The sequence below is a fragment of the Sesamum indicum genome, linkage group LG15 (genome assembly GCF_000512975.1).
Source record: "Sesamum indicum cultivar Zhongzhi No. 13 linkage group LG15, S_indicum_v1.0, whole genome shotgun sequence".
Lineage (NCBI taxonomy): Eukaryota > Viridiplantae > Streptophyta > Magnoliopsida > Lamiales > Pedaliaceae > Sesamum > Sesamum indicum.
Genome location: NC_026159.1, coordinates 9745328 through 9817416, shown reverse-complemented (window position 1 = coordinate 9817416; position 72089 = coordinate 9745328). Strand labels below are relative to the sequence as shown.

The 72089-nt window shown below is 33.0% G+C and overlaps 6 protein-coding genes and 1 pseudogene across 10 annotated transcripts in view; 3 read left to right on the top strand and 4 right to left on the bottom strand.

The window, feature by feature from the left end:
• On the bottom strand, positions 14551-19230 carry LOC105178318 (small GTPase LIP1). 2 transcript variants are annotated; one of them, XM_011101783.2, is made up of 8 exons: positions 18707-19230; positions 18530-18631; positions 17319-17410; positions 17096-17237; positions 16442-16746; positions 15646-15699; positions 15439-15566; positions 14551-14988 (listed from the first exon to the last, which is right to left on the bottom strand). In XM_011101783.2, exons 2-8 carry the CDS (start codon positions 18618-18620, stop codon positions 14796-14798), a joined length of 1005 nt encoding a protein of 334 aa, XP_011100085.1. In that variant the 5' UTR covers positions 18621-18631; positions 18707-19230; the 3' UTR covers positions 14551-14795. The 2 variants fall into 2 exon arrangements, with proteins under 2 accessions (XP_011100085.1, XP_011100084.1); XM_011101782.2 differs by having other exon boundaries at positions 18530-19230.
• LOC110013162 (probable WRKY transcription factor 51) lies at positions 22679-28084 on the bottom strand. The gene is made up of 3 exons (XM_020698995.1): positions 27777-28084; positions 27549-27695; positions 22679-22922 (listed from the first exon to the last, which is right to left on the bottom strand). Exons 1-3 carry the CDS (start codon positions 28031-28033, stop codon positions 22775-22777), a joined length of 552 nt encoding a protein of 183 aa, XP_020554654.1. The 5' UTR covers positions 28034-28084; the 3' UTR covers positions 22679-22774.
• On the top strand, positions 34829-38169 carry LOC105178317 (protein SLOW GREEN 1, chloroplastic). 2 transcript variants are annotated; one of them, XM_011101781.2, is made up of 4 exons: positions 34829-35579; positions 36830-36922; positions 37216-37296; positions 37701-38169. In XM_011101781.2, exons 1-4 carry the CDS (start codon positions 34938-34940, stop codon positions 37866-37868), a joined length of 984 nt encoding a protein of 327 aa, XP_011100083.1. In that variant the 5' UTR covers positions 34829-34937; the 3' UTR covers positions 37869-38169. The 2 variants fall into 2 exon arrangements, with proteins under 2 accessions (XP_011100083.1, XP_011100082.1); XM_011101780.2 differs by having other exon boundaries at positions 36830-36976.
• Positions 41126-44341, top strand: LOC105178316 (violaxanthin de-epoxidase, chloroplastic). Its single transcript, XM_011101778.2, has 2 exons — positions 41126-41552; positions 42687-44341. The coding sequence occupies exons 1-2, from the start codon at positions 41238-41240 to the stop codon at positions 43995-43997; spliced, it is 1626 nt and encodes a 541-aa protein (XP_011100080.1). The 5' UTR covers positions 41126-41237; the 3' UTR covers positions 43998-44341.
• On the bottom strand, positions 44897-55884 carry LOC105178315 (tRNA(His) guanylyltransferase 1). The gene is made up of 14 exons (XM_011101777.2): positions 55406-55884; positions 55183-55314; positions 55053-55097; positions 53243-53412; positions 52988-53073; positions 52092-52202; positions 51534-51790; positions 49450-49581; positions 49320-49364; positions 48958-49127; positions 48643-48728; positions 47287-47400; positions 46161-46695; positions 44897-45187 (listed from the first exon to the last, which is right to left on the bottom strand). The coding sequence occupies exons 1-13, from the start codon at positions 55507-55509 to the stop codon at positions 46552-46554; spliced, it is 1596 nt and encodes a 531-aa protein (XP_011100079.1). The 5' UTR covers positions 55510-55884; the 3' UTR covers positions 44897-45187; positions 46161-46551.
• On the bottom strand, positions 57344-59080 carry LOC105178429 (annotated as a pseudogene).
• The window catches only part of LOC105178314 (S-adenosylmethionine carrier 1, chloroplastic/mitochondrial), a 6273-nt gene continuing 4542 nt past the window's right edge, over positions 70359-72089 (top strand). For 2 of the 3 annotated variants that reach the window (XM_011101774.2, XM_020698907.1), the window contains exons 1-5: positions 70359-70447; positions 70594-70654; positions 71025-71132; positions 71473-71555; positions 72028-72089. The exon at positions 72028-72089 is cut by the window's right edge and continues 15 nt beyond it. In XM_011101774.2, coding sequence (XP_011100076.1) covers positions 70600-70654; positions 71025-71132; positions 71473-71555; positions 72028-72089 — 308 coding nt within the window. In that variant the 5' untranslated portion in view covers positions 70359-70447; positions 70594-70599. The other variant, XM_020698908.1, reaches the window with a different exon arrangement.

The window sequence follows — 72089 nt, the reverse complement described above, 5'->3', positions numbered from 1 at the left end:
AAAAAGACGGCAGCAGCATTGCCAGTGTCGACATGCTGACAGCTTCAACAAAGAAGATATCTGAAACAAGCAGTAAGTGATCGCGTATATCGGACGGCATTATATTTGCTAATCAATCAAAAATTATTAATGATGAGATTGTGAAGAATGCTGTTGATGAATGCATAGATGGCGTCCTCTATGGCAAGGGCAAAAGCCGATTGCCCGTCTTTGAAGAGTTGTGCAGGCGAAAGAATTAATTTTTATTGTAATTAATTTCCTTTTTAATTTCCTTTTGTTTTTTTTAATTATCCATGGTTATCATGACCTCTACAACCTATTTTGGCACAATGGTTGCATAATTTGATTATAAAATATTAGATTTTTTCTAAAAAAAAATGATCATTTCGTGTGTTTTCGTAATGATATGATTAATTATCTATACAAATGTGCATTGTTATCATAATGTTTTCATAGTTAACTAGTATCATTTTTAAGGTTAATGAAAAAGCTAACAAAAAATATTATTTAATATTGGGGCATAATGAATAATTAAATGAAAAATAATTTCTTTTGAATTAAAAATTACGTACAAATTATACATAATATGTTTGGATTCATTTTCTAAATGTTTTGTTGTGTTTGTGGAGATAGAGAGAGAAAAATAAAGATAAATAAGTGTGCGTAGAGATAATATGTATGTTTGGATTTATTTTTAGAGATAATTTAAAATAAGTATTATATGTTTAATATTATATTTTGGGAAACAAAATTATTATTCATTGTCAAATCATGTCTTTTTTATATATATTTATGTATATGTGTGTGTATATATATGTATGTATTTATGCTAAAACGGTTAAAAACACCTAAGTAAGGTGTTTTTGAATAATAACAAACATTGGGTATGTTTTGACTTGTTTCGAAAATAGTTCGAAAATAAAAACAAACATAGTAATATCTTTTATTTAAAAAATATATTGAATTAAATCTAAAAAATAATTATTACTATTGTGCAAATTGCAAAATTGTGATCTCTGCAGTTTCCATGCAACTTCGTGTTGCTAGGAAGTTTTTTGCCTTTGTTTTGGTAGAAACAATCATAACATCAATTTTATAAATTGAAAGACCGTAATATATCAATTCGATCGATACATAAATATAATAAAGAGTCATGAAATAAATTAATATAAAATAAAATAAATATCCACACGTTCCAAGAAACTCGAATCGGCCATGACTTAAAACTTGTTTATAGACCCTAAGAAACCTCTCGACTAAGATATCATTAGCATGTTGCTAGTGAGAGATGAAAGGCATTTACAATCACTGCATTTGATGATGAAATTAGAAGAGTTTTGTATTTTTCTTGAATATATACAATATCTATGAGCACAAACGTTCACGATTATTGTTTAAATATATGCACATATATATGCACTTATATGTACATGTTTTATATATGGCGAGATGAAGGGTTCACTCACAATTCACAAACACTACATTTGATGAAGAAATTAGAAGACTTGTGTATTTTCTTTGTATACATGTAATTTCCATAAGTACAGAGATGTCCAAGATTGTTTGTTCATATGATTTCTTTTTTTATTTATATTTATTTACTTCGTCTTTTTTATTTATTTTGAGCAATAACTCTATGGTTGAATTTAAGTACTAAATCAAAAGAGAATAATTTAGAGGGGTAAAACATATAAAAGTCAAGAAAATAAATAGAATAAGTGAGCAACGTAAATTAAGTTTCTTGTATATAATTATCAAGTTAATTAATAATTAATCGACTATAGTTTTATGTTTAAATCTTATCATTATCAAATAAATCTACGTTCATATATATATTCTTGATTTGACAGACGAAGGATTATAATGACATCGCGAGCTACTCTTAATAAGGGAAAAGAAATCAGTCCTGCTGCCAATGTCAGTATCAGGCAAACTCCGAATAAGGGAAAAGAAATCAATGTCAAAGCCAAATTACCATAAAGCAGACAACAATTTCAACAAAGAACATATCGGAGACAAAATGGTCACCATTATCAGACGGTATAATATATATTTCCTCTCGATCAAAAGCTATTAACGAGGAATTCGTAAAGGATACTATCGATGAATACATAGACAACGTCCTCTATAGCACTGAGGAAAGCCGATTGCCTGTTTATGAAGCGTTGTGCAGGGAAAAGAAATATATTTCATTGTAACTATAGCAGGCTAAATAAATATTTATATGTAACACCATATTAATTGTTAAGATACAACAATTTGAGATTAGTTAGTATATAGTTTAATTATTAGGAAAGTAAGAAGTTTTTCGATTAATTTCCTTATTATTTTTTTTGTTTGTTTGTCTTTATTGGATTAGTACATGTAGAATGTACACTGTATCAAATGAAAAGTATTATTGTGTAGAGGAAAATGTAATAAAAACTCTTGTGCAGCTACTTTGTAATAAAATCATTGTTCTTACACAGTTTCTGTGCAACTTGAGGGATGAACTCTCCACATATATATATATATATATATATATATATAATACTTGTGCTTAAGTTTAGTTATTTCGATATTACCAGTTGTACATTTTGGCAAAGCTGCATTTCCTAAGAAGGGTCCGATTGTTGGTACAATTCCGTGCAGTGTGATAATTAAATAGAATTATATTCTTACAAGAATTTTTTTTTCGACTGGATCTTATATTGAAAATTTGTATTACATTTCATATTGCATTTTATATATATATTATATATATACATCGTATGTATAAATCAGAAAATGTGCTTCTGTAATGATCTTATTATTGTTGAATAGTTCAAGCCTGGGTGGTTTCATAATTATATCAAATTTTAGGATATTTATTTAATTATCTGGTTACCTAACTTTTCAACACACTCATATACATATAGGGAATATATATAGAGAGAGAGAGAGGGGGAGGGGGGGTTATGGTTTATACGATTTCTTTTCTTGTAGTAGCACGATTTGGTTCTTGATTATTTCTTGTCTTTTGGATAGATCCAATTCTCAAAATTTAGGAAAAAATTCAAAGATTTTAATACTGTGCATGAGAAATAATGTTCAATATATATTATTTTCATTATAATTTCTCATTAGTTGATTGAACTATTATTGATTATGCTTCCTTTATATTTATTTATTGGAACGATAAGATTATGATTAAATTTAAATACTATATATTTTGCTCCCGTGAATTATTCATAGAATTAACATGTATTTTTGGATGAATTATAGTAAATAATTATAACCATTCTTTCAATTTTGTTAGATAAAGGGACTACAAATGGCATCACGGGCTACTCCATAGAAAAAAAGACTGCAGCAGCTAGCACTGCCAACGTCGACAGGCAGGATTTCAACAAAGAATATATCAGAAACAAACAGTAGGTGATCGCCCATATTGAAGGGCATATTATTTGCTAATCGTCAATTCAATCTTATTAAAGATTAGATCGTAAAGAATGTTGTTGATGAGTACATAGACGGCATCCTCTACGGCAAAGACAAAAGCCGATTGCCCATTTTTGAAGAGAGTAATTTTTTATTTTTTGGTCTTTCTGAATTATCCATGGCTATTATAACTGTAACGTATTCTGGCATAGTGGCTGCATAATTTGATTATAAAATAAAAAAAATTTAGAAAAAAAAGTGATCATATTTATTGTTTACATAATAACATAATTGATTATATATACAAGTGTAAATTGTAGCTAAATTTTATAATTAACTAATATCATTCTTAAGATTAATGACAAAACAAACTAAAATATTATTTAATATTGCAGCATAATGGATAATTAAATGAAAAATAATTGTCTTGGGATTAAATGTAACTTCTATTAAATTATTGTTCAAATATATTGAATTTAATCTAAAAAATAATTACAGAAAAAGGTCCAAACAACACAAAATGCATATATGTCCTACTCAATCGGACAGCCAAACTGGCCCCTATGCATACTGTTAAATCAAAATTATGTTATTGACGAAATTATATATGGTGTAAGTGAAATGAATTCTCTTGTGCTACTGTTGTGCGAATTGCAAAACTGTGTGTTGTGCAGTTTCTGTGCAACTTGAGGGATGAGTTCTCCACATTGCTTCATGTTGCTAGGAAGGTTTTTTCCTTTCTTTTGATAGAAACAGTAATTATGACCTCAATGTTTCTATAAATTGAGAAACTCGAACCCATGACTTAAAACTTGTTTATAGATCTCAGCCTTAACCAACTGTCCGACTAAGATATCATTCACATGTTGCTAGGAAGTTAATATTTTTGTTTTTATCGCATATATATATATATATATATATATAGAAGTGATATGAATTTTTTATATATGTATAGTGTGTACGTATACATATACATATAATGCTTATATGGATGCCAAATGCAAAATAAATTTAGCATATAAAATTTGATTCAGAAAAGAAAAATCTATTGAATATGTTCTAATTTGAATTAAATTACATGATAAAATCCATAGGTTAAGAGGAAGAAATTGGAAGAAGAGCATATCCCATATAGGAATATTTTTTTGCAACAGAAACATTTGAATTTAACTTAACTGGACATGAACAAAAACAATCTTTCTTAGTCATTTTTTGCAGCAGAAAACTTTGAATTTAACTTAACTGGTCATGAGCAAAAACAACCTTTTTCAGTCAAAATGTCTTCAAACTGTATTTTTAAAATGGTTGACCGGCCGTTTCTAGGCGGTTTCAACTGGAGGTTAAATGTCCTTCTTAAATGTCGTGTTTTAATGCTATTGCTGGAAATGCCTATAAAAAGGCTAATCATTTTCATTTGAAACACCAAAACCACAACCGAGAACATTTCTCTTCTCCCATCTCTACCACTTGAGTTCTCTCTCAAAATTCATATTTTGAGCTCTAGTTTCGGTAAAACAGCTACTGAATGTTGTTCGAGGTGTTTGTCAGTATAAGTGCAATACTAAGCAAACGGTAAACGTCTAATCTTAGAAGAAGCTGCGTAATGCCCGGTGCACTTTTGGATAGGCATATAATTTCTTCAAGGCAAGCAGATTTTCTGCGATTTGGTTAGTGTGTCGTTTTTTGTTGGACCGGAAGTTGTTACGATACAACTCTAATTGTAAGTTATCCTTTAATTTATTGTAAAATAACATATCTAACCGTAGTCTTTATTCTTTTGCTCCAACGTGGGTATTTGTGTTTTGGTTTTAAAAACAATTAATATATCCAATTATCAATTTCAAAATGATATTACGCATTGTTGATATGAATTTTTCCAACAATCTTGAAGAAATTAGAACTATCTTGAAAAAATTGGATTTGTTGGAACTTAAAGAGTTTTAAATTGTTGTTTTCTCTGTGATTTAAATCTGTGTATTATTCTCAAATTATTAAATGGCCGAGGCTATTCTTGTTGCTATTTCGATCACCTCAAAAGTTGACTGGTGCTGTCTGCCGGATTTTTTTGGGCCAATTTTCAAATGTTGGCAATAGCAGAATAAAATATGGTTGACAATGAAAGAGCTGTTGAGAGTGATTCAGGTGACTAGACCTGAACCAACTGAAACCCATCCCAAGACTGCGGAGATCTCGTAGTGGGCTGAGCTGGATCAAAGGCAGAGGATCTATTTTGTCAGCATTGTCAAATACGCTATGTGATGTCCATTGTTCCGACTTTTACACTGCAAAATCTCTGTGGGATGAGTTGGATAGGAAATATAATAATGAAGAGCAAAGGTTTAGAAAGTATTTTATGTCCAAGTTCATGAGGTATCAAATGGTCAAGAGAAAATCTGTAGCTGAATAGACGCATGAGATTATAAATTTGGAGCATACTCTGTCTGATGCCGACATGAAGCTTCCTGAGAAGTTTCTGGTCATGTCCATAGTGGATAAATTTTTCAAATCCTAGGAAAGTTTTGCATGACGCTCAAACATCAGAAAGGGAAACTGTCTCTAGATGATTTCATGATCGCAATCAGTATTGAGGAAGAACACAGAAATCAAACCCATAAGATGCTTGTTGAGCATCAACCCAGGGCAAATTTAATAATTGAGAAAAAGAAAATAAATAACGTGAACTCCAACTCAAAAACCACCAACAAAAGTAAAGTCGTAAAAAGTAAGAAATCAAAGGCAAACAAACCCTACTGGGACTGTAGGCAGGTTGGACAATGGGCCAAGGATTGTCCTACTAAAAAGGCCAAGACTGGGCAGACAACTATCACTATGGTTGTGGGAGGTTCTAGCGATGATAGCACCTCAAGAGCAACTAAAAGGTATGTTCCTGTACAACCCGAAGTCTTGAGTATTTATGAATCTTTTGATTGGTTGATAGACACTGCAGCAAATGTGCATATTTCTACTGATAAATCTTTGTTTCTATCTTATCAGGCCATCAATGGAAGGACAGTAAGTATGGGGAACTCCAGTACAGCTAAAATACTTGGGATAGGAATCGTGGACTTGAAGGCATGTTCTGTCATTAAAAAGAGTTCATCATGTACCTACTGTTAGGAAAAATATAATAAGTGGTTCTGTAATAGTTAATAAGGGTTATGAATTATCATTTAAATTGAATAAAGTTTTAATTCAATGATTTGGTGCTTTTGTTGGTAAAGGTTATTTATCTTATAGTTCGTTAAGGTTTCATTGAGGAGGAGAATATGAATCGAGTAAGTTCAATGAATATTGTCAAAAAAATTTGGCATTATTCATGAAGAGACTCCTCCATATTCCCCTTCATCTAATGGACTAGTTGAATGAAAGATTAGAACTTTTAAAGATATGATTAACAGTCTTCTGTTAACTTCCGGGTTACCTAAGTATTTGTGGAAAGAGACTCTCAATACGGCTTGTCATATTTTGAACAGAGTCCTTTAAATTTAAATTTAAAGTTTACTAGTATATATATTTATAATGAAAATTTTAATACTTTCCTTTACTATTTTTAAATTTTAAAAACTTAAATCAATTTTTCTTATCGTCTTTAAATTTTGATTGTTTTTAAATTAGTTTTAAATTTATTAAAAACGTAAAAAAAATTGGGTGACGGTGACGCATAGGGATCGCTCAAAATTACCCTAGGTGGCCGCCGTATCACGGTTGCCCAGATCACCCAGTGTTGTAGTCGCCCAAACTTCCCTAGGCAACCGCTGCATCGCCGTCGCCCCCTTGCCTTGGTGACGTCGTCGTCACCTCCTCAGTGTTGGGTGGCAATGTTGCCCGCCTCTGTGTTTGGCGGTGCAAGGGGGTTAGGGTGGGTGGCGAGGGTAGGGTAATTTTGTTATTTTTTATTTTTTATAAATAATAATTTATATTTTATAATTGTAGATATAATATATATTAAAATTAATTAAATCTTGACCCTTAATAATTTAGATCTAATAGTTGAGATGTATTGATTAAACCTTACAACTGTTATGCAATAGAAAAATTCAATAGTCATGAAAACTATAGATAAGAGCATAGCGGTCTTTTGATAGAAAAATTAACACCATTAACTTCAACTAATAGTGAGGCACAAGTGTGCTATATTTAAAAAAACAAAGGGTTTTTTTTTATTTTTGAAACAAAAGTAGATTTTTAGCTGAATTTTAAATATACGGGAAGGTAATATGCAATTTGGCCAAGCTCTTATGTGTCGGATGAAGTATAAAAAAAAATTATTATCAACAAAACTCTCAATTAAAAAGGCTCTAAATTTGTACATATTAGCCACACTCAAAACATCGGTAGTCGAAATCCAGTAATTGTCCAAAAAAAAATATTTTCGGGTTATTATTTGTCACCCTTATATCTACGGTTCTATTTTGCCACTCCTCTATATACAAGGAGGTAAATACAGTTAAGCCTAGAAGATAAACAATGCTCACACAAAATCTAATTATAATATTATTAGACTCCTGTTTTTTTTTCAAGGAAAAGAATGTTTTTTTGTAGATGGATCAAAATAAGAAAGATAAAGTGCAGTACTTAAACATCAAAAGAATGGAAATAGCACCACTTAAAGAAATAAGCAGAAACTCGGTTTAGCGTTTCTTCTTTAGTGCTTCCTCAAAGCAAACAACCCTCTCCATCACCTCCCCATTCATTACCATCCTACAGCCCGTGCAAGGCTCGCAACCATGCCTCCGGATCTCTGTTCTCTTGCGAAATGAATCGCCAACGAAGATTTGACAAAGCCCAAACCTAACGAGGAAAGGAACACCGGAGTAAAGTATGCATAAGATCCTCATATTCATCTCTACACCAAGGACAGGCGCCATTCATAATCACACACCCCTTCCCCGGCGCTCGAGATTCAACGTCATTCCTAGTTGTTGGGAATATACACCACCAGCGATGAGCCAAAAATATAAGCCCTAATCAAACTATTACAAAGGAATTATGTGTTTTGAAAAACCCTTAATATTATAATCCAATTTTACAAAAAATATTAACAGATCTTATAATATAAAAATAACAAATATAATTACAGAGACAATATTAACAGATTTATAAAGAACAAGGACCAAAAGGATAAATGGCTTAGTAAGCTAGATCCGGTAGGAATAGCCCACAACCACCAAAGGCCGACAACCACAACACCAGTTGCTTTATCACCCAAAACCAGCCACAAAGGCTCGGGAACTCAAACACCCACCAAGCCCGGTCACATAGACCCCAAATCAAACCACCAAAAGATGATCCATAAAAGGACCACTTACAACCACGTAGAATTCCACTTAGGAACTTAGTTCACAAAGAACTATTTTATCAGAGGAAGAGATAGAAGATTAGTTTTTCTGATTCAGTTGTTATCATCGGGTAAACCATCGGAGTATTTATAAAGGGATACCATTGATTTCTAAGAAAGAGAGAGGAATAATCGTCGAAGGAGAAACAACATTTTGGGGGAGAGATGAGGGCGGCACTGTTTTGCTCAAGAGAGAAGGGTAAGCGATACGAGGAGATGAGAGATAACAATTAGGTTAGATTTTCTGTTCTGCAGAGGGTGAGAGAGAGAGATATTAAGGGAAACTGAGTGGGGTAATGGGCCGGGTGGAGTAAAAGGGCTAAGCCAAAAGAGATAGGTCAGGTAACAGGTTTAGCCTTCCAGGTGTTGTGGTCTTGGGCCTACCATTTTGATTCTGGGTCATATTTTTCCAACATCAGCCCAACTCTCCATGCAAAGATGAACTTTCGACAACATACGAGTTGACTAAAGCTCCAGCTTGCTGTACCTGACGATGAGGTTTCCCCTTTGCTCAACAGACCCACGCGGGACCTCTCAATAGGCGAGCTGCAAAGCCTGCGTACTATGAAATGGCCATGACACTCGTAATGTCATTGCAAAGAATTCACCCCTCCTACCGAGATTGACAGAATGGCATCAACATCCTCAACAATAAAAAAGCCTTTATCAACTCCTCCTTCCATTGGTTAATAGAACATTAATCGTGGCATTTAACTAGAGAGAATGCGGGACGGCGAGCACTCTGAACAACAACGTGGAATCCAACGATCCTTCCAAATACTAACACTTCAGCAATCACCAATCTACCATCGAGAATCCACCTGAATCAAATACAATCTAGACATCATCATGCAGTGCCAGGTGAAGGAGCAAGAAGGTCCAACCTGTGCCAAAAAGACGTCCGTATTAGGGAAGTATTTATGTTTTAGATTTCAGGCCTGCAAAGATTCATACTTTGAAATAACGCGCCATAGCCATAGCTACTTAGCAATCAAAGCTTTATTGAATAAGTGTAGCCTCCAAAATCCCAACCCTCTTTCCTCCTTCCTAGTGCGCAATTTGTCCCATGCTATCCAATGAACGTGTCTATTCTCCTTATTATGTCACAAGAAATCCGTCATCATTTCTTCTATCTCATGGCAGGTGGAAAGTAGGAAAAGGAAGCAACTCATTACAAATGTGGGCATAGACTGAATAACCGACTGAAGGAGAACCACACGACCCGCTTGCAATAAGTTTCAGCGCCAGCTTTGAAGCTTGGTCCATGCTCGGCCCTTAACATACTGGAACACCATCCTCTTTGAGCGGCCTATCACAGCTGGTAGGCCTAAATACTTGTCGTGCTTTTCCACGATTCGAACTCCAAAAACTACTGCAAGCTCCTCCCGCCCTGCTGCCAATGTGTTCTTACTAAAGGCCATCGAGTACTTCTCCATATTCATCATGAGGCCAGATGCCACCTCTAACCATTCTAAGATGCACTTGACACTCTCCAATGTCGCATGTGTTGCTTGACAAAAAACCAATGTATCGTCCAAGAATAGTAGGTGAGACACCCTAAGGCCTTGACGGCTAATTGCCAGTCCCTTGATTTCATCCCTCGCTTCAGGCATCCTAAGAAGATTGCTCAACGCTTCTTCACAAAATAAGAAAAGATATGGCGAAAGTGGGTCCCCTTAATGGAGCCCTCACTGAGGGTGGAAATAACTAAGCTTATCAGTTTGAGCACCACTTGTCCCACTGAACCCCAATACTTGTGAGCTAGGTAGTGGTTAAGTTTTGCATGGTTTTATTAAAACAAGTTTGTTTCCCTTTCATACTAACTTGTAGTTATTATTATGCTTAGCAAATTTACCGCACAAATGCATGGGTCTAGACCTACATTTGGGTCAAGTTTCATGGAATTCTGAAAACGTTCAAAATTTAACTGTTTTGCACGGTTCTATTAAAGCAAGTTTATTTCCCTTTCATACTAACTTGTAGTTATTATTACGCTTAGCAAATTTACCACACAATTGCATGGGTCTAGACCTATGTTAACCTCATATGCAACAAGGATGTTATCAGTGATCAATCTATAGGACATAAAAACTGATTGAAATTCTGAAATGATGTCATTCATGATAGATATTGAGCGATTGGCGTGGCAATCTTATACGTGATATTCTAGAGACTAATAGGTCTAAATTGACTAACATGCTCTAGGCTAAGGCAATTAGGAATCAAAACTATGTAAGTAAAGTTAAACCTAGGATCGAACTCCCTATTATTCAAAAAATCAAGAACAAAAGATGTAACTTCGTTGTCCACTATGTTCCAATATTTTTAAAAGAAAACGGGGAACATACCGTCAGGACCTGGAGACTTATAGAGATGCATCTGAGAGATGGCAATTCTCACTTCATCAACTGAGAATGGTTGATTGAGAATCGCGTTCATGTCCTCACTGACTCTAGCCGTCATCCCCTCAAGCACCACGTTGATATCCTCATCCCTCGGGTTGGTGCTACGGAATTGGTTCTCAAAATGCTCCGAAATTGTATGTTGCACCTCATCTACCGAAACACACCATCGGCCATCTTGGTTCCTCAGGCGAGCAATCGAATTTTTCTTCTGACTTGAGCTCTACCTAGAATGAAAGTAGGCAGTATTCCGATTTCCTGTCTGCTACCATTGAGCTTTCCCTCTCTGCTTCCACATGATTTCTTCCCTAAAAAGGACCTCTTCCAACTCCTTGCACAAAGCCACCCTTCGTTGAGCAGCTTCACTACTATTGCATCTTTTGCCAGTCGATCAAGATGTTCTTCGAGAACCTTCACCTTATCTTTGATCCTCCCAAAACTATCCATTCTATCTCAAGTCAATTGACGATGAATGTCTTCTCTCTCTCTCTCTTACCATGCACAGTGCTCTGCGTGTTTTAATTTTAAACTCCTTGAAATGATAAAATATTTAAAATCTTGCTTTCATTTCGCTAAGAAAAAACAAAAGACATGTACATACATGAACAATTTTCAAAACAACTGTTCGAAAGGTTAATATTAAGAATGCAATATAAATTTAAGAATGTTATAAAAAAATCAAATATTGTATATCAATGTAGAAGTCTATGGATACAAGATTTTAGATAGTATAGGAGTTGAGACAAGATTTGAACGAGTCTAATTAAATACAATGGTACGCAAAATTATACTTTTAGTCACATAAAATAGAGGTTCAACACTTATAGTCTTCTATGTTATGGAATTTTAAAATGGTCCCAGAATTAAAGAAAAAGAACTCGACATATTTAGTTCCATAAATTTCGTAAAGTAGAGGACTAAATGTGTCTAATTTTCTCAATTTTAGGACTATTTTGAAAATTTTGTTAACCAAAGCACCAAATTCGTCCAATTTTCCTAATTTCAGGACCATTTTAAAAATCTCATAGAACAAAAGATTAAAAATATTGAACCTCCTATCCTACAGGTCTAAAAATAAAATTTTGCCTACAAATATAGAAGCTTTTATAGTATTTAAAAATATTCTTGTGAGAGATGCTGCCAAAATTAATCCTGACCATCCACTTATTATGAAGATCAAATATACAAATATGATTGAGAAATATTGAGAATTTCTCATCACCATTACAATTAATCATCACCATCCATTCATGGAGATCAAATATATATATATATATATATATGGGATAGATTTTCATTTTTAATAATCAAGTTTCGATGTTAAAAGTTTTAATCAAAATTTTCCCATTTGAAATCCTTTATTTATTTATTTCTTCTCTTTCTTCGATTCTAATTACTGTCATATACTAATAATTCAGTTAATTATGAAAAAATAATATAATTTTGAAAAGCTGTGTAGGGGTAAAATGTTGTTGAAAAGCTGTGTAGGGGTAAAATTGTCTTAAATTGGGTCAAAAGACTAAAATTAAGTAATTTTAAAAGTTATCAAACTAAAATTAAAATCGATAAATTTAAAAGATCACTAAAATTAATAGTAAGCAAAATTAAATGATTAAAAAAATAATTTTCCAAAAAGAATATTTTTGAGTATAAGGTGTATATATATGAATCAATTAAAAAAATAAAAAAATTGTGTATTTAGTTCAATTTGTTCTTAAAATTAAAATATTTTTTGCTCAGATTTTTATTATATGGGCTGGAAAGAAAGAAAAAACAATAAAATACTGTTATATATATTGTATAAAATCAAAGTTCACAAATTCAAAGCTCAGAAAACAATAAACACAACCATAATGGAGGAAGAATCATATGAAAACGTAGACAAAATATATATGGATATAGTAGCTAGAATCATAGTTGAAAAAGGTATAATATCGTAAAATATATATGGATATACTAGAATCCTAGTTGAAAATCATATCTATGTTCCTTAAATCTCTCTCCTCAATCTCTATATAAATATTGAAATAGTAAATCTAAAACTCATTATCTCATTAAGATTTTCTTCTTCGCACCTCAGCAGCTCCATAAACTTTCAAGGTATGTGTAAACCCTAATTCTCAACACACTATCACACACATATACATACGTATATATACGTGTTTATATAGAGAGAGAGAGAGATGAATGGTATTCACAAACACTGCATTTGATGAAGAAATCAAAAGGGTTTTGTATTTTTCTTGTTTGTATGTAAATCTTGTCATTTATCAAATAAATTTACATTCATATATGTATTCGGGATTTGGTAGATAAAGGATTATAATGGCATCACGGGTGACTCCTAACAAGGGAAAAGAAATCAGTGCTATTGCCAATGTTAGTATCAGGCAAGCTCCGAACAAGGGAAAAGAAATCAACGTGACAACCAACGTTACCAAGCAAACGACAACTTCAACAAAGAACACATCAGAGACAAATAGCAAATGGTCGCCTTTATCAGATGATATAATATCTATTTCTTCTCGATCAAAAGCTATTAATGAGGAATTCGTGAAGGATACCATCAATGAGTACATAGACAGCGTCCTCTATGGCACTGGGAAAAGCCGATTGCCTGTTTTTGAAGCATTGTGCAGGGAAAAGAAATAATTTTTATTATAACTGTAGCGGGCTGAAGATATATATATATATATATATATATATATATGTACTACTACATATATTAATTGTTAGGTATAATAAATCGAAATTAGGTATGTAGTTTAATTATTCGGAAAATAAGAAGTTTCTTGATTAATTTCCTTGCTTTGTTTGTCTTTATTCGATTAGTACATGTAAAATGTACATTGTGAAATGAAAAGTATTATTGTGTTGAACAAAATGTAAGTGAAAATATACTCTTGTGCAACTACTTTGTAATAAAATCAGTGTTCTTATACAGTTCCTGTGCAATTTGAGGGATGAACTCTCCACATAACCTCATGTTGCCAGAAAGTTGATACATTGAATTTCTTCTTGTACTATATATATATACATTTATATAGAGAGAGAATGGTAACAATTGTTCATGATCTGTGGCCACGATCACAACATAATACTTGTGTTCATACAATTTCGTATAGTGTGATAATTAAATCAATTATATTCTTATATGGGTTTTTTTTTTTTATTGGATCTTATATTGCAATTTGTATTATAATTTATATTGTATTTTATGTATATATACGACATATATAGAACCAGCGAATATACTTCTGTGATGATCTTATTGTTGAATAATTTGAGCCTGGGTAGTTCGATAATTATATCAAACTTCAGGGATGTTTATATAATTACCTTGTGACTGTATAATACTGAAGGCCTCAAAATAGATGAAGCAAATTCTCAATTTCAAATAGAGAAAATCCGTAATTAAAGATGAAATCCATATAGAGTTTCGCGTTTACCGCAAAGACAGGTTCCTTTTTTCCAATAGTAGCTGAAAGAATTACAACAGAACAAGTAATAATTGAAAATCAAGATTAGCAGAAAGAATGGAGTTGTATACAAGCAGTTGGAAGGCACACCCTTAGCACCCCACAGAGGAAAACAAAAAAACTATATTCCATAAAGCTGAACGTATTCGCTTGAGCTTATAAGGGTGGATTGAGATTTTATACGTTTATATCTGTACGCTTTGATCTTGCAGTACTGATCTCCTGGGAGCTTGTGTATGCAAATCTGGGGATGTTGTAATTGTCGGGTGTCGACATGGGCTGCTGTGGATAGAGTGTCGGTGGTGGTGTCAGGTTGCGTTGAGCCGGAAGGGGAGGAAGAATGTTGTACTTGTACGGGTCTCCACTTAGACTGAAAATCAACGGAAGATGAACTCAGAAGCTTTGGTAGAAAAATTTGAAGAAAGAAAGCTCGTTCGACAAAAGTACATTATTGTCAGATGATAAAATCTTGAAAGTAGACGTATATTTCAGAAAATGCAATTGGACAAAACTAGTCAACCAAGAGCATTCATGGTTCCATAAAAACATATCAGAGGAAGTCTGGCTTTGTTTGGTTTAATTTTGCTTGATGCGTTATTCTTTGTTTTTCACAGAGAAGAGAGATAGAGATGAGATATGTGGTTTTTAATATATTTGGTTTTATGTTTTGTATTAGTCAGGAGAAATAAAAATAAAAAGCATTGAACGGTGTGTTCATTAAGAACATGGGCGAGCATTCAGCTAAAAGATGAAACCAAAAAAGCCGAAACATGCATCTGATGTGAACAAACTATTCTAGGCAGTGTTCTGAATAACTTACCTCAGACTTCTGTATTGCTGATCGTCATCACTTACTATTTCACCCGATTGTGGCAGTGGCCGATTAACTTGGGCAGACCATGGGGCTGCACCAGGCAATTCATCGGAGAAGTATCTCCTCCTGATCAACTACAACCAACATGCAACTCATTTAAAAGGTAGCACCAACAAAAACGAAGCACGATAATAACACGTACAAAATACAGACCATTCTGAAAAATTTCATCACAGCTTCCTTGTCGTATCTGGCTTCCTTGGCAGCCTGAGTTGAGAAAGCCAAATCCATTTACTCATACAACAAATATACGTTCAACATGAGATTCATGAATCAGATTTGCCTCAAGTAAGCAGAAAGCACTGAAGCCATAGTCTCTTCATCAAGTTTTCGCACGCAATAATTTGGCAACAAAGAGGGAGAGCATATTGGTAAGAAAACCATCGATCTACCAATAGTTGCCTAAAATAGACGTTCGCGCTCATCATAATTAAGAAGTGCTTTCTATCATTGCCGTCCGAAAGAGAACCAAATTTGATACACAATGGTACTTCCCTAACCAAGTCTTAAACCCCAATGGAGCTGATTTTCATGATAAGTTGAACCCCAACCGCAACCTTGATTCGCTATAGTGTACATGGAAATTTAAATGATCACATAAAAAGAGAAAGAACACCACTAATGACAAACACATTATGGTGCGTAGGAAACATGAAAACAGAAACATTAAAATATTTTGACTAGATCAAATAAGAGTTGGTGCAAAAGAAGTTATAAGACCTTGATCTCTTGCAAAAGATGATGCTTAATTAACCAAATCATCAAGGCCTACTCCAAGATGGCATCATACCAATTGACGAATACCTCAGAACATAACCTAGACATTCAAACACCTATATACAACACATGCTTTTTTCCAAATCTTAATATTCATATGCCAATCAAGCAAGCAGCCCAAGGATCAGACGCCATAAAGCATTTACAAATGCCAGATATGAAGTTAACTTACAGCGAGAAGTCCTCCACCACTAGGGAAACTCTCAGTTAACGGAAGTTCCTCACTTGATGGAAGTAATCCCTGTTTCTCAACCCACTGACGAGCTATATCAACAAGATTACCACTGCTCCCTCTAGTGCCCTCTTTTGAAGCAATATCTGCTTTGTTACCAATGACAACATAGGGAACAGGAAGTCCCCCAGGACCTCCAGATCCCAAAGGAGCTGAGAAAGTCCCATTTGCTGCAATCTCAGCAGCCCACTTCTGCAAGCTGGTCTTTGTCCTTCTTTGAGAAAGGTCATGAACAAACATAACACCTAACATGAACGACCACGGCAGAAAAGAAGACAAAAGGCTTATGATGAAGAACCTCACAGTGAAAGAAAAACAAATTCCACATCATCCAACTTGGCAATGTAAAATAAATCAAAGACCTCCTATTTAACAGTAAATTAGTAGAAACGCTCTGTTAAAGAATAATTAATGAATGTTGGGTACGTCAACCTGGGATGGGTTGAAACCACAGGCACGACTTGCTTACAGAAAAAAAACATGCATTGTGACTAGAGTTTTACTTAATGAAGAGGACCTTATTGCCAATCCTTTGTCCTGAGCTACACTTTGTCATAAGAAAATCTAAACAAGCAAAGACTGATGATTACATACCATTGATTTGAGAATAAAACAGAGACCGGCAATCTTTATAACGTTCATGTCCTGATATGTCCCACAGTTCAATAAAAAAATCTCTTTCAGCGTCACCTTTCATGCTACTTGATGAGCTACCAGAACTTCCATAAGCTGTATGCTGCAAAGAACAACAAAACTCATCAACTTCATCCACATGATTAGCTATAAATCAATTTTAAAAGATGAATAGAAGTCTTACCTTGACACTAACAGTACAACCAACTGTTTGAGAAGGTCGAGCAATGGAAGAACCTTTCATAATCAGATGAACAAGAGAAGTTTTCCCAACACCTGAACAAAGATTGCAATTAATATGGGGGCTGAATAATATGATTTGAAAGCATCATTGTCTATAGCATTATCAACTGAATACAAGAAAAAAAATATAATTTTACTACATCCAGAGACCAGCATTAAAATCTAGGTCCTAACTACTTCATTTCCAGTAAATCCAGATTTACAACCAGATAGAATAGCATTTTGCAGAGCGCATAAGAATCATCTGCTTAAAGTTTAAAGTATGAAGTTGCACAGAGCAGGTTCCTCAGAGCTGTTCCAATGTATCAATGATTCAAACATCAATAAGTACAACATTTTAGAACTTCTCTAATATCCTAATCGCATTCAACTAGAGAGTGGAAAACTAAATAGTTAGACTGTAGGGGAAGGGTAGAAACTGAAGCATATATTTGATTTATGGTGAATTTCATATCAATTTTATCCAATTAGTTGATCAGCTGCCCCAATGCTTGTATTACGAACTAACTCTTCAAGACTTAACCTGATGTTGGGGCATCATAACCCAACTCTAAACACCTCCTAAACCACGAGCATTTCTTCCACTCCAAAATTATCTACCCTTATCACATTCCTGGCCTGCGTTATGTTTATCCATACAAACATTCTACATTAAAAGGTCCACCCATAACAACTTCTTGTCCTTCCGGTACATCATCATTAAGTTGTTTGCTAAAGTCCACGACAGGACCATGACTGCGAAAAGTCCCATTATATATGGGAACAAGGAAAGCATTTAGACTATGTAAGCACCATGCTTTGAAATCTTGTATCCTTGATTCTAATACTCTTTTACATGAAGGATAACAAGAAGCAAATCTCAATTTTTTTAAAGTCCCATTGCAAACCTGAAGCTCACTTCATCCAGAATACTGACAAGCTTCGGCTCTTGAAATGGTCACATAATTTTCGTTTAAATCCACAACACATTAACACAAACCTCATTGCAACAACTCCAAATGTTACCGCTAAAACATCAACCAATTCAAAAGCATCTTAACCAAGCCATGAAAGAGTTCACAAGATTATCTTAAAAGTCAAGCAGACAATCAAGAAAACATTATTGAATAATAACAACGACAACATAAGATCTGCTAAACAATATTCATTTACCTGAGTCTCCAACAACAAGCACCCTGATCTGCCCAACTGGAGGCCCACCATTCTGCTCTTTAGTCTCCCTTTCCCTTTCCCTCCAAAACATTTTTCTTCCCCCTCCAGAACAGAAAATTATCCTTCAATAGAAAAGAAATTACAATATACCCAAAACAATATTCAACTCAGTGCTACCTCAAGTCCCATCAAGAAATAAACTAAATCTCCAGGACAAACAGCATTTCCTCAAAATGGGTCTTTCAGATTCCAACCCAAAACCCATGTCACACCAAGAACGAATTCAATCCGAAGCACCCAGCATTGCGAATCCCCATACGAATCAAAAAGGACCGGTCTTCCAAAAATTTCAAGAGAATAACATTAAATCTGAATATACCTACAAAACTCTCCCATCCTTCAACTTAATACTGCTAAGAATCAAAAAATTGTAGTCCAAAATTCGGCTTGTCTTCTTCAGTACGCAAACAGGCAAACTAAGATCTGAAAGAATATAGCTTCGGCTGATGATAAACTTCAATTTCCTTGAGAAAATCTGACGGGTTTTCGGCTTTTAGCATGTGAAAAATCTCAGAGATCAAGAGGAGTGATACGAGATGAGATTGCTTAGGCCAAGAACTCCAAATTCACTCTCTGTGATTGATGATCGACAGTTTGTACGGTTGGGGTTCGGACTGTTCAGCTACTATTTGGGATTGCGACTTTGGTAGTTGCTAAATCCTGACGGGTATACAGACACGAGATTAGTCTAAATTTCCATTTTTTTTTTTTTTGGATAAATTACAACCGGCCCTTTAAAATTTTATTATAATTACAATTATTTATTTATTATTTAAAAATTATAAATAATTCTCTAAAATTAATAAATGTCAAATAAATACCTCTATAATAAAGTATCACGAGATTAATTTAAATTTTTTTTTATTATATGCTAAATTACAACATACTCTCCAAATTTTATTATAATTACAATTACTTATTTATTATTTAAAAATTAGGGAAAAGTATTATTTTAGTCCGCTAAATATGCCTAATTTTAATTTTAGTCCGATAACTATGTCCATTTTTTGTTTAGGTCCAGTAACTTACGAAATTGTTGACTTTTAGTCCTTTGATAGATTTTTGGACAATTTTACCCCTATGAGTGCATATGGACTAAAATTGTCTTTCAAAAGTTGCATAGGGGTAAAATTGTCCGAAAATCTGTCAGATGACTAAAAGTAAGCAATTTCGTAAGTTACTGGACCTAAACAAAAATGAATATAGTTATCGGACTAAAATTAAAATTAGGCATACTTAGCGGACTAAAATAATACTTTTCTCTAAAAATTATAAACAATTCTAAAATTAATAAACATCTAATAAATACATCTATAATAGACTATCACGAGATTAATTTAAATTTTTTTTATAATGTACCAAATTACAACAGACTCCCCAAATTTATTATAATTACAAATATTTATTTATTATTTAAAAAATTATAAATAATCCTCTAAAATTAATAAACGTCAAATAAATACCTCTATAATAGATTATCACAAGAAGATATTAGTCAGACGATGTTTAATTCTTGAATGTAATTGTAATAATTATAATTACGACGAATTTCAAGAAATTGTAACATAATAGAACAAAAACAGAAATGGAGATGGGAAGAGAAGAAAGAAAATGGAGAAGAGGGTGAGGGAATTTCAATTCCCAATTCTTCCCTTCAATTGATTTGCCCTAGCTTCCCTTTGAACGATGTCGTTTCGGCTGGATTTGTTCAATTCGGCCCCAAACTCATTTGAGCCCACGTCTCATATTAATCCCTTTCATCTCACGGCCAGTGTTTAAAGTCGCGTTTTTGCTCAACAGCGTGGCAGAAACTCCGGAAATAATTTATTTAAATAAAAAAAACACGAGATTATATGTATGTTGGAAGATATTTTCCAATTGTAGAATTTGTTGATTTAATATTATTATATAAAAGGAGAAAATACAAACAACTCCCTTGTGATCGCAAATAAGCAAATTATCCTCTTATAAAAAAATAAATAGCGATTCACTTCCCTATATTTTTTAAAATACAACAATTTACTCCCTTATGATTTTTAAAATGAAACAATTTACCTCCATGTAAGGAGGTAAATTGCTTCATTTTAAAAAGTACATGAAGGTAAACTGCTATATTTTTTTCATAGAGGGATAGTGTGCTCATTTTTAATATTACAGGGGGTAAACTACTATTCACCTCTATATAAAATAATATGATTGAAAAAAAAAAAGAGGAGTTTGACAGGGAAAACTAAAACCATCTTTATATTATTAGACCATATGAAAATACAATTACGACCTTGCAAAAAAAAAAACATGTACAAAAAATTTGATTAGGTTTTTCAATTATCAACGACTACTTTTTATTTAATCGTTATAATTTAAAAATAATATTTCATTATAATTATATTTTTATGATATATATATTATATTTATCCTCTTAAAAATATAAATATATTATTAGAAAAATATCGAATAAAGGGTAAAAAATAAAAATTTATATAATTCTTTTTGTTGATGTCATCATTTTTTATCGAAACCCTAGTGGAATGAAATCAATTGTAAACGAAGATTTTTTTAATAGGTATAACTATAATTTTTAAAAAGTTTTAAGAGAAAATGTAATTTATACTTTTAAATGGGGTTTAAATGTAATTAATCTTAAATTATATCCGACTAAACTCAATGTGAGCTTAAAATTCTTAGTCCTTATTTACCTTCTGATTTTGGTCAACATTAGAGGCCCATTCATTTAGGGCCGAAGCTGAAGCCCATTTAGCCCACTTTCGAGAATATTATTGGGCCAGAAATAACAATCTTAGGCCATTCTGGTCCAGCCCAACAGATAAATTGGGCTGAACCCTTTTGTTGAAACCTTTTTCCAGGCCCACTTAGATACAATCAGATAGAATTAATTGTGAGCTCATGGATGTACGAACAATGATGTCATAAATAAAAAATCATAGGGATAATTACTTCCTCCTCTAAAATTTAATATAATTACAAGTAAATCCTTATAATTTAAAAAATTACAACTATTACCCCTAACATTTATTTTCGTCTAACAAATAAATCCCTACATTAGCCAAAATTCACTTAATTTGTTTATATTAGCCAAAAATGTTGAATAAAAATTTATATTTATCCTCGGTTGACTTACTAGTTATTACTAACTTATTTCAGATCAAATAAATCTTTTTTTACCAAACTACCCTTATACTTTTTCAACTTATAATAATAGTTTAGTTATAAAAGATTTATTTGATCTATAATAAGTTATTCGGGAGTAAATATGAATTTTATTCAATTTTTTCTACTATCAGCAAATTCAGTAACTTTGACAAACGGATGGATTTATTTGTTAGTGAAAACAAACATCAAAGGTGTTAGATGTAATTTTTCAAACCATATAACGTGTACTTACATCAAACCTCATAAAAAACAATTGTAATAATTTTTCTTTTAGAAAGTGAAAGCGTTGAACTATTATTTCAAACTATATATTTTCAATCTTCATCGTAAATTTTAAATCTATATAATATAGCTGAAAATAGCGTAACAAAAAATTCGAATTGAGTCGAATAATTTATTATTCAAATTAATACATAAATAAAAGGGTAAATTACATTGACATGATTTGATGTTAGGCTAAAATATACAAACATCCATTATCTTTTAAAAAATTACAGCGACAGTTCATATTTTATAGTTATAATTACAGCTATACTCCTTATTTAAAGACAAATCTTAAACAAACACCCCTCGCAAAATATTACGCTAACATCTCTCAGGATATATAATTATAATTTTATTATTATTAAAATATTACATAAACAATACCATACTTAATTCGAGAAATTAATTAGGTTTGTACAAAAATAAAAGGGTAAAAAATTACAATATTAACATCCCTTGAAATTATGTTTAAATATATAAATACTCATTATCTTTTATAAAATTACAGATATACCCCTAAGGGGTGTAAGTGTAAGAAGTTGTTTGTGCAAATTTTGTATTGAATTGAGGATACGCTTGTAATTACAACTACAACCTTAAGGAGTGTAATTGTAATTTTACAAAATACAGAAAAAGTTCGTGTATTTATACTTTATTTTAGGAGATGCTATATATTCCGTATATATATATATATATATATATATATATATTTTCTTTTTTATTAAAAAAGAAAGAAAGAAGAAGAGGGATTTATAGAGAAGAGATATGAATATTGAGGGAAGGGGTCTCATGGTTGTGTACTCCTTCATAGGTTGTAATCACATAGCTTGAATCCTCTCTATCTCTTTCCACCCTTTTCTTCACACTGCATCCTTCACTTGTACATTTGTAATAATTCCTGTTTCATCCATCATTATTTCATTATTACATTCTTCTACCCTAAAAAGTAATTCTATATACAGAAAGGGTCTAAAGTTTGCATATATATAATATAATTAATTACACTTAAACCCCCTTTAAAAGTGAAAACTTATTGTTTCCACCCAAAAAATATTCAGAATTACATTTATACCGCTCCCAGGTTCTATTTATAACTGTACTCATTCTACTAGGATATGAGCGAAAGATGATGACGTCAATAAAAAATTTATAAAACTTTTATTTTATCCTTCACTCAGCATTTGATATAATTGACAAATTACAATTTCTATACTTGTAAGAGGGTAATTTTATTTATCATCAGTTACTTGTTATCAAAATGCAATATTTCCATAATGCTGAATAAATTAGCGACGTCGCGAATAGGTTCTATAAAATAATTAAACGTAAAATTAGGAGTTTATGTATATTTTTTTTTTGTTGAGGTCAGTATTTTTCATCCAAATCTTAATGAAAAGGATGCAGTTGTAAATGAATAATTCTTAGACAATATGTATATACACCATAATGAAAGAGAAGATTAATGACAAAGAAAACTAACAGACAATTTTAATATCAACCCTAATTATTCTATAAATTTAGCAACAAGAATTTTTATTTTGTCACAATAATTCAATTTATGGTTTCAATAGTGATTACTATTTTGTAAAAGTTGTTAGAGAAAAATATTATTTTAATCCACTAAGTATGTCGAATTTTAATTTTAGTCCGATAATTATGTTTATTTTTGTTTAGATCCAGTAACTTACGAAATTGCTTACTTTTAGTCCTCTGGCAGATTTTCGGACAATTTTACCCCTATACAACTTTTGAAAGGCAGTTTTAGTCCATATGAACTCATAGGGGTAAAATTGTCCGAAAATATGTCAGAAGACTAAAAGTAAACAATTTCGTAAGTTACTGGACCTAACAAAAACATGGACATAGTTATCGAACTAAAACTAAAATTAGGCATACTTAGCGGATTAAAATAGTACTTTTCCCAAGTTGTTATTATAAAAAATTAATGACAAAAATTGTGCATAAAGTTGTTACTGAAGACAACTAGAATTCGTTTGGTTCAATTAAGAGAAAAAGGGAAGCGAAAATGGGACGAAAAGTGAAAAGGTAAGGGGAGAAAAGAAATAATAATTTTCCTTCAAATTATTTAGTATAATTGGAACGGAGTATATCTCAAATACTTCTCCTAATTTGGGACAAGGAAGATAGATTGAAAATAAATGACTAATTTTTGTGATTTTATCAGTTAACCCTTTATCTTTATTTTGTGTTAAAACAATAAGCAAGTTAATATTATACTAAAATGATTTTAGTACATAAAAAATTTAAAAATTTTATTAGTAAAATTATTTTTTATTAATAAAAATATTCATCAAAACGAGTATAATTAAAACTATTCAATTTAAATAAAATAAAAATTACTAGCAATGACTTCAAACAAAGAATTTGAATTTAAATAAAATATATATTTTCTCTTAATTTTGAATGAAAACGAAATTGGACTCAACGGGGGTTTCATTTACATCTAGTTTTACTTTCTCTCCAACTATTCTCCCTAACAAAACACCGATCTTTCTCTTATACATCTATTTTTACTTTCACTTTTCTTATACACCTATTTTTCGCCCCAACCAAACAAATCCTTAGTGATGTATATATAGTGTCCTCCTAATTGTTGTACAAGTGCAGATTATTGCAATTAAATATTAAACTAATTAACCTCATTCTTAAGGTTAATACAGGATTTAAGATTGTATGCGCGCATAATAATGTCACTAGAAGAAATATAATTTTTTTACCATGATCAATTACCATGATTAAAAGTAAAAAATTATACTGGATACTAAGTCATGACGGCTCTCCAATGACTATTAGACATTTTTTTTAAAGCAAAGTCAAAATATTTGCTGCAGCTGAAAATTATGACAAATATCTTAATCACAGATAAAACTATAGCTGATGATGATTAGCCCATAGTCAAAATTTAAGTTTTCGCGTCAGTTTTTCTAGTCATGGTAAATAATATTATTTTGTTATAATTTAAATCGTAATGATTAATAGAGCAGAAAGTAATAATTTTTTTGCAGTGGGCATAATTAGATAAAAGTTAATTGCAGTGGGACTAAAAGTTATTGTAACTTTCATCAAAAAATGATTTTGATTGATTTTAATGGCAAAAGTGATTATTTGAAAATTACAAAATAATACATTATTTTTTATATTGTAAATTGCAGAGCCAAACTATGATTTTATGAATAATATTGAGTAATATTATCTCAAATCATGACAAATGCTGATTGATTGACGGCGACCAAAATTTAAAGTTTTTGTACTGATTTTTTTTGTTTGACCGTGGTAGAAATTGTTGAGTTGCCGTGGTTTTTTAACCACAGTAATTTAAAATATAAAAAATAATTTATTATTTTGTAATGACACGATTACATGGGAAAATTACTATTTTTCGTCCTATAGCTTAGATTTAAATATTTAAAAATTTCGTTCTTTTGACTGGACCAAAATTGCCACCTCTAAATTACAAGACGAAAATTACCATTTTTTTTATTATATTAATATTTATGATGAAACAAATACATATATTTCTTTTTATTATAAAATTTCAATCTTACCATTCCAATTAGGCTAATCAAACATTAGAATTGTGGGGTTTGTAATGGTTGATGGATGAATTTGATAGAAGCCACACATTTTCACACACACACACACACACATGTGTATGTGTGTATTAATGAACTGGGACAAGACATGTGAAACAGCTTAGGCGGCTGAGGGATGAATAGAATTAGAACAGTAAATAATTAAAAGGAGCACTTTAACACTGGAGAAGATTTATAATTGTCTATGATTTTACTGACTATGAATTGAAGTCCTCATAAATAATTATTATTTATTATAATTAAATAAAATTAATATATGTAAGAATTTAATTTATTTATTATGAAAACTATTTTTGACATGATTATGAATCATAATAAATATTTTTACTATGACTTTTAACCTGATAAATATTTTAGCCATATTCACAAAAATCAAAATCAAGAATCGTTGCTGGGCAGTGGTCAATGACTGTTTACTACTGCTTCACAACAACTATAAGCTATTGTTTAAGCAAAAACGAGCTCAAAATATTAGACATAACTATATAATATATATCAGATGTTTTCGATATATCTACTTAAGAATCATGTCAAATACTTCGATTGCAAGTAAAATCATGACAAATATTAATTTATTTTGGTTAAGACTTGAGTTTTTACATCAATTACTAGTCATGATTTATAGAATTGATTTACCATAATTATTTATAATGTACCAAATATATATCTATTAATTTGTAGTGACTTCAAGAGCTAACAATTATCTTAAAATAAAGTTTAATACATTATAAATTTTGAGAAAAAACATTACAAAATATACAAACTCATAATTCTTTTTAATTAAATAAATTAGCCAGATACATCTTTGTGTTTTATTCTGGTCAAATTTCGCTTTTAGTATCATAGAATAATTAAGAATCCAACACCTTTTAGTCTTTTGTTTTACAGAATTATAATCCTATATTTCACGAAAGTTTAAAAAAACTCGAGATATTTAATTCGATTGTAAGTCCCAATTTTAAGATCATTTTTAAAATCATATAAAATAAAAGACTAAAAATGACGAACACCTATTCTATATATAACACTAAAAAGTGTAATTTTACCTTAGATTTGTTTTAATTCCCCATATTTCACAACACTAATTAAATTCCCAAAGTTGAACAAATTAAACATGGTGAAGGATGCATGTGCACATGTAGTTCAAAATTTTTAAATAGATGGTTAGAGAAAATCAAATATATTGTATGGTGTGTATATACTATTAATTATACTATGAAAGAGAAACAAAATCTCTAAAATCGTAATTCAGGTTCAATTTTTCAAAAAAATCATACACGTATGTATTCCAAAGGCCGTCTACGTACCCGTTTATTAGTAATCCAAGAATTATACATACATCAATATTATTTTTAATGAAAAATAGAATAACCACATTTATAAAAAAAATAAACCAACCCTCTAATAAGCTGCCTGCCTATTAGGAAGATATATATATATATATATATATATATATATTAAAAGTCGTCTATGGTCAAATAAAATTAGACAAATATATAGTCATATATCCATTTATTAGTAATCCCATATTTATATATATATATATATACATCAAAATTATTTGAAACGAAAATTATCAAAATGAATCGACCCTCTAATATACACGTTATGAGTGTATGTTCATAATTTTGCTTGTATCTATATGTGTATATGTATGTATTCTCATCCACATGTTGGGCATCGTGTGTGTAATTCCATATATATATATATATATATATGGTACTATATATGTCTACTTCTGTCTTTCTTGAAATTGCATGTGTAAGAGTAGATAGGAGGATTGTTACTACACCAGCGATAATTTTTATCTTATGATCTTCTTAATTTTCTTACATATTTTAGCTTAGACATCAAACAAGAAAATAAAGATAGATTATTTCATCATAGTAAAAGCTCTTCTATGGTCTTACCTAGGATTAGGGCTGCTCTTGACCTTCTTTTTCCCATATTTTCTCCATTTAAATCCATCGTCCATGACTTCAAGATCAGATCTTGTTCTAAACGCAAGCCTAAACTCCTCATGGGCTTTGTATATTTTCACTTTTCTTCTACGTTTTCTGCAAAAAAACACAAACAGAGATTCAAACAAAGAAACCAGCAGTGGAGAGATCATTAAGTGCTAGCAAGACAAGACTTGCATGTTATGATCAACAAACGGAGCTGAGCTCGAAAACTGATCGAAGAGATCTGCAATATTCTCAGAAGCAGTTCTACTGTGCAGATCTGAAGTTAATTCCTCCAAGTCCTCGTCGGACATGAGGTAGTTGAAGATATCGCGGAAGTACTTGGAACCGTTGAGTTGATCATGATGATGATGGGTTGTTGTATATGCAAATTGATCTTCAAAATTAGGGTTAGGGTTAGGGAAATCTTGGAATTGGGGAGCAGTTTTCATTTTGGGCGTGAAGTTGAAGATGTTGGAATAGAGTGGAAAATTGATGTTCAATTCCATTTATAATTAAATTTGTTTTCGATTTTTGTTTGTATTTTTTTCTCTAACATGCATGAAGCTTCATGGGCCATTTCCAAGAGCTACGCAGTGAAGGTGCTCCAACACACGTGGCAGTAAAAGATTGGACATGAATGATTGCATCATCGTGCTGACGTCAGGTAGCATTTTGGGGTTAATAGAATGAATAAGGGACATACATATTTATCTAGAAGAAATAAAAATAATAATAAATATTGGACCACCTATCAGTGTGTGATATATATATAATGCAATGTCACTATTTTTTGATGTGATGAGGTTGTCAACATATATATATATATGTATGTATATTTGATGTGCGTTTGAAATATTTTTTTTAAATAAAAAAAGATAAAAAATAATAAGAATCATGTGGTAAAGGATGCAGTAATCCTTTAATATTTAAGTCTACAAGAATAATATTCTCGTCTTCGATGACTATTAGAAGAAATTTATTATAATTAATTATTATGATTATAAATAAAAAAATTAATATACTGTAAAATGGCTATTAGTCGTTGTTTTTACAAACTAAATCAAAATATTAATAGTAATTAGAAGCCATGTTGTCGGATATTTTTATCATGGCCAAAATCGTAATAAATATTAATTAACTATTGTAAATTATGCATGTTTGGTTCCGTTTCGTTTCTTATTTTCAGTTTTTGAAATAATAATAAAAGTGAAAATATGTTTCTTTATATATATTTTCACTGAAAATATATTATTATCATTCTCATATCAATTATTAATTTTTTATATATTTATATACATAGAAAAAAAATTAATTATTAATTTTATATACGAGTAATAATTTTTTTCATAATAATTTAACATGGCATCACTAACAATTCTTAATTAATAAAAGATAAAACTATCAATTTCATTTGAAAAGATATATACTTGATTTGACACCACCAATAAAAAGTAAAAATTTTCATCACATAAAAAAATTATTTCGTTTGACACTATTAACAATATAAATCACAATCTTATCAACTAATTTAAACAATTCTCCCCTATTTATCAGCCAAAGGCAAAGAAGTAGGCCCCTATCTATCAGCCCAGTAGGCCTAAGCCTTACTGATCCGATAACAAAATGTATCAAACTTATTTCATCAAAATTAACTTAACACAGTAGGAAATAAAAATAAGGCCCAATCGGCACGCCCACACACTGGACAACAAGGATGACACATCATCTGGATTCTTACGTCAAGACAACATCAGCCTAAAAGATCTCCAACTAACTCCTCCTGTATGAGCGGGAGCAGTTGGACAACGAAGCTAATAACTAATTTTTCTATTTCTCGAGTTAATTGGGTAATGTTCGTTCAAATGATCATAAGTCTCTAAAGATATGTCCAAAATAGGCGTGTATACTTTCATTTGTTAGCTAACATCCAGGGGATTAGGTTAATATGCAAATTATCTATAACCAACTCCTGAATCTCATCTAGATTTGCCTATAAAGAAAGGTCCTAGTCATTCAAAAGGTAAGTTACTTTGGCCCCTCACACTTAACACTTTTTTTTCTTGCAAAACAACAAGGCTTCTTGTTGTTTGAATACAGAGTGACCACCGAATGTCATAGCCATCATTATTATGGAAGATATTAGACAGAGGATTATCAGTGTTAATTTATTTCGTTCTGTTAGTTCATGTGCGTTATATAGAATATGGCATATCCCTTGGCCTATCGAGGGAGAAACCACCAATAGAGTACTGTTGTACTGTACGATCTTATTTTATTAACGAAACTTACATTTATCCAAAAAAAAAAAAAAACAACAAGGCTTCGAGCTCCCATCTCATTTTTCACATTCATACAAGCTCACTTCAGCATCCATTCTTGCACTCCACGTCACTTATTTTGGCTTTATCTCGCATTATTTCAAGTTCTTCTTATTGTTTTTTTCAATTATTCAGTTACTGACTTAATCATTGGAGTACTAATCTCTATTTTGTAGGTTAACCCATTTTATTTTTAGAATTTTTAAGAAATTCCTTTGACTGTTGCGGTGTTGTTGAACCCAAATATGCATCAAACAACATAAAACATAATCGTATCAACTAATTCAAATAATCCTTATTTTCGCTCAAAAATCTTACATAATTAAAAACACACATTTCTCAATGAAAATTGAAAATTAAAAATCAAAACACAACCAAACATGAGGAAAAATAGTATGACTTATCATACAATTCTATATAAGTCGGAAAAAAATATTATTTTCTTTTTTATTGTTTGGGCTGAGAAAAACAATTCAATTAATGTCTATCCATTAAGGTTGTCTTATTTAGGAAATAGTGATAATTTTTTGTGAAGAGAAGGTGCATGGAAATGGGGTGGGTTATATTCTTCCAAGTCCACCTAATAATTATAACTTCATGTTTCAAACATATATGGAGTAGAATTTTTAGTGCTTCCCCACCTCCCAAGAAGCTTCCCTCAAGAAATAATGGAAAAGTTGTATTTTGCCTTTTCTTTTTTTTTAAAAAAAAAAGATAAAATATTTGTCAATTATATCAATAATTTCTTTTATCTTGGTCAATGTTGCACCCCTCCATGAACCATGTTGTCTTATTATGACCAATTAATTAATTTTGTTGCTAATAAAACAAGCACTAGAAACAATAAATCAGCCATTCAAAAATTCAAATGATCATTTAATATTGTCATTAATTATATGTATTAAATGAAAATTATTATTTTTATTTTATCACTATAATAATTTTCATAATTTTAAAAGTGACAATATTTAAATAAATGTTGTGAGCAAGAATAATTGGTGTAAAAAAATTATGTGCAAATATAGTGACAATGAATATAATTGTCACTATAAATATCCCATTTATTATTTTATTAGTGATCAAAGTACAATCGAGGCTTATGTATATTTAAATTTTATTATAATTATTTAAATAAATGAAATAAAATGAATAACTAATCAAAATTGATCAAATAAATTAATTTTAATGTGTATAAGTAAAATGTTATTCATAAAACCAATGCAGTAAAGTGATGATTAGTATATTAAAAAATTCCGATTTTGTCAAATAGATATATTTAATTCTATAATTGATTTGACTGTCAAATATTCAATTATCAACTTAAATATTACGAATTTTGAACTTCGACGAGGATATAGAACTAGTCATGGGTGCATGACGGGATGTCCGTGACTGCCACAATGCTTGATATAGTGAATGTTATGTTTGACTTACTAGTGTGTTGGTGAGGCTATGATAACCAAGTTGATAATGTCCCAACGAGTTGTGGCAAAATGAACATTCTGAAGTAGCCACAACGGATTCGTTAGGAGGGATATCTCATGGCAGTTATGGTCATTTAATTTTTACATTCATAACAAGTTTAGAGCTCATTGAAAGAAATAGTTCGTGGAAGGATGATCTTGATTTAGCTACAATGGGTCCAGAGTTTTAACCACCAATTCGAGCTAGTAGGCTGACACGATTGGCCATTTTTTTTAATAATACATGACATTTAATTTTTATTTTATTTTTTATAATTTGACTATACTAGTAAATTTTTAAAACAAATATTCCAAGAACAATGACTCCTATTCCATAATAGTTGTGTTATTCTTAGAAATTACCTTTAAAGTAATGACTAAAAGTTACTTTTTCGTTCATTATTAATTTAATTAAATCCACACAAACTTCTGTATATTTAATAAATCCACAATTACAGTTATTTTTCTCTCTCTCACCTTTGGGTTATTTTTTCTTTTCACAAACTTCTTTCTTTTCCTCAACTTACACTACGTTTGTGACGTTTCACTTGAAGCTATATATGTATCAAAATTTACTAAAATACATAATTTAAATACATCGATTAATATATATTAATATTTTGGGTAAATTATATTGACACCCCTTGAGGTTAGGCTAATTTACACAAACACCCCCTATCTTTTACAAAATTACAGCTACACTTCCTAAGCGATGTTAGTAGACTTAAATGTATAAAACCTTCATGTCTTTTGAAAAATCTGTTAAAAACTCCCTTCTATTTTAAAAATAGGCAAAAACCCTCTTTCCGTTTTGTTAAATATTGCTCAATCGTCATTTTCCATTAAATGTAACTAACGGTGTTAATTTTATAATAAAATAAATATTATCCCTTACTTAATATATATATATGTATATATTATTTTTTATTTTGATAACCGTTGGATCTGTTTGATTATAACAGAGCCGTCAAATATAATTAATTAATTTTAACCATTAAATTTTAAATTTATAAAAAAAATGAAGAGTAATATTTTATTGATAAAATATATATTATAAAAATATTATTTGAAAAAATAATTAATCCCCAGCACCCCCACCCACTGTCTACCCCCAATCACCGGATCTTCACCCCGTCGCCTCCCCCCTCGCCCCCCTACGCAAATCTACACCCCGTCGCCTCCCCCCTCCCCCTACCACCCTCGCCTCCACTCTCCTCCCGTTGCGTCGCCCAGAATAAGAAAGAGGGCAGCGGTGACTCCATCGCCCATTTACCCATGTTCTGGGAATTGGGTGATGCCGCCTTTCTGTGGGCGATGCCCAAACCATGGGTGATGTGATGTCGTCGCCTCAAGTTGTTTTTTTAAAAATAATTTTAGATTTAACAATTATAATTTTTAAATTTTAGTTTTTGACAATTGTAAAAATTATTTAAAATTAAATATAATTTAATTTAATATTTCAATTTAAAATTATAAAATTTAAAAAACTTATATAATTTTTTTCATATTTTTAAGTAAATATATTTAAAAGAATATTTTATTTTTGTTAGTTGAAAAAGCAAAAAAACCACACAAAATAAATGAAAAAATATACATGTGAAATATATACGTACAATGAGAGTATTTTAGTGAAAAAATATTCAAAAATAAGGTAAAAACTAGTTAAAAAGAAAAACATTTACAAATACATAAGAAGCGCGTGTAATACACTTTCCGTTAATTACTAACGAAAAATGTGTTTTTTATTGAGTTTTAGAAAATACAGGGAGAGTTTTAACCTATTTCGAAAACATAGGGGGAGTTTTAAGCTTTTTCAACAAAAAAGAGGAGTAAAATGCATTTTAGCCGGTGTTAGTGTGTTTGTATAATATTTTTTATATATGTGTAAATACTGCATTTGTTCGTGGGGTTGGCGGAAACTACTTCATCTACGATCCGTTATTCGGCTGATGGTGGAATTTCGGGTGGGTAATGGGGTTACGTTTTATCTTTGGGAGGATCCTTGGCACCATCTTGAGGCCCTCATTGCTAGATTTCCCCATGGACCGGCACTCCCTAAGTTTGGGATTTCTGTCAAGCTCAGTAGCGTTATCATATAGGGGCAATGGCAATAGCCCCTCATTATAGACATTGATTGGTTGGAGATTCTACAGTCAATGCCTCAGATTCATGGCGGTGTTGATCGCATCATTTGGCGGTATGAAAATGGTAATCCTACATCCACATCTCTATATCGGTCACTAGTCCCTTCAGAACCCAAGGTAGGTTGGTCTTCACTACTCTTGGGTTCCCTCAAGATCTCCAAGCATAATTTTATTCTATGGCTTGCTATATTGGGGAAGCTTTCGACAGTTGATAAACCATGATTCTCTTACTTAGACGCATGTATTCTATGTGATGAAGGCGCGAATGAGACGCATAGGCACTTATTCTTCCGATGCCGCTACGTCCGATGGTGTCTTATAGCTATTCGACGATCTACTCGCTTCAATTGACCGAACCGACACTGGCCAATGGATATAGAGTGGGTTACAAAAAAATGGAGAAGGTAATCATGGTAGGTTTCATGTGTGTATCATATTTGAAAGGAACGGAGCTTGAGACGTTTTGAGCAGTCTGAGCGAGAACCGACCGTACTTACTAGACTTATTGTAGAAGATGTTAGATAGAGGATTCTTATTGCTTATTTAGCTTGCACTTTTAGTTCTTGTGCGTTATATAGACTTTGACGTATCACTTGGCCTGTCGAGGGAGACTCCACTCATTGAGCACTGTTGTACTGTACGATTATACTATTTGTTTAATGAAAATTACATTTAAAATATTGCATTTGATTAGGAATATAGTTGTAATTACAGCTACAACCTGCATTTTACCAAAAAGAAAGTGTTTGTGTATTTTGACCTAATCTCAGAAAATGTCAATAATATTTACCCTAAAATTTTTGTCGTAACTTTTTTATTTATTTATGCATTGCATGTGTGTGGACAACTAGTCATTTTAAAACTTTCAATTTCATAGTCCACTATAAAATTATGTCATATTTAAATTTCAAAACTTTATTTTTGAAGTTATTGAATGAATTTTAAAAATTATTTAATATGCATAATTAAATAAATAATAATTATAATTAAATTAAAAAAATACAAATTATAACATTTATCAAAATATAATTTTAATCAAGTTTGAAATTTGTCATTGTTATAAATTACCCGTAATTATTTGAAAAATCATAGATACCTTCTCAAATTAATGACCGTCTGACAAATATTTTCTCATGATAATCATATTTGTTAGACGACTATTATTTTTAAAAAAAATATTTATAATTATGATAAATCTCACAAAAAAACTTTGATAATTTACCCTAAAATTTAATTTTAAAAGTAATTATTGAAATCGGGGCCAAATAACATAAAAATTTATATTTCTTTTATTGCAGTGCAATATATGGAGAAGCCATTTCAGCTAAACCCCTCAAACGGCCGTATTCTCCAAAACCCTGATCTCTGCTTCTCTTATTCTTTGAGCTCCCAATCCACCAAGTGTTCGACCGTTTTCCACTGAGAGAAATGGCTGCTCTATCTCTCGGCAATTTCACTCTCTCTTCTCATTGTTACATGAATCATAGCCATAAATTTTCGTTACCCACAACCCACATTCTCAGCTCATCATCCTCTCTTTGCTATCCTCCCAAGCTCCGGCAACCCGTCAGAAAACTTCTCGTTTCGCAGAAACCCACATCTAAACCTTCGGTTTCAGCGTTGTTCTCACCGCCCCAGAAGAGTATTTCCAAGTTTTTTGCAGAAAGCATCGCAACTGTACTGTTGGGATCACTCGTTTTTATGGGCTGTTTGAAATCAAGGCCAGTTTTAGCTCAGCCTGTTCAAGAAAGTGATAGAGTTGAGGAAAAGAAAGGTTCCCGTCTGGGTGGAAGTAGTGATAGTGAAGAAGAGGTGATGTGTGTGAAGTTGTTGCAAGAAAATCCGAGAGATGTCGAGGCATTGAAGATGGTTGTGAATGTGAAGATGAAGAAGGGAAAGACTAGTGAGGCTGTGGAGTATGTGGAGAGGTTGATTGAGTTGCAGCCTAATGAGATGGAGTGGAGGCTTTTGCAGGCTCTTTGTTATGAGATGATGGGGAATTTGAGCAAGGCCAAGAGCTTGTTCAAGAATATACTCAAGCAGAAACCTCTCTTGCTCAGAGCTTTGCATGTATGATGTGTTAGCTCTGTTGATGTGCATTTCATTGTTCTTTTCTTTCTGAGTTGTGCTGAGCTATGTTTTGTGTTGGCGTTCATAGGCTTTCTGAAGGCATAAACTACTGATCTAACTGACATAAGTATTAGCCTGTCCCTTATGCTTTTTCGTCTGTTCAGTTCTACACCACTATGTGCTGCTTGCCAATATTGGTTGCCAAGTTTAGTTTGAGAATCTTCTGTTCATGGTGTGGTAAAAATTGTTTTCATTAGACCCCATGGTTTTTGCTGAACAACTCGTTCATATCAATTTCCTATATGTGTAGGGGTTGAGGCCGAGAATTCTAGTGGTCGATTGACTACCTGCTATATAACTACTACAACCATAAAAATGTATAGCATGAGCACACTGCTGCAATGGAAGTACTTGCGAACAGATAGCTCCATTCTTTTTCTTAAATTAAATTCTTCATTGACATAAAACAGTTGAAGATGTCCAGTCTTTGAGCTTCGTTTGTTCTAGCTGATTTGATCCACTGCTCTCTAATCTGATTTATATAAATATTGTACTACGATATGCTTATTTGCTCATCCAGGGGGATGTTTCTCAATTTTTTGTGCTGATGTATACTACTGAGTTATCTGAAGGACTTACTGGTAAAACTGTTAATCCTTTGAATTGCAAAATCATGAATCCAGCTGATTTTCGAATCTCTTCATCCGTGCATGAACTATAGACAAGCTATGTAGCTGGACTATCGAAAAACCATAAATGTCTCATTTCTCTCGTCCTACCCCTTCGATTAAACATCTCGATGAATATTTAACAATTAGTGCAGGCTCTGCTGTTTGCTTGTCTCATTTGGAATTTTCCTATGGAGTATGCACGATCTTGCACTTTATCTTTCAGCTTGTGGCATATTGAGAACCATCTTATTCGTGAGGCTAAATACGTGGCTTGTTGTCCTCATACTAGAAGTTCTCCACTAGCAGTATATCTGATATGCTTTCAAAATCAATTCAATTTTCTCATATTGTTCCTCATTGATGTGGACTATCCATGTCGATTTTCAAAGCAATAGATTATCACTTGCGCGGGTACTAACTTTTCTGCACCCGCAAGTCATTTTGCTGAACTTGCTTGCTTTATTTCTTTTGTGCTTTATGCTGTAATAAAGATCTTTTTATGCTCCATGACCTTATTAGTTGCTGCATACTGGTTATGGATGGTGAGACTGATCATCAGATTCTCCTTCTCGTTGATAGGGTCTGGCAATGGTGATGCATAAGAACCATGAAGGGCCAGCTGTTTTTGAGATGCTAGAAAGAGCTTTAGAGGTTGCTCGCCGGCAAAAAAAGGTTAATGAAGAGCGAAACATAAGAATTTTAGTAGCACAAATGCATATAATAAAGGTAAAAATTGTTCCATCCTGGTAAACTGATTTTAAGTACTATAGATTAAATAGGAACTTTTAGATCATTAAACATTAAGATAAGTGAAATACAACTTTCCCATCTAAAAAAGTTCAAATCAAAAAGAAAGATACAGAAGACAATTTTTCAACCTGCAAAACAAGAAGCAGCAGTATTGATACTCTTTTACTATGGTTGCATCTCAGGAAATTTGAATGTTTTCTTCCTTTTCCTTGCAGGGAGACTTCGAGGAGGCATTAGAGAAGTTTCAAGCTCTTATTGATGAGAATCCAAGGGATTTTCGCCCTTATCTATGTCAGGTTAGTTGACTAGCAGCTCCTGTGCATTTATTCTGATTTTTTATTTATTTTTTCTTTTTTGAAACTATACATGGTTTCTTTATAGTAATTCGTCGCTAGCATACATATGCTAACAATATTTCTTAAAAGGTAAAGTATACACTGGAAATATTTGCAGATTATATTGAAAACTCGTAACTTTGGGCATTTACAAAGTTAATGTATTATCTCCCCCAATTAGGCCGTAAAATCCGAAGTTGTCCTTGATTCTGGGACATAAAGCAATGTGAATGTTGATCAATTGCATATAGTTTGATGATCACATTCTTGTAGTCCCAATATGAGTTCATGTTAAAGAAGAGACTCCTGAATTAGTTCGGAATCTGGAAAATCTGTATTAGTCACTCGGTGAAAATGTGTCTCAGGGGATCGTATACAGCCTACTGGACAAAAGAAAGGAAGCAGATGCAAACTTTGAGATCTACCGGAGTCTTGTTCCTGAAGAGTTTCCACAGAGGGGGTTCCTAGATGATGTCGTCTTGGCAGCAAAAACAGAATCTAAGCAAAAGCTACGGAAGGAGCTGCAAAGATAAATCCTTGAGAAATTCCAAAACTAACTTCAAACTGAGGTATGAACAAATCTGTACAGAGCACAAGATTGTCTGGACGCTTTATAAGAAAGTCATCGCGGTAATCCATCCTAGAACTTGCTGATTTCCTGGAACACAATTTTGAAATACTTAAACACAGTAACTTATCTCATATCAGTTTTCTGCTTTGCTGTGTAAAGATCTACCAAGAAAATTAATATGATGATCCAGAACGCATTACACTGTTCCTTGGAACTGAATATTATTTGGTTATGAAGAAGTGCAAAGAGCTATTTCACTGTAAGTCTTTTTCCTGTGAAGAGAGCCAATGCTCATGGATTGAATTTTTTATTTTAAATATACATACGTCACATGAATAAGGATTATATTATTTGTTTTACTTAAGGAAAGATTTTGTACATACGGTTTGGATATATTAAATGGAATAAAAGGTGAAACAGAATTTAAAAAAAATCTGATTCTATTTGCATCCCTTTTTTCTTTTAATTATTATGTGAAGTTGCATCTAGATAAAGTATGTTAACTGTTATGAATTATCCAGGACTTTGGTGAAAAATAAATAAATAAAAGAAAGGTAGGCCATTGTGAAAATTCTAGACTTGTACTGCTGCATGCATAAGATTATCTTGTTCTTTTTTTTAAAAAAAAAAATATTTAATTAGAAATAATTACATATTAAAAATTAAGTAATAAAGAAATCGCATATCAAACAAGAGCAAGGTTCACGACTTGAATTCATAATACCAATTCAATACCTTACTACTATCATCACAGGACCTCAATTGGTTTATCTAATTATATGAATATTTATAATTGTCTTAAAATGAGTGTTATTTGATTCAGTTTTTCGCTTACATCTCAAAATATAAATGATGGTCATATTACTATTACAACTTGGAATTACGACGGTAAAATTGAATACTTGTGTGATGAGATTACAATGGAAGATTTATGTTCATGGAGATGGAGGAGCACCAGCAGCAGAACGAGAGAGTAGAAGCCTAGGTTGCTCCTATGGCCGACCCCACTTAGCCTTCACCATCAATGATAGAGGACTTTTATACCTTGATTCAGTATCCAAACTTGTTGACAGAGCCTGTTGATTAATAGTCCCTTAATGTATATATCTAAATTGGTGAAAGTGCAAATCTATCAAGGGCCGTTCCTAGTAGCATTAGCTAGTTATATGCAAATAACAGTCAAGGAAGGAATCGGGTCAAGAAAGAAGAAGACTAGAACCCATGTTCTAGATCATCACGAATCCTAAGCCAACTGTCTTTTTTGCTTTTACTCGCGGTAGAATATACTTTGGAGTTTTCGATTTATCTAAGTCCAAACGAGTCATCCTTTATGCGTAGATAAATCTTTATCTGCTAGGCAAGAGGATAGCAAATTTCAAATTCTGTCTCGATAGGACATGTATTTTGATTACTATGAAATTCATAAATGGAATCTTGTGTTATAATAGAAGTAGAAGTGATGTGAATTATTCAAGAATCAAAGTTGATTTGCTTTATAAAAAGAAGATATAATTAGTTCCATAAATCACATAAGATAGAAGATTAAATGTGTTGTTTTTTTTTCAAATTTTGAGATCATTTTAAAATTTTCATAAAGTAAAAGACTAAATATGTCTATTTTTTTTATAATTTTGGGATCATCTTAGAAAAAACGATCATCTTAAAAAAAACAAGTAAAAGTAGATGAATAGAAGTGTTGAACCTCTATGCCATGAGACTGAAAATATAATTTTATCAAAATTTTTACTATCTTTAAATTTCAATATTATTTTAAAGATTAAAAAATATTTTAATACCTGAGTTTTAATATTATTGTTAAATTGATACATGAGTTTTTGCAAATGATACAATTAATACCCGAGTTTTTCAATAAATATTGAATTGATATATGAGTTTTTATAAATGCCTCAATTGATACTTGAGTTTTTACATAAAAATAAAAGAGATGCATATCTCTATTTTGGACATTTTATAATAACAATATTACCCTTTTAATATAACTTAATTTATATATATCCATTTATTTATATCACAATATAGTTTTATAATTAAATAAATTATACTATTATAACATGATAACAGTGAGTAATAGTAAATTAGTTTAGTATATAAGAATATTCATTGAATAATTAAAATCAACATTTAATAGATTGGGTAGGAAGTGATGTTTTTAAAAATAAAAGTTATTAAAGACATGTTCAGCAAAAACCAATTTTTTGGATTTAATTTTTAAAACATTATAAGTTAAGAAAACAAATATATTAAAACTAAAAAAATGAAAAAAAAATAGTTTCACCAGTCTTTTCCTTAAGTTCTAATTTTTATAAATTAAATATAAAATTTCATCTCCTATATTTATTCTTTTATTTTTTTTAATAACCATCTACCTTATCAAGATGACTTTATTTTTATTTATTATCTTAAATTATGAGCTTTTATACTTCTCAATCTAATGATATGTTATTGTGTACTTTTTTATAATAATAAAATTATATTATTCTACTACTTTTCCTAAATATTGTAACTTTAAAGTAATTAAAATTTGACATTTATTTTATTTATTTTAGTAGTTTTAAAATTATAACCTTTTATTTATAAAATAGTGGCTCCCTTTTACTAATATTTTTATTATTATAATTAAAGCATGTTATTTATTTAGTCATAGAATGTACCATGATAAATAAATAAATACTTAGGATTATTTTGATTCAAATGAAAAAAAAAAGAGAAACTATTTTTACATTAAAGGATATATTTATCTTTACAAAATATTTTAAGATAGACATAGATATCTATTCGGTAATTATGGAGAAACTCAAGTATCAATCTAATTATTTGCAAAATCTCATATATCAATTTGATATATATAAAAAAATATCGGGTATCGATTAGATCATTTACAAAAACTCATGTATCAATAATAATACGAAATATTGTAGCTAGCTTAATTGTGGAGGATGTTAGACAGCGTATACTTAGCATTACCTTAATTAGCTCTGTTAGTACACATGCATTTTATAGATTTTGACGTATCCCTTGACTTGTTAAGGAAAACACTATCTGATTCATGATTGTTGTACTATATTTTTTCTATTTATGAAAATTATATTTAAAAAAAATAATAATACGCAAAACTCAGATATCAAAATAATTTTTACTCTTATTTTAAACTAAATTTATTGTTTCCTAAAACATAATAGAAAATGCCAGAAAATTCCTTTCATAAGTCCGCGAACTCAGCTTCAATGGCTCTCAAACTGTCACGTTTCTTGAATTACCAATTTTCCACAAACGTAAATAGTGTCTCTATTCTGTAGAGAACACCATCACCATGGCTACTCTGAACAGCTGCACAGCGCCACCGTCTTCCTTCATCTACAAAGATTGCCGCCGGTTGGCCAGAACCCACCTCCAGCTACTCTCCTCCGACACGGGTAAATTCTCCAGGCTAATGGGTTCTTCACCACTTCTGCGTCGCTCATCGTATTGTTGCAGAAGCGCTATAGATAGTGAGAATAAGAAGACAGATAATGGTGCGCCGGCAGCGGCGGAAGGTGCAGCTCCGGTGAGAGTAGTAGCCCTTGTTGGGGAAGGTAGTGTCAGCCCGCTTAAGTCCACACCTTGGTATGAAGTCATGCTCCACACTGTAAGTAGATAAATTGAACTCCAAATGGGTGTGTGTGTACTTTTTTTATTCTAACTTTTATTTTCTTTTTGAATATTTGAAGAAAATTGCTGGGTGGGTTCTCTCAGTTGAGTTCTTGATAATCTCCTATTTTGCATTTCTAGTGTATGATCAACTATTAAAACGTTAACTGTTTTATTAGCACTATGAAAATCTGACCTTGCTCTTGACAATTGATATGTTTGAAGTTCTGTTTCTCTGAATTTTGCCTTCAGATATATTATTCTCAAATTTCAGTAATTCACCTGTTTAGCACATTTAACTGTGATGGTAGTTTAAATGATTATAAACTTGGGGGAAAAATGAACTTCCGATCCCACACAACAGAGGATGTTGCACTTTTGGTGCCATAATTTACGGGTTTGGCACATTTGGTCTCATGTATAAAAAATTGTAGCATTTTTTATCCCAAATGCTGCAATTTTTTAGCTTATGGAACCAAATGCGCTAAGCTCGTAAATTGTGGGACTAAAAGTGCAAATTCTCCTAAACTTGGTCTGAGAATAATGATGCACTCTTTCTTTTAAGGTTGTTTGATTGCTTATATTGGTAATGTTAGGAGAAGCTGTGAATATATGCTGATGATATTTACAAACTGTGTGTGGAAATCATTGTTCAGTGAGTAGATGTTATTTTGTACTCAAGTATATCACATTTGTGTTGTTCTATGTATAAAGAGTTAACTTCTTTTTTGTATTTGAAATGCAAAACTGCATAATATGCATGTGGGAAATGGTATTGTTCGGTCTTGAACTGCCATTATGTCTTCACGTTCTGAGGTTGTTCTACGTGGTAACTTAAGATGCTAGAAGTCAGCTGTTTTAAAAGATTGATTCTTTACTTTGAGGTATATGTACTCTTCAATTTTAGAGCACCTCAGTCTCGTCTTTTCATTCATTTCATACTGTCGAATATGCATCAATTTGTTATGTCATTGCTCATGCTAGCGTATACTAGTGGTAATTTATTTCCTCGACTACATGGTATGCTTAAATTATTTGGTTTATCCTTCAAGTGCATAAGTTTATCTTTCAATTGGTATGTACGATGATCATGCTATTCGTGGCTATTTCTAAGTGTTTTCTGTGTAATCAGGCAAAAAAACTGAAATGGGTTGATGATGAGTATGAAATGTTGGTATTTCCCGACAACTTTTACGAAGCTGATAAGACCATAGTGCAGCTTAGGGAGGCACTACGCGAAGCAAATATTTTGATGATTGTTGCTGTTACAAATCAAGAATCTGTCGAATGGATTCAGGCCAATTGTCAAGATGTCTCAAACGTCATATGCTTCGACTCGTCTCCAGCTTTAGAAAACAAATTAGGGGGATCTGTTATCCCAACCAAAACCACTGGAAGTATATTCAGCAAATTACCGTTGCCTCAGCCAAAGAAAGTAAAGGAATCAGAGGAAGTAGTTCGCTCTGTGTTTGAAGCGTGGGACAGACAAAATTCTGATGATATAAGGTTCTGTTTGTTAGTTATAATAAATGCTTACATCAGACCAGTTCCTATTCTGAAGAACCTAAGGGCAAAGGGCTTTTCCACATTGAATTGCATGGTAAGCAATTGTGGGACTCAAATTTTGAACTGTCTATTGGATCCAAATTGTAGGAAAGCTCTTCAATGCTTGAACAAGTGCAGTCCTGTGGACCAGGTATGCAACTATCAATGTATCGCTTCATACGAGAGTCGACAACTAGAAGAGTTTTCTTTATGCGTACTGCAGAAACATAACTGTCTTGAATTGGATGCTAAGATTCCAGATAAACCTCTTGTTACCCCAATGGTCCAGTTCCGAGGACAGGATTTGGACTATGAAACTGCCGAAGATCTTTTTGTGGGCTGGTTGGGGAGTTTGGATTGGAGTTGGCGTGTCGTAGCTGGGCAGAACCCAGCTTACGATCAGTTCCCATGCCAGTACCAGTTGTTTTATAGAGGAAAGGCGAAGGGATCATTTTGGTATGAGCCTGTTTTCCAGGTAAGAACCCTGGATGGGGATCTAGTGTGGAGACGAAGAAGATATCGTGTGAAAAGAGGAAAGATTCCAGGAACATTTTACTTCAGCGTCTTGGATAATGGAGTCATTTCAAATGAATTCTGGACAATTGTTGACGTGTCTGATGATTTTAGCTGGGGTTTGTTCCATTACCATGGAGCTGCTCGAGCTGCAGGACAGTCGTATACTGGTGCAGTACTTGTTAGCAGAGATGGCTTGTATCCGGATGAGAGCCAGAACCCGCGATTAGTAGCTGCTCTAGATAGATGTAGCATCAAGGAGTGGGAGCTATTTACCGTTGATAATTGTTCGTGCCAGAATCCACCTTTAGGTCTGCCGGAGGGTTCAAGCTTGCATTATAAGATCAGAGCTGAAGATTCGGAAAGTTCATCGATTAGCGTTTGAAGACAATATCTAAATTTCACAATCACAATTCTTCAACGTAAATACTGTGAAAGATTGTCGACACTGCACGCAAATCATCGCACAAGTGTAATGCATCAAGGTGCTGCTCGGATCTTTCAAATTCTTTTTGTTGCTCCAACTTCTGCACTTCCGAAAGGAACTGGAGAGAAAGGTTTGTTCTTTCAACAACCAAGTTTGATAAGTCTTTAGGTTGATGCAATCATTATATTACATCATCTGTGTAAATTCATAGCAAAAGAGCTACTTCGTACTTCGTACCAAAAATGTTGTAATTGCAAATATGCAAATTTGCTCACTTGATGGCACGAAAGTTAAAACCTTCTTGTCTAATTTGTCAAATTTGCTAACATCTCTCGACTTTTCTGTAATTTTATCCCAAAACTTTTATCTTGGGAGCGAATTATTTCTTTTTCTTACGAAGCCCAATTTTTTTTTTCCTTGAAAAACAAAAGACAACTCAATTTTTTTTTGAAATTGTAAAAAAAGCCCAAAACACATCTAACACTCCAACAAGCGTGTTTCTAGCGGGTCGAACATTATGTCCCTATTTATTTTATATTTTCAGACACATGAATGTCGTATTCAACACCTGTCCGAAGCATGTCTGAGCTGTATCCGAGGCCAACACTGTATTGAATAAATTTTATTATTTTCATCCACTTTTAATCAAACATGCAAGATTACTACAACTTTAAAATAGGTAAATTATAGCTTCAGATGGATTCTTGGACCAGGTTATCCATTTTGGCTGCTTAGGTCCGTTATATCTGTTTTTAGTCAATTCAACTAACATACTCGGCATCACATCTGCACATCTTGCCAGGAAAAATAAGGCACACTGAAAGTCGACATATAAAAATTAAAATAGCCAAAAGCTGAAAACAGAAACCATCCTTTCGTTCACCATGAAATTTGCGAAGTTAAAACAATATAGTACAAGTTTCAGCAAGAAAGACATGAAACCTTAATCCGACAGAAGATCCAAGCTTCACCCTTGATGTTGAAGCTATTTGCATCTCTAGCCCATAACTGAAACATCCGAAGTAAAACCTCAGTTCCCGCTTTTCTTGGAGGCAAATCTCTCGAATTATTCGTTGTCCTTGTTTTCCAGAAGTCCTAGCTTCCAGAATTAACAGCAGCTGTTGCCTAGAGCAGCATAGCTGGAGATTCTGCGTAATTCAGCATTTAACATTGGGCCTCAATAATACAAGTGGTCGAAGGGTCAAAACTAAAAAATAAATAAAGAGAAGAGAAGAAACAACAGCGGAAAAATAAATCACTGGAGCACAAAATGCATGCGTTCAAGATGTCAAGGTCCAGTAAAATTAGAGCCTAGTAGCAATGCAGTTATGTAACAGCAGTTTGTTATGAACAAGCAATAAATGAAATCACCGAAGGGGGTTTGCATGTCTATTACATCTGGATATTTGTTGCACTCTAAATGACTAAAAAAAAAAAGATGACCAAAAAACCTCCGCACAAATCTAAATCTACCAATTTTTACTTTAAAAAAATCATCAATTGATCAAAAGAAGTTTGAAATTCTTACAACACAGAGTAAGATAGAAGGAATATGCACAACATGGATATATCTCTTCCGACCTCACAGAATTCATGTAAAGGAAGAACAGTGTTAGTGGAAGCAGCCAAGGGATTAGTCTAGCTTGATTTGTCAAACACTTCCAAAAGTTAAATTCCATTTATACGCAGAACTGATTGGCTCTGTGTCCACTCAATGGTATCACTTCCAATTTGCTAGAAGGCACAAGTTTAATAGGGCTTGAACGGGCCCCGCAGATGGCTGATGCAGGGGAATGTGATTACTGTACTATACAGTAAAAATCACAAAGTGCAAGGTGCAACCACAAAATCACAGTTCATTTTTCCATCCCTGATCCCTCCATAAAGAAATGACAAAATATTGTGATAACTAAATAATGGTCATGGACATTTTAGTTTCCTGTAAAATCAGTTTATCCAAATCCCTACTGCTTCCAATACCTAAAAGTAAAAAATGAGCAAAGAAGCATATAAGATTAGCCAGTTCTAATTTTCTGTTTTAGTAGACAGAGCCAGATCCAAATTAACCATAAAAACAGCACACAAGTAAATAACACCATTTGAATGATCGAGTGAACATACCAATAAGCAGCACACAAGTGTGGCTTCTAGTGGAGTGAGGTTGCCAGAGGTGGAGAAACTGAGGGCAGCAATTCAGTTAGCCGTCCACAGACAGTGCTGATATACACTTCATGGTTGTGGCGATCGGCAGCTGGTAGTGGACAGTTGAGAGTTTATTATTTTGGGGGTGGGGTTGGGGGAGGGAGGAGGGTGATTTTAGAGATTTCTCTAATAAAATCTTTTAATTAGAATTTAAAGTTTGGGAATTAATGAATGGTTAACCCACCAAAAGTTCCTACATATACATGTTCCATGAGTATCTGTTTTGACCCTTTTTACAGTGGTGCACCCAAAGCCATTTACTGTGGCTGGTTGGGGTTAATCTATAACCCCACAGACAGAACTAATGCAACTATAATCTAAAGTCATTGTGCTTCTCATCGAGTATTCCTGGGTGTGCTTCCCAAAAGCTTGTCTCAATTATATTGCAATGTTTGACTACAACTATCTTGCGTGATTTACCGGCAGCACCTCCTTCATTGTCCACCATTTTTTCCTGCAAAATATTAGATTCCACATTTTCAGCGCAGCAGAAATAGTTGAGAGGATGTAGTTGGATGGCTTATAATGCACATGAAGCCTATTTTCTTCCTTCACAACATTTTGTTTAGTCTTTGATGTATTATTCAATTCTAAAAGCACTGTTTTATAGTCTTCATCCAAAAATGTTGTACCAATGTTCAATATCCTTCGTATAATAAGTCTAGGCTTAATAGTTTTTCAATGCTGTTTTAATTTTCTTAGCTCCAAAATTAAAGAGTCACTCAAAGGATTCATCAATAAGGCTGAATGATAATCAGGGACAATACTTTGTAAAATAGTAGCAATCAACTAAATCTTTTTAAGAAGAAAAATGCACAAATTCTGGAAACAATAGAAGGATGCCACGATGAAAAGACTTAAAAAGTGGCCATCTAGAGATGTTCACAAGATGGTTAGACAAGCATTTGGAATGTGTTAAATCATAATGACAAAACTTACACCATTATTTCCGTGCATATATGTATATGTGTGGATGTGTGTTTTGTTAAAATCCTTTTACTGCGATGGATTTGGTGGTGGGGTGGGAGAGGAGGAAGGAGGTAACCTTGTCCCAATAAACAGATGATCCCTGGCGGAACATGAGTGGTAATTTGTTATAATAATCGATAATACCAGAGAGCTGATCCAGAAGTTCATTTTTCTCCTGAGCTTGAGTACCCTGCAAAATAGAAAAGAAGAAAAGCCACCTGGAATGAGAAGAAATATCTGGAATAAACAATCCATCAACTTATTGACATTTCAAAAATATCAGAGGATTCGAATCAACCGTGGCATTAAGCACAAAGCAGTGGACTAGATTACCCTATCCAGAGTGAACATGACTGAAAATTCTCTCATCTGGTAAATATTATCTTACGAACTCAAAGACACTGTCATAATCTGATACCGAGACACTAGTATAATTACTAGTGATGTGTAATGTCTATCGCCTCTAGCGGCAGCTATTCAATTTTTTCAGAGCATTCCTTCATAAAAGGATACATGTAATAAAGGTCTCCTCAGAAGAACTACTTAATTCGTTCAGTAGTTCCATGAAAATTTGAGAAATGCAAATTCTCGCCTAATGGAAAAAACTATTTAGCACTTTGCAATCAGACAGAGTCCATTAGGCTTACCTTTCTCCAACTAGCTCTCCTCTCAATCTATTAGTCAAATTCAGCTACACTTTACACTGACTTTTGACATTACTGGTAAATGTACCACTCAGATAATCAATGTCAATGGTAGGAAATCAATGGTTTAGATACCTGCACCTAAACCTCCAACTTTATGCGTATGCATACTGCAATCAAATATCTTTACACAGCCTATGTACTCCATTTGATGGACAGTTAGCCTGTTCTTGTTTCCTTATCTGTTTTTCAGGTTCACATAAACCAATATTTGAAAATGTGTTTGTTTTACCTCATTTTCAAATGGCTCATTCTGAATATCTTCTTCCAATATCCACAACCCCATTTTGTACCTTATATCACCATCCCCCAATTTCAGAAAACAGACCATTTTCAAGGAATACTTGTGAGTTTGAAATGTGTAAACCAACATATTTTTCTGTTTTTAGACAATCCCTTTAAAATTTTCACATTAACTAACCAAATACTTCTCCATTTCCAGATCAAATAATTCAAACATACTTTTAGTTTCACAAACTTTCAAGGAACTCAATTTCCAACTTTTGGAACTAGTTTTTATGTAAATGAATTATGAAGTCAAGATGAAAAAGAAACCAAACATTCCTTACTAGAAGGTATTTTAACACGACAGAGTAGGAGTATATATTAGTGAGCACAAAATAAATTTATGCATTGCCTTATAGTAATCTCAAGTAAAAAATTCTCAAATGGTTAGTTAAACTATATCATATGTGAGGTGTATGCTGCTATGTAAACTCAATGCTTACCTTCAAGTAATGTTGTGCTTCACGCTTGCTCGTTCCAGACTTTACAAGCATCCAGAAGCAAGTATTGTACTGATTGTTGATGTGACCTACGAATTCAAAATACTTAATGAGAGAATTGCAAATATAAAACTTGTTATGGCAAACAAGAAATACGAACAAACTTCAGATATATGGGGTGCTAACAACAACTGATACTCATTAAAAAAGAAAAAGAAAAAAAAAGGATGACTACATTCCCGTAGATTCCCTCTTCCATCTAATTAAAAATGGAATTAATTAATGTGATAAAAAGGGAAAAGGAAAGAGAAAACTTACAATCAACTTGCCTCCATGCTAGATAATCTAGAAGAATCTCACATGACGGGTAGCAAACAGCACGGCCATCAAAATATGGTGGGTACTTCATCTCTTTATGTCGGAAAAATTCATTCCACTTCATTGCGTACATCGAAGAGAAGAAAGATACAACCGCGGAAACTATTTCACTACAAGATGATAAAAAGAAATAAAGCAGAGGAAAAAGGAAATTTTTACAAATAATGCTAATCAAAATTTTCTGTAATCTAAACTAGAAATTTACATTGTAAAAAGATTCAGTTACTATATATGTAATAACAGCCCACAGAGATTGTCGTTACCATCAGCTGCTAGAAGTTATTAATGCATAGAAGAGATACCTGGCATGCCTTCGGTAGAGCTGAGACTCTTTCTTCAGCACAAAGCTGAAAGTACCAAGAAACTTGTCAAACGTACAAATTTAGAAAATTAATGTAGTGAAAGCCTAATAGGTGAAACTGATTTACTTACCTGTACTCATCACTAACCCCATAAGCAAAGACAATATCCTTGAACTCTTCTAGTACACCAGCTGCACATGAATTCATTAGGTTGAGAGCTTGTGCATCATTGGGCTTCTCAAATTCATGAACTTCAGAAAATCTACCAGAATCCCAGGAAAAACACAAAACCATTGAGTGCTATTTCAAATGTTGTAACAAACATAGGCAACAAATATTTACTCACCAAGGAAGGATTGCATCAGAAGACACAACTCAATCTAGCTAAAATTTCTCAACTTAATTTCTAAAATTTAAGTAGATTCTACCATTTTGTAGTAGAGGGAATTGTACTTTAAAAGCAACATTGTTTCTTCACGGAGACCAACATGCTGTTGAGTATTGCCATTTCCTTGGTTTCAGACAATGATAGATAATTAACATACATGCTTCAATAATTCACTACGAAGATTAAACTCAAACGAATCAGGTTAGCTTACATAAATTCCTTAATGTCGGTTTCCTGTGTAATCACAGCCAATTTGAAAAATATTTAGCTAATGCCACAAGATGTATGAGTGACAAGTACAAGTCCCTATTTCTTCCCAATACTGAACTTTTCAGGATGAAGTAGAACATCAGAGGACAATGAGAGACCTCCAACTATAGCAAAATTAGGAAAAATCTTAGTGATCTTGTCAAGGTTACCAATTCAAATTTTGACTGTTAAGAACTTAAGATGCATGTCATACCAAATATGTTGAAAACCGCTATATATTTGTGAAGATAAAAAACACCAGAGCATTATTTACAAGGGCTAACAGAAAAACTTATGCAACATAAATAAAGCAAGGATAAACCACCAAGAGGAATTTAGGGTTTGTTTGGTTGTGGGTGAAAAAAGGATGCATAACAAAAATGAAACTAAAAATGGATGCATAAGAACAAGTTTGGTGTTTGGTTAGCTAGAATACTTAAGAGGTAAAGTAAAACATGGGGTATATGAAACCCCTTCAGTCCAAATTCGGCCCGAAAAGTGGCCGTAGGTAAAAAAGACAAAAGAAGTACATATTTTATTTAAATTCTCTTTATTTGAGGTCATTGGTAGTAGTTTTTAGTTTATTTAAACTAAATAGTTTCAATACTCAATTTGATGAATATTTTTATTAATAAAAATTATATTTCTTCTTGATAAATGTTTTTACTAATAAGGTTTTCAAATTTTTGATATACTCGAATTATTTTAGTATAATATTAATTTGTTTGTTTTCTAATACTAAACGAAGAAAAAGGGTTAACCGGAAAAATTACAAAAATTAGTCTTTTCTTCTCAATCTATGTATTTCCAATCATATCAAACAACGTAAAGGAAAACTTAGCTTTTCTTTCCCCTTGCCTTTTCAATTCCCTCCCCCCTTTCAATCCCCTTTTCCTCTCAGTTAAACCAAACCAACCCTTAACTTTCAAGAGTTCATGCCTTACTTTTCCCACAAAAAAAGGCAAAAAGAGAAACCACCAGAGAAAGGCCAATTGAAAAGGAGTGAGATGAAATATATATATATTCCAGGTACCACAAGAATGTCTTCTTTTTCTTTTTTCTTTTTTTCGAAGAACGTCTTCATTCACAGAAGCAGAATGTATGAATTTTTTTCAGAGTTCTAAAATTAAAAGTTCCTACCAATATTTTTAGTGATCAAAGATTCAAATGAGAAAATTTTATGTAGTCCCATCTAGGTGGATGATAAAGCACTAAGACTTTCACTTGCACAAACGAACGAGGTAAAAACTAGAGCCAGTAGAAATGGATGATGTAACAGCTTAAGATTAGGTTGTATTTATTATGCTTTCTTGTCCCTGCTAAGTCAACAAAAGTTAATTAATGATTAATGATCCTGCACAATAATGTCACTCATCATAGGATATAGCTGAAAAAGCCCAGAATTCAGAATGTCAATTCGAGCACTGAATTGCAAAGAGCATCTTAAGTTGTACAACAATTAGATCTATATTTTGTGATGGAGCTTAAGACAAGTCAAACAACTCCAACTAACTGCAACTTGTAGATGAATAACCTCTTGAGAGAAAATACTATAGAGCTCAGCATGAGCAAGTTACCTGTGAAAATGACAACCATCAATGCGAATAACAATCCAAGTAAATGGCATCAACTTGCTCTCATATTCGAAAGACTTAAGATACTCTGGCTTTGTTTTGTTTAAATCTTCAGTAAATGGACCCAGTTCCTTTGGAAGACACAACTGGTCATTCCAGAACCTTCTCGATGCAACATTTTCCGAATGAACTGTTATGACCTTCCTCCTTGGTCTTTTGACGGGACATCCATCATCTTTGTACTTCACGATATCTTCAACCTGGTCACAACAAATACATATTTTGGCAAGTTAATGTTTCATTACATACACCACTTGATAACCAAAATGAATCAGCTTATATTCTTAACCGAAACATATAATAGTAAGGAGTCAAGCCAGCTTGTTAGCAGATTCACAAGTTTACAGCTCAGAAGCAATGTCAAGAAGTCGACAGGTACAATCCCAGAGTAGGTCCAGAAATTCAATAAAATTCTTTCAGTCAACAATAATTACCTAGTGAGAGAAAGGCAATCGAGAGGGGGGAAAAGAGTAGAAAAGAAAAAGAAGAAGCAGCAGCAACCTCTGTCTTGAGGGTACATGTCCCTTGACGAAAGATTTCTGGAATGTCTTTCTTGTAATTGATGTTAAAGCACTGATAAAGCAATTCATTCCTATCTTGTTTCTGAGATCCCTACAGAATAGTAACCACAAGTTATTTTCAGTGGATCAGCATGTGATGGATACAATACTTAAAATAATTAATGGAAACAAGAGACCATAGGGAAACAAATTAGAGTTTATTCTTAACTCCATCGTTAATACATCATTATGATGACACACTGTATAGGATGTGACATGAAAGAAGGCTTTGTGTACACATAAATTTTATGGACAGCATTAGCCTGCTGAATGGCATATGAAGTTGCAGAACTATCATGTTAGTATATAGGCACGTTCATTATAGAAACTTCATAATGTTTTAGTCATCATCAGTTACACCAGCTCAGGTGGTGAAAACTCAAAAGGCAACAAGATCCACAGAAGACATCAAAATCTAACAATTCTTATGCCTCATTAAAAGGTTAGAAGTCCAAAATGTAAGACAGCCATTTTCGGACATAAACCATTACGCATATTTCCACCTTTCGCAAGTGAGGAAGCACCTGCTTACAAAGTACTCTCATATGCAGAAGCCATGGTTTTGAACAAATTACTGATAAAAGGTTAACATAGTTATACTGTGTATGACAAAGAGTATCTTAGTTATGATTTAAATCAGCCAAAACCATCCAGTAACACTCTTCAGCCTTTACAAGATATGTCTAACTCCTAACGAACCCAAGATTTCCATAGGGTCTCATAAAATATATGATTGATCATATTGACAATATAGCCTCGAAAGTTTTAAATCTCTACGTGCAACATCAAGAATTCAAATTGGATGGGTATAAGCACATTTGAACAATAAAAATTCACCTTCAGGATTTCTTCTGCTTCCTTCTGAGACTTTCCGCTCTGAATCAGCTTCCAAAGACAAGTATCATACTGGTTATTTAAGTGGCCTGCCAAAAGGATAATGAATTTCAATTTATGAATGTAGAACCCCTTGATATTGAAAAGTTCTGCAGCCTAAAATATGAATGATAGTTATACAATGTACAGAGTAGTGCAACTTTATAAATTCATTATATTGATTAATACACCATTGGAAGTAGTTTAAAATTAGCTTACATTCATATTGTCTCCAGACAAGATATGCTTGAAGGACTTCAACAGATGCACAGCAAATAACTCGTGACCGAAGTGAAGGGGGATATCTCAACTCCTTCTGAGGGAAAAGGGCCTTCCATTTAGTGACATAAACAGATGTGAAGAAAGACACAATGAGGGAGTGTATCTTGCTGCAAAGCATTTTATTAGTCAGCCAATCGACTCTGATTCAAATAGAAGAAGAAGCATAGGTATTTAATATCCTGCTTCCAACCTCATTTTAAGTAAGAATGCCTAGAAATCGAGATAATAGAACAAACATGGAGAAGCATTAGTCCATAAATTGGAATATTAGTCCTCAGCAAGGCTAAAATCCACTAAACTATTCAGTGCATTAAATTTTATAATGCACATATTCCATAACATTGAGCACGACAATATTCAGCTTCCTTTTGACAATTGTAAAAAAGAAGATTGATGCCACATCCCAGAAACTGAGTCATCATGGCACCACATCCACCTCATAATGCATTGCTTATTCAAATTTTAGAAGACTGGATTAGAAGTCCACAAAAGCTGAGCCAAATTTCTAAAGTGTAACCTACGACGAGATTTTTGTAACGATAAATATGAGAAAATAAAGTAAAAAATGATCCACCACGCTTGAAGTTCCACCATCACAACTTCTCCCTTTCGATAATTATGTTGACAAGATCGAGAGAATGATGACGAAAGACTTTGTTAGGGACAATGTCTCAGTTAACTAAATACATTTTAAGCTTCATTGGTAGGTTTCATGCAAAAACGAACAGCAAAACTACACTAACAACCTTAGCAAATTACAACCGGAGTTCCTTGGGCACTGTACTTTACTGATGTCGTAAACTTAACTCTTAGATATTAGTAGATGCTGATGTGGCAAACTTAACTCTTAGATATTAGTAGATGCTGATGTGATAAACTTAACTCTTAAATGTAGATGCGGTAGGAATCAGCATCAATTGGTATCTATTAGAAGTTTGACAGAACCCATTGAAAGCATCTCCATGCTAGCTCATAGTTACAACGATGTCCAAGCCTCCTTTTTAAGTTTCAACTTTTTACATTCAACAGCAGTGTAATGATGCTGATTCTTATCTTGTTGGAGGTTTCTGCTACATATGAAGCCTGTCTAGCGAATTCCTTAAATACCAAGGCAACCCTCTCAGCATTACTCCTAAAACTGCACATGCTTCAACCATCTCTCAGGTTAATTAACACTATCACAATGAACATCAAATAGATGGTTGACCATCTAAAGGGTTCCTCATATAGGCATTTCCAACCAGACAGAAAAATTCCAGGAAAAACTCGCAAATCCAGTGTGCCAGCACGCAGATAGACTGTCCCAAACTTCTAGACAGCATCTCTTATGTCTTTGAACGCAAATTTCCTAAGCCAGGGAAATGGAAAAGCAATCCGGAAAAGCAATTATCTCACCTCCCCACTGTGTACTGAATACTTTTCTTTTTCTTGTAGCCAGTCACATAAATCCATCCAGGAAACCAGATTTTAACCAAAACGTATAAAATATATGTTCACCTATATGAATTCGTATGAAAAATAAGCATTAAAGTATCACAAATTGCAAATCTGACTTGCCACTCCCTAGCATTATCTAATCAAGTACTATTATATGACAAGAAAATTAGTCAAAGCACGAAATCAAAAACAGCATACAAGATCAAATCCCAGATGTATTGAAACATAGGCAAAGGAAACTATTCTATGACAACTTATATGACATATGAACATTATGGAAAAGCTTATTAACAATAACTAAAACATGTACCTCGCCCGACGCTGATAAAACTTGGTTCCTTTTTTGAATATGAAACTGACATCAAAAAATAAAGTATCATCCAGAAAATCCAAAAATAAAGTAAGAAAAAATACTTATTTCCATAACATGTCATTCTTACCTGTACTCATCACTGAAACCATAAGAGAAAATAATATCTGGGAACTGCTCCAGAACAGCCTTTGCACACTCATTCAGCAACTCCAGTGCTTTCTTATCATTTGGTTTCTCAAACTCATGCACTTCAGAAAATCTACTCCAACACAAGGAAAAATTCTTTTGTCAAAAAAGGATCACACGGAAGGTAAATATTTATTTGCCTAGAAAGTATGCTGCAGTCAGACCTGCGGAAATCACGGCCATCGACACGGACAATGATTATATTGGGCAACATGATCTCATCCTCCACCTCAAATGACTTCACGTACTCGTACTTGCTGTTTGCCATTTCAATAATTTGTTCAGAAAATGTTGCAGGGGGTGTGTTCTTGCTCGAGCGACTTAATTTACACCACGCCTCCTCCCAAACCAAGGAATTGGTCTCAAATATGAGGCTACGTAGAGCTATAGCAGAGTGTGGTCACTTTGTCTATGGAGAAGGATTGGCTGAGTCTGATGAGGGAGCTTTGCAACTGGCAGTATTTCTGGAGAGTTTGTCCAAAAAAACAACTAGCCGTACACCGACGGCCGCAGCTATCGAGAAGCAGCAATTTCACGGCGGTTGTACTTCGGCGGCGGCAATCAGGAAATAGAAAACGACGGACAGTGGTTGTGCTTCATGCTTTGTTTTGCTGATGCATCGTATGGGCTATTGGGCCTTACTTCCCCGAGATATTTTAAATATCGTAAGTAACAAATGGACCCAATTGCCCCAGAAATCTATATCTGGTGAATTTATATTTTTAGCCCCATAAAATAGCCGTTAATATTTTTAATTCTTTACTTTATGAAAATTTTAAAGTAATCTCATATTTAGTTTTATGCTTTATAATTACAATAGTTTCAAAATTATAAAAAATTGGACACGTTTAGTTTCCTATCCAAATTTCTGTCAGAAAATAAATGACAATGACACAATTTTCCAATTAATACTATTTTTATTATTATAATTAGAATATTACAATGAGCTTTTCTAAGATTTGATATAATTATAAATATCCTCAATGTTTGAAGGTCTGCAATTGTCAACTTAGTGAATTTTTTTTAAAAATTATTAAAAAATTATAACAGTGTGGATGTAAAAATTTTAAAAATTATAAAAAGAAAAGTAATCTACGTAGTCCATAAATTTTTTCTACAAAATTTTAAAAAAAATAAGTAAAATTATAATTTATAGTACTCCATAAAGGTATTTTGATCAGATCACCATAAAGAATGATAAAAAATTAATGAAGACTAACAGATCAGGATAATTGTCAGACAATGGCTAAAAAATTAAGAAATATTAATTATTTTTTAAATAATAAGGAAACATTTATAATTATTTTAAAAAATCTCAGGAAGCTTATTGTAATTGACCCTTATTATTATCATATTTTCTCTCAACTATTAATCTTTTTATTTCTATTTTTTATTTGTATTTATGTAATTAATTATTGACATTGTGAATTCAAACGTCATAGTCGATATTAATTCTCTCATAATTAGTTATTTTATAATTAATGATGAACCTGAATGCATGTTTGCATCACAAGGGGAGGAAGTTTTGCCTATACTCGTAGCAACCCAGCAATCAAAGTAGGCTTAGATGTATTTTTGGTATCGTAATTTGGATTATTTAGTATTTTTATTTTTTAACTTTTTATAATAATATTTTGGTACTGTACTTGTTTACTTTTCGAGATTTCAACAATTTTCTTTGTTGGAATTCACTCTTCCCACTAAAAATATACATGTGGCTTTCTAAAATTGGCAATGCTATTCCTATTAGTTCATTTTGGCTAGCATTTTTATCTTTAACTTTCTAATTCTGTATCTTTTTTATTTTTGCAATTTTAGTTCTTTAACTTTCTAATTCTGTATCATTTTTATTTTTGCAACTTTAGTCCTCTTTTTGGTTAGATTTCACCCTTCTACTGGTGAATGTGAACTTCAACGAAAAAAAAGACTGAAATTACTAAATATAGAAAAATGCAGTATCAAAAATACTAAGAAAATATTAAAGAACAAAAATATCAAATAACCTAAATTACAAAATTAAAAGTACATTTCATCCTACCATATATATATATATATATATATTATATATATATTTTTAAATGAAATTTAGAACGTAATGTATGTACACATGACAAGTATATATTAATTAGAATAATATTTGAGGTACCCACACCTTAATGACTAAACAACAACAACAATAAGACCAATAGCCCAACCATGACATTAGCTCCCACATGCATCCCAAGTTTCCATCCCACACTCTCTATCCCAATCGGGAAGAGGCACTGGTCGGTGGAGGCGTTCTGGTCCACGACACGGGCCAAACCCTCGAAGTTACACGCCCGCACGTCCTGATTGTTCATCTGGTAATACATGTTGAAGGCGTACGAGATCTTCTGCTTGTTTCGCCGGCACCAACGTCATGTTCTTGATATCAGTATTGAAAACGCACCACTGTTTTTCCAGGTACTGCACGTCCTTGGCGCCGACCGGCCACACTTGTCTGCCGTTCCCACTGAAATCCATTGGGAACTTTGGTTGCCCGTCGTACCTGAGAACCCCCCAGTGCCGCTCGAAGTCACCCGGCGCGATGCTCTTTTGGTTCTCATCCGTCAAGCTGAATAGATAGTATTCCATCTCTCCAGGGTACAATGGGGTGCCTTTCTTTGTAGCCATTTTCTTGAAAAACCCGTCGTAGAACTTCTTGGCCATATTGACATTGGCGTCCTTGTTGCCGTCAGTCGGCCATCCGATTTCCCCTAGGATGATTTTCAGCTTGGGAGCGCCGGCTTTTCTCAGTGACCAAACAAGGGTGTCTAGGTTTGCATCAAGCATGTTGGTGTAGGCGGTTCCCTTGTCCATGACAGGCTGGGCTCCACCGTCAAAGAATGCAAACTCGACAGGGAAATCAGGGTTCAGATACAGGCTGAGGAAAGGGTACACGTTTACGAGAAAAGGGGCGTCGTTTTCCTTTAAAAAGTTCACGATTTGTAGCATGACGTCCCTTATGTCAGAGCGGAACTGGCCGGCAGATGGGCCTTGAGAACCTGAGTTGTAGACGTCGGCATTCTGTGGGGTGGTCACTTTAATCTTGTCTCCATAGCCTTCCTCATTCAAGGCTTTTTGGACGTTCTGCATTGCTGGAAAAGTGGTGTCGTGGTTGGATCCGTTGTACGATTTCAGGAACGGTTCGTTTCCAACAGCAACATACCTGTCGCATTACCAACAGGTCGTCAGATCATACATGATAGCATCGACATTTTACTTTAAATCTAGGCACATGTAGGGAAGAAACAAGACAAGAAAGGACGTTAAATGCATGTGTCCGGACGGCCTATATACAATTCTTGAACCATATATGGCACATCAAACGCTAGCAACACAATCTGGATTACAGAAACCGTTAGATCATACACAACGACACATCCGCACCTCAACACGTCAGGTTCTTGAGAACGCTTACCTAATATACACACCAGCTTTATAAGCTACGGTGACGTTCTCTTTAACGTAGTCCTTAGCCTTGTCGTAGCTCTTGGCCAGAGAAGCAAGCTGGTTGTTGGGGACGCCGAGCATGACCTCGATGCCCGTCTTGGCGAAATGTGACACGGTCCATGCATCAGAGTCGAACAGCTTGATCTTGTCAATGCCGTTGTCTTTGAGAATTTGGACAATTGTACTAGGAGGCAAGTTCTGGGCAGCCTGAGTCCCCCAATTCACACCAATTCCCTCCACGGATATGAACATGAACTGCAACACAATCAAGAAGGCAGCACCCCATGCCATCTTCATTGAAGGTGTTTTTAGCATTAGAGTTTCCCTCAAAGTTTGAGAGGCTGGATATGAATAAATGGGAATATTTAGTGAAAGTGATAAGGCTTTGTGGCTTGGAGAGAGGAGAGGAAAGACTGAAACAGGATTGATGGGAATCCAAGAGTCTAGAGAAATTGACTCATAGAGAGAAAAAATAGGTATTATGATCTTGATTTTTTCAATTTTTTTAATAAACGTTGAGCAAACAAAAAATCAGTTTGAATTTTCTATTTAGGTTCTTGTTTTGTACGTTTCTTAAATTTTTTTATTTATTTATAATTATGAATGGCATGCAAACATGCATGTTATTTTAAGTGCCCGTTCGACGTTTCGAGTGTAAATACATTAATTTTTTTATATCATTTAGGCCTGTTTTTCAAAATAACTTCTTGGATAATTAAATTCTTGGAAAAATCATATTTTTTGTCCCATATGTTGGTGTCTTTTTTAATTTGGTTTAATTTGTTATGATTTTTCTCATATTGCATCACATAACTTCAAAATTTTCTCAATTTTAATCCTCACGTGTATTCGTCCAATAATTAATGAAAAAAGTACGTGCCCCATAATAGCTTGCTATCGGTTCCGTCAATTATTGGACGAAACATGTACATGAGGACTAAAATAGAAAAAAAAATCAATTATAGAATACAACGTCAGAAAATTATAACAAATGAGATTAAATTAAGAGGCCCTAGCATATGGGTCCAAAATGCAATTTTTCCTTAAATTCTACCACAACTACGTTTGGATAAAAGCTGCGATTTTTAGTTTAGTCACATCCTAATTATTTTTCGTCAAGTTAATAGTTATATATACATGTCACATTCTATCCAAACTACTTGACATGATGTCAATTTTGCAATTGAACTACAATCTATAATTGTATAATTGATTATTAAAATTATAAATTCAATTAAATATCATAATTATTATTTTTAAAAATCAATTATTTCAAAACCACAATCAATTAGTTGGGGCTTAACTGCTCCCAATTATATATAATTCTTACAAAAGGATAGTTTTTCTAAAAAAATTTCGCTAGCTCCAATCAATAAATTATACTGTAAATGAGGCATGAGCCATCTAATTTAGTTGGCGAAGTCAAAAGACATCTTGGTCATGGTATGGGTTTAATATGTGGTAATGGTCTACTTTAGTAATAGTATGATCTAGTGTAATACTTATTTCATATAATATTTTGACCCATTTTGTTACTAAAATGCTCCTAATTAAATATTATTTTGCAGCATTAGGACAAATGAAATGGAATATGAAGAAAAACACCAAAATGAAAATCCGGACAAGACTCAAACTCAATTTTTGGCAAGAATTGGGAGCTGCTTGGACTTCCTTTTGATGAATGAGGAGTTTAACTAGGATTATAATTTTATTTCCATAAGTCTTTTAGTTCAATTAGGAATCTACTTTTAATCTTAGTAGAATTAGGTATTTAGCTATTATAAATAGGTGATGTAATTCACTTTAAGAGACAACTTTTGAACTCTTCTATTTCTCTATGTTTTTATGATTTTTTTTATTTTGCTTTTCATGCGTTCTTCCATGAGCATGTCTAGCTAGTTTTCTCAATCCGGTTAAAGGCTTGGTGAATGCTTAAATCCAACAAGTTGTGAGATTTAATTTATGCTTTCTCTTTTATTCATATTAGTATTTGTGTTGTTCTCTGTGCTTTTATTACAAATAATCTGATTCATTGTAAAAAATATTAGCCTAGCCAATTGAACTTGCAAATCCATAATTGTTTGTTTAGTTCAATAACTAGTGGTAACATAGCATAATTGATTATGTAGAAGTTTTTGATTATGTTGTGGGGAATGCACAATCTAACTTAAATAAATCCTCGTAGGAATTTATTGGTTAGAATTGGGCCTTTTTAGTTCTTAATGTTGTCGGTAAATTAAATCTTGAGAACGTTCCCAAGGTTGTTTATTGATTAGGGATTTAGTCAACGGACGTTCCTTGATTATCCATAAGGTAAGAAAATGTGAGGTCGTTAGGTCGTACCAATGGCCATGACCAATTTATCAATCATGAATAATTGTTATCTTTGCATCTATGATCGACCGTGGAATTAAGTATGATCCTATCTTTAATTGGAATACTTTTATCATACATTTATCTCTTCTTATTTTATTAGCTCTTTAGTTTAATTTAATTTTATTTTTATTCTTCTTCACAATCATAAACCCCCCAATTATTTTTATTTTCATTTTTTTTTGAAATATTTAATTTAAAATCAATCCCTGTGTATTCGAGCCTACTCCCACTTCTACAAAATTGTTCGTAGGAATTATTTTTGGTGGATTCGACACCCATCAAATAGTTATTGATTAATTGTATATATTTGATATTGATTATTAATGACTATTAATTCTTTAAGAAAAATATTGTAAACTCATATATCTTATAAAATAATTTTAGACTTTATAACATATCAAATCTTATTTTAAAAATGACGCTGAAGTGTTTAAATTGGTCAAGCTCAAAATGAAAAATAAAACGAAAAAAAAATGAATAAAGATAAAAACATCAACCACTTCTAAAAAGAATTGTCACTTCATACATTTTTTACCTGAGAGTTCGTTTCGCTTGTGATTGAGCAGTTCAAATCCATATTTTAATTGTAAACACAGTTTGAGTAATCATTTTTCAGATTAAATTTTATTAAAAAAATATATTTTGATATAAAAGCTGCAATTCGTAGTTTTTAATTCGATGCAATTATTTTTTCATCTAATTATCTATTTTCTCCATTAAATAATTTTTCAATTCATTTATTAGTCTATCGCTCCAAATAATATATAAAAAAAAATAAAATATGCATTATTCTCCAAATTCCTTTTCTTATTCTTTCAAAAAATTATTTACAAATGAATTACATAGTGGAATTTATAAACTACTAAAATTGTTGTTGCAAACTATATTATTAAAAATTATTGTTGTTACAAATTATAGTAATACAAAAGGTTATAAGTATTATGGAGAAATACCAAGAGGTATATGTATCCATACATGGTAATTATATGTATATATTTACAATACCCCCTTGAATGCACACCTCTTGTTATATATGTCATGCCTTGTTAAAAATCTTACCTAAAAGAATTCAATGGGACAAAAACCAGGGCTAACGAAATGAATACAGTTGTACATTCTCCTCCTCAACTTAGAGAGATATCTTTTAAACGTCTCATACCAAGATTATGTACAAATTGCTTGAATACTTCATGATGCATACCGAGTTTCAGTCGCACCACAAGGATTGAAGGATTTTCAGAGAAATTCTAAGATTGACGGGGGAGTAACCCTTCAAAATAAAGGTTAGCACTATGATGCTTAAGTCAATTATGGTTTAATGAGAAAAATGAAAGAAAAATTGAATCAAAGTGAGAATAATAGTTGAAAATGATGTTAAGAAGATATATATATATATATATATATATATATTTGTATAGAGTACAAAAAAGAAACCTTAAAACAACCTAAAACCAAAAGAGAATTGAGAGAATAAATGACAGTTTGAGTGCAAGAGTTGATATTACTAAATGACTTCACAAAACCTCTATATATAGACTTATACAAAGCAGAATATGGGAGGTTATTGTAGAGAATCCTGTGTGTTGGAATAGGTGACTAGAAATCTAATCGGATTGACGGTTTTGGAAGCTATTCAACAATCTTTATTAAAGTAATATTCTCCTGATGAATAAAGTAAGTATTCATCCTTGACATATGTATTTGTTGTTCTTACCAATTACGTTAACATCGCACTAAAGTCACAACAGATGCCAACAGACCAATTAGATAACCCATATAGTAGTTGCGTTGCGTATTGGATGGCAGTTATGAACCAACTTCTGAGGGTTATCCTAAAACATTCCAAGTCGAAGACCTCAAGACTAGACATCGAGAGTCTTATAGAGACTTGGATGGAGAATTGCATTCATTAGATGAGTGCCATATTTCATCGGCGACAAACATTGAATGTCTTTGCAATTTCAGTAAGTTAGTTAACAAGGCAGTCTCAATAGGTTAGTTGACAAGGCGATTAGCTGACTAAACTGATTCGCAAAGATCATCATATGAAAATCTTGGAGGCTTGGTCAGTATGACTGGAATTCCCGGCGCAGATAGTATTGGAGTAGTTTCTTAGACTTGAGGAACAAGTCACATGTACATGATGGTTGTATCTTGGATCTAGCGAGAGATTATTGTGTTATGGACATGATCATTATAAGCAATATCTAGTGCAATTAGATTATCTAGTGAGGAATGTGGATTTTAAGAAGAGGATCCATCTCTTATTAGTATGTGACCACAGTATCTCCTATGCACTTGGAAATGCGCTCATGTTTTCTGAACCAGTGGCCTCAGTGGTTGGTCGAATGAAAATAGTTTCCTATGTCGAGCAATTGAGCCAAACACGGTCTCAAGTATTAAAGCATAGATGCATAGTCCAATATGGGAATCAACACCCATTCCCATGTCCTAGATTAAGGCCGATCGACGGTAGACAAAAGAACTGTACCAGTATGAACTTCAGGAGCCTGAATATTCACATAGACATTCACCTAGTTTCTGGTGCCATCAATCGTTGCTAGACTACTACCCATGGCAGCGACTCTCTTAATTAATGGTTGATCAGGAAAGATTAGTTGAATTGGATTTAAATAATATTGAGTTGAAGAATACGGTAAGAATTCATCAAGTTGGCTGTATATTTCATTGTGCTTATCACTAATATTGAATAGGGTTTCAATATCAAACGAAATGCCTACAGATAGAAAGATTAAACCCGTAGAGTTGGGTTGCGCATAGGTTTGGCAGCTATGAAACCAACTCCTAAAGGTCGGCATGAAACGTTTCAAGTCCAGGACCTCGGAACAGGGCATCGGGGTCCTATAGAGACTTGCACTAAGTACTGCAGCCATGTTTGGTCAGTAGGAGATGTGGTTGTCTGCGCAGTTTTGGTGAGTTAGTTGGTAAGGCAGTCGACTGACTGAACTGACTGGTGAGAATCATCATATGGAAGCCTCTTAAGGCTTGGTCAGTATGACTGGAATTTTTTATTCCGACAGTGCGAGATTAGTCCTCAAGTTTGAAGAATCATGACAGCCACGTGCATACGAAGACTATGTCTTGGATATGGCTAGTGGTAACTATGTCGTGAGGCATGGTCAACATAATCCTTATCCTATGCAGTCATAGTATATAGCAAGGACTGTGGATACCAAGAAAGGATCTGCTCTGCTAGCATATGATAGTGAGGTTTTCTATGCGCTATGAGATGGTTTAGACTCTAAAAGTCTTTGTCCAAAGCAATTGATCGATCAGGGATAGATTTCCTAAATAGAATGAGTAGAGTAAACGCATCTCGAGTATCAAGCATAGTTGCATAATCAAGGATTGGAATCGACGTCCACTTCCATGCCTTGAACTAAGGTCGGAAGATGGTTGACAATATGTTATTACTCATATGGATTTAGAGTTTAAATATTCATGCCGCTATTCATTTAGTCTCTAGTGCCGCCAACTGTCGGCCACCCATGATAATACGCTATTTCCAATTATGGGAACAGAGGCAGTTTCTTTGTCTACATTTTTCTGTTACAGGGGCAGCATTGTAACAACTTAAGAGAAGCAGCAATGCTGCCTCTTCTCCCCTAGAAAGAGGTAACATTATGGCCACTGTTTTTGGTCAAATAGAAAACAAATGCTCCATTTTTACACACTGTTTTATTGTGGAGTTATTGTACAAAAAATTGGACTTTCTATGTGGTATAAATGATTATCCTAGTGTTCAAGTAGTACTCATGGATGTTTTATACTCTAATAATTTTATTTTCTCCTTTCCTTGACATTTCTTAACAGATTTCACTATGAAAGATGGATCCTTTTTAGGTTCATAAGTTGATATCCTAAATGAAGATAGAAATATAATTGAATTTTAGATTAAAATGTGTTTAGTCTATTTTTTATTTGGGAGGTTGAAAACTACTCAAATGTTTGTTGACACATTGATTTTTATTATCTTTGTAAGTAATGATGGTATTGAGTTGCATTATTGATTATTGGTTAGAATTTTGTTATGGTATTGACATATGATTTAATTTTCACGGAGAGAAATTCCCATGTATGAATTTTGTATCAAAAGTTGAAAAAAAAATGTGATGGAGGTGTAAAATTTGAGTCATATATAATTATTCTTCACGCAATTAAAAATAAACATTATGTACTTTGGTGATGATAACTTTACATTAGGTATACAAAATAATATAATTAAAATACAAATATGAATATGAAGAAACATTCCTCATAAATAAAATCTAAAAATATAATATAAAATTTATATGTGATGAACTTTTTGTCATAAATAAATTTATAATTTTTTTATTAATTATGAATAATTCTAATGTGAGAAAATATTTGTTACATTTATTAAAATCATTTGTGAGGAACATGGCCTAATATGACAACATGTGGAGTCACATACATTTATTTTTTGTGAGAAAAATTATCAATACGAGGAAAAAAATATTCCATGTGAGGATAGATTCATCTTAGAACAATTTATTTGCGATGAAAATATTTTTTTATGTGAGAAAATTAAGTTTCGTCATGTTATCCTAATTTTGGTCTAATGTGAGGGCGTTTTTGCGACGAGCTTGTGACGAAATTTTACTTTTTGTGAGGAAAAATTACCTTGCAAAAAGACACATTTTTTGTAGTGACGCTTGAAGCCATGTAAGAAAAATCAACACAGGTAAATTTGATTTTTACATATTTTGCCTCTTTGTATTTTTTTTGTTATTCTATATGGCCTTTATTTTATATTATACACAGAAAGCGAGGGAAAGATCAAGCGTACACCCCTTGATATGGATTTATTGCTTTTAATAGTTAACTTTCAATTTTTCGCGTTTATGTCACGCTTTCCAGGCCGATCCACTCCCTTCACACACATAGATCACTGAGGAGGAAAAGGAATTAATTCCGAAAGATGTAAATAATTGGATTATTTACGCATAGGATGATCCATTGGATGGATAATAAAAGATTAAATTAATTAGATTAATTTAATTGGGCTTGTCATAATTAATAAATTGGATTTATTAATTAGAGATATTTGAACTTATGTCTTTAATCGGATTAAACGCATTGTGCTTAATCTAGTTTAAATTTTATTATAATGGATATAATAAATTCATTGGACCTTGGACTTATTATAATTTATTTAAAATAAAACTTGATCCATTAAATTAAGGTCCATTCGGTAAAGGGTTGACTTTCAAGAAATGAATGGAAGAGTTGGACTCTTCCATACTTGGAAACTAGAGGTGACCGAGAAAAGTGCAACTCAACCATATACGACGACCTTTCTATATTGTATGATTGGATCATACCATGTAGAAGGGAGCTTTACTTATGGGATTGAGTCGAATGTATCTAGACACATTTTTACTCTCCCATATAAGCAATACATATATATACATCATTTATATGGTATAATTGAATTATACCTTGTTAAAGAGAGCTTGCCGTGTGGGATTTAGTGAAATGTATCTAGACACATTTTCACTCTCCCATACAAGGAATGTATGTATTTGTGTACACCATAAACCCACTTTGGCTTAGCATGCATTTTGGGCCCTTTTTCTCCCTCTCTCACATTCCCACACTTTCTCTTGCTCTCTTTGGTCTAGAATCAAGTGTAGAGTTGTAGAAAATATTAATAAAGAGAATACACTAACTCATAGTATTGTTGTTTTTTATCATTTTCTTCCAAACGGATTTTTATGTCCTCTAGGAAGGAGATCATAATCTTTCTTCCCTCGGTGGGTGTGGACATCTTTAGAAGGCTTCTAGTTTGGAGTCTAGAGTGAACAAATTGGAGGTACGCTTTGCCGGTTGAAACAAAATGCAAAGAGGTAATAATCATTTACATTATATGTTTCTATTTATTCTTTTATATTTATCTATAGCTTAGTATGTGTGCTCGCTTGTTTTTATTTTAATCCTCATACTAAATCGAATACCCGGATACCACCAAGGGTACACCCCTTTGTCGGATTGAATTTTAATTATACATATTTATGGCTCTTTGTTTTTTTTTTTTTTTTCGCATTTCCACAATGCTTTCCCAGTCCAATACACTCCCTCACTATGTCATTTGAAAGATTTTTTAATCAACTAACTAACCAAAAAATCCACGTTATGATTTGGACTTGGATTGATTGATATACACTCTATTGACTAGGACATGTGAGGTCTACTTGGAAATTCAAAAATCTATTACTTGAAGATTACCGGCTCGTTATCATCAATCTACTAGGAGCTAAACCAGAGATATTTTAGGATGACATGTCTTAATCTGTTGGCAAATTGTATGACGTATCTGCCTAACTATATAATGACGTGTTCGACTGCAATGAGCTCGATTCTTGAGCCTGTCAGTTCAGTAAACTCAAAGAGAGATAATATTATAGGTTTTACCTCCCAGCTGGTGGGTTAGCTTATTTGCAACCATTGTGGCTGATATGTATTGTTTGTGGGCTTAGCTCATGAAATATTTCAGGGACACCCACTCCAGGAGTGCTAAACTAGAGCTGGATTGCTAAACTATGTAGGATTTCGTACAAAAAGTAAAAGGACTTTTGTGCTCATGGACAAGACAAATCCTGCTATGCTTCCTAAGTACTGTTGATCGACTAAGGGTTTCTACCTGGAGAGTCCTTCCATCCAAAGGAACTAGAGTGCATGGATCTAGAAAATTTTGAATTTTATCTACAAAAAGGATAATTAATAATTATTGCAAAAGATAAGGGAGGGAATGGTACCTGTCCGACTCAAGAGTTTACGCGTAGTGTAGTTGGCAGGCTCATGCGAGCTGGAAGCCCTAGTCCTATGCCGATGGGCCAAACTAGGGCATGTGATTGGACTATATTCAGTTTTTCTAAGGGGTCACTAATTTGGCTGAAGCACCAAAATAGAGTAGATTTGAAAGATACGGGACACAATTGAGAAACTAAAAAATTAGAGGACCTAATTGAGAAATCCCTAAAGCTATGGGACCAAAATTGATTTGAAGCCTTAAAATAATGAAAGAATATGAATACTTACCATGTTCAAGTTTATTTTCATCAGAAATATTTTCTGTATATTTTTCATCAATAGCCTTAAAAAATTATTGTTGTATCAGAATAGCTTTCAATTTTTCTGCCAAATATTAAAATTATTTTTTCCATCAAAAGGTTGCAACTTATAGCCAATCATTATTACAGACAAATATTAACAAAAAAATTCAACAGTTAACAAAGATATTGACAGAAATAACAACAGTTCACAGGAAAAATCAACAGTTAAAAACTTGCAATGTCACAATGGATAAAACAGAAAGTTCCCAGGCCAAATCTTGACCAGATACCAGACGACCTCACGTGTCCGTGCCAGGTGAGGGATTAGCAGGGAGTTAAGCCTCACGTTAATAGAAAATAAGTTTAAGAGTAGGATAAAAAATCGACAGAAAATATAAAGACAGTAACAGTGCTTCAACAGGTATACTCAACAGTTTAGAACATGCACAAAGCAATTAGCACAAATCTACATAAACAATAGCACAAAGCAGTTAAACGAGTCAAGAGAAAGATGTTACCATAGGTCGTCTGATGCAGAGCGCAAGGCTCTGATACCACTGTAGGGGAATATCCCTTTAGTGAGTTCTCCAAACTCAAGCTTTAATCAACTATTACAAAAATAGTGGGTAGGAAACCCTTAAAATTGCAAACCTAGATAAAAATATACAACAAAAATAATGGAGAATACAGATCTTTTAAACTAATTACAGATCTAAGAACAAAATACTCAAAAATAATAAAATGCAACGACTCAGAGAAGACAGTAGAGGGTCTTCAGTCGTTAGGAATGCCCAAAGGCCAAGATAGCCTTTTAAAGAGGCAAGCATTAAAGAGGCAGAGGAAATGAGCCCCGTGGATGAAGGATTTCAAGACCATCGAAAAATAGAGGCAGGAGAAACCAGGGAGAGAGAGAGATGAGGAAGGAGCGATTAGAGAGGAAGATAAACGATTGCTAAAAGCCATTAGGGTTAGGGTTTGTATTATATAGGATGGACAACTGGGTCAGGTAGTGGGTCGAACCATTGGCCAAGATGGTGGATTGTTGTGAACCTTCCTAGTGAGAATAGATGATGGGCCTTTTGGGATGGGCCTATCATTAAGGGTCATGGACCATTTATTTTCTACACACTTGATATTGCAGAAAGTTCATAGTTTTTCTATTTAATTTTATCTTCTAAATGTGAAATTATTTATCTGCAAATTATGTATTGAATTTTTTCTCCATTTTTGGATTTTTTCCCCATTTTTTTATTTTTTATTTATTTTATTTCTATTAAAAGGTTGGGGGCCTAAGTACAAATAATTACATACGTTGGGGGCTGTCTGCATTTAACCTTAATAAGTTCACCGAATGCAAAATCGCCCTCAGATGCGTGTACACACGCGGATGGAATATTCCATCATTATTCTCCGAAAAATATTAAGTGAAACAAAATCAAAAGATTAGATGAAAAAGTATAAAAAGAAAAATTTGAGGCAAAGTGCAAATCATCCCATACGTTGGGGGCCTATTCTGACTCCGAGGAAGAATAGAATAGAATCTCTACCTATCCAATTCAACAAGCTAGCTTCCATGAGGAACTAGCGATCTTGAGTGAATGACGATATCTGCTTTTTACCCTAAATGAATTGTTTCAAATAAAGATATAATATAGTGGAAAGAAATTTATGCAATTTCTCTATGATGTATTTATTTTAATATCTAAAGATAAAATGACCATCATATAAAAAGATAATAAAATAAATAAATAAAAAGACATGAATTAGTGTCAAACTTAGATTAATTCATTTGTAATTACTCATATATCAAAGGAACGTCGAAATTTGAATACTAATTAAATTATTTATAATTATACAGACAACAAAATAGCATTAATAGCAAAATTCAAATACTAAAAATTGGATAAATTACATTGACATCTTTCGAGATTAGGTCAAAATATACCATTACCCTTTACTTTTTATAAAATTATAATTACGCCCCCTGAAGTTAAAGTTATAACAAAACTTACAAAAATACTTCCTCAAAAAATATTACACTAACATCCTTTTATAAAATATAGAACATATTTGTGTAATTTGATCTAATATGAGTGGTGTCAATATAATTTACCCAAAATTTTACAAGTGTTTAAATTATGCACATGTGTTGGCATGTTGGTTCTAGTGCAGTAGATATAGGGTGGGTAAGCTAATGCCTTGTACACATACACTGTTATCATTTTCACTATCCCCATCCTTCCTTCAGACTCCTCATTGGTACGTACTTCCTCTCTCTCCCTCTCGCTCTCTCTCCGTATGAATTTGCTGTACATGTGTCTACGAGAATTGGTGCTTCTGGATATTATTTTCAGTCATTATATTGATTCTTTTGTGATGCTTACTGAAATGAACATCAAATTTAGCGTTTAATGGGTCCGTTTACGCTGGCTGTTGATGCAAAGAGCTCTGGTGGAATCTCTTCAGGTGATTTGAGTTCCCTATTTTGTTGTAATTGTTTTATTTCTGAGCTTTGTGTAACTGCATAAGGTTTTGTTTCGGTCAGAATTTGCAAGAACAATCTTGTGGCGGAGCTTGGCGGAAAAATCATGTTGTTGAATGAATTTGCTAGTGATTCATTTCATCGTTGATATTTTGAATGCCTGAAAGTAAATTAATTACGAGTGCTTTGTATTTTGTTTGTGTAGTTTATATGCAATTTCGTGACGAGACTTCTTCTAAATTGCATTTTGTGCTTGTGTTTGCTATGAATTCTGGTTGAGCTTACCAAACAAGTAGAAGGAAGAAAACATGATTTTGGGTTTTTCTACTAATGTAATTTTTTTTATCTTTGCAGACGCCTCAAATAGGAAAATGCAAGAGCTTCAGTTGGAACCAAAAAAGTTCTTTGCCTCGGTTAATGCACGAGATGAAAATCCATTTGATTTTCTGCGTATATTATTTGGTATGCTTGAAATGTAGTTCCATATTTCTTTTACTGCTTATCTAAGTATTTAGGAAGGTTTCCATGAGAAAAACCAATGATGCATCTACAAGCATTCTCTCCTGCAGTGCTGTATTAATCTCAGCAATTGCTTATACTTCTATTCTTAGTTTACATCCAACAGTTTTTGATATGGAGAGGAGCCTGGGATGTAAGAGTTAGGAGCCCAATAGGAAAAAAGCTCCTATAATCATGGAGATAACAAACTGCATTTGATTAATCACGCTGCATTGACAAACATATGAACCCAACAATTTTTCCATCGATTAGTTTCATTGAATATTTGAGAATAAATTTGCAGAGGGTGTAATAGCTGGTGGCACAGCTGGTGTCGTGGTTGAAACAGCTCTATATCCTATTGATACAATAAAGACCCGGCTGCAGGTCAGTTTCTGATATGCAGTACATAATGATTAAAGGAGGTTTGGTGTCCAAAGTTCTCAACGCTACTAGATATTTTTAGTTTTTTCTTGTTTTCTTTGGGTTGGCACCTGGCAGTGTCACGGATTAGAATGAATCGAGTGTTATATTCTGACATCCCTGATAAAAATTCATACTTGAGAAGTAAAGGGAGGGAAAGTAAGCAAAGATGATAAAAACTTGAAATGATTAAGTTGGCTATTGCATGTCTGGCAAGTGAAGATGTTGTTTTGCTTATGTCAATGTTAATGTTTTCTCCATGTATGTTCTATGGTTAAAAAACATACGAAGACCTGTAAATCACAGAATTTCCCTTCTGCTCAGTGCTGCCTTGAGATGAGAAAGGGATGAACAAGAATGTCTTTGATTATCTTCGACAAATGCTAGCTATGTCTTGACACCTTATGTTGGCCTGAATAGTTTAACTGTTTTGCAGGCAGCACGTGGTGGAGGTAAAATAATTCTCAAAGGGTTATATTCTGGACTTGCTGGAAATCT

What these genes read in the sequence shown, in the direction of transcription:
- LOC105178315 (XM_011101777.2), bottom strand. Translation starts at nt 55,509, where the DNA reads ATGGCAAACAGCAAGTACGAGTACGTGAAGTCATTTGAGGTGGAGGAT. An exon ending in TTTTATCAGCGTCGGGCGAG is followed by an intron (nt 53,413 to 55,052) that starts GTACATGTTTTA and finishes AATGCTTTGCAG; the next exon opens with CAAGATACACTCCCTCATTG. An exon ending in CATGTACCCTCAAGACAGAG is followed by an intron (nt 51,791 to 52,091) that starts GTTGCTGCTGCT and finishes TGTTGTGACCAG; the next exon opens with GTTGAAGATATCGTGAAGTA.
- LOC110013162 (XM_020698995.1), bottom strand. Translation starts at nt 28,033, where the DNA reads ATGAAAACTGCTCCCCAATTCCAAGATTTCCCTAACCCTAACCCTAAT. An exon ending in CCGTTTGTTGATCATAACAT is followed by an intron (nt 27,696 to 27,776) that starts GCAAGTCTTGTC and finishes GTTTTTTTGCAG; the next exon opens with AAAACGTAGAAGAAAAGTGA. An exon ending in AAGAGCAGCCCTAATCCTAG is followed by an intron (nt 22,923 to 27,548) that starts GTAAGACCATAG and finishes TGGATGAAACAG; the next exon opens with GAATTATTACAAATGTACAA.
- LOC105178317 (XM_011101780.2), top strand. Translation starts at nt 34,938, where the DNA reads ATGGCTGCTCTATCTCTCGGCAATTTCACTCTCTCTTCTCATTGTTAC. An exon ending in CACAAATGCATATAATAAAG is followed by an intron (nt 36,977 to 37,215) that starts GTAAAAATTGTT and finishes TTTTCCTTGCAG; the next exon opens with GGAGACTTCGAGGAGGCATT. An exon ending in TTCGCCCTTATCTATGTCAG is followed by an intron (nt 37,297 to 37,700) that starts GTTAGTTGACTA and finishes AATGTGTCTCAG; the next exon opens with GGGATCGTATACAGCCTACT.
- LOC105178318 (XM_011101782.2), bottom strand. Translation starts at nt 18,620, where the DNA reads ATGTTTTGGAGGGAAAGGGAAAGGGAGACTAAAGAGCAGAATGGTGGG. An exon ending in GCTTGTTGTTGGAGACTCAG is followed by an intron (nt 17,411 to 18,529) that starts GTAAATGAATAT and finishes ATCTTTGTTCAG; the next exon opens with GTGTTGGGAAAACTTCTCTT. An exon ending in GTGGTGGAGGACTTCTCGCT is followed by an intron (nt 15,700 to 16,441) that starts GTAAGTTAACTT and finishes TTCTCAACTCAG; the next exon opens with GCTGCCAAGGAAGCCAGATA.
- LOC105178316 (XM_011101778.2), top strand. Translation starts at nt 41,238, where the DNA reads ATGGCTACTCTGAACAGCTGCACAGCGCCACCGTCTTCCTTCATCTAC. An exon ending in ATGAAGTCATGCTCCACACT is followed by an intron (nt 41,553 to 42,686) that starts GTAAGTAGATAA and finishes CTGTGTAATCAG; the next exon opens with GCAAAAAAACTGAAATGGGT.